The following is a 72,089-nucleotide window of genomic DNA, read 5'->3' as shown; positions in this document are numbered from 1 at the left end:
CAAAAACCGCTCCCTAGAGGAGTGGTGGGACTGTGAAATTTATATAGAATGATAAACTAGAATAGCAAAATCAACTTTGAAAGAGCACAAAAATGGAATTTCAATCTACTTGATATGAAAGTGTGCCATTGAGCAACAGTATGGCATTGGTAAGAGATTAGACACATAGATTGGAATAGAATAGAAACACTAGGAGTAGACCCACACTGAAAGGGTTAATTAATTTCAACAATGGTTCAAAATAAATTCAACGGAGAAAGGATAGTCTTTAAATGGTCACCACAATTAGCACCGTCAGTATGATTGCCTAACATTTATTTATTGTTGATTTGCTCTATGGTAAACCGTTTACATGAGTAATTCACTTAATCTTAACAATAGTTCTCTGATATTGTTACTATTGTTATCTGTATTTAATAGGTAAGAAAACTGAAGTTGAGAAAGGTCATATTATAGTAACCGGCAGCTGGAAAATATATGGACATATATTCTTACCAAGTAAGTGTTGAAAAACAAAATGAGCTCCAAGAAAGATGGTCATTGTGCAAACAGATGCTTGATGAGCACTGAAATCAGTAACATTTCTACAAATGTCATCCCATAACTGATTTTAAACTTAAAAATACATTTTACATAGAAAATACCTACTGTAAAATTTACTAACAGTAAATGTACATAGACTAAGCACTCCCACTGAAAGAAAAGGACAATAGAAAACACATACTAGTGCCAACTTAAAATCCCACTTCCTCTGGTTTAGATGATGACTCCACAATATATATTTAATTTCCAGTGAAATTAATTTCCTCTCTAGTACTCCTCCATTCCACATTTTCCTTAACTATTTGCAAATAGCTATTTTCACACTTATGTTTTCTGATTACTGTTTCAAAAACTTATCAAGTTCCTGAAAAATAGTTTATTGAGATTTTTACTGGAAGTACATTTAATTTATCATTTAATTTGGGAAGAATTGGCTGCTTTTTATTATTTGGTGCTGCCACTTATAACAGGTTTTGAATTCATTTTAGTGTGTCTCTCACAATTCTAGTTACTGATCTTTGTTACGTTTCCTATTATTTCAGCTTATTATATTATTGTTACCATTGAAAAAGAATTTTTTATGTAACAATTTCCATGCTGTCACATATGTATCATCATATTAAAGATCTTGAGGAAAATAGTTTCATTATTAAAATATTTCCATGTTGTGTTTCAATAGCGTATAGGCTTCATTTTACCATAAAGTCTACCACCAAGAGCAAGCACATAATGATGACATTTGATCCTGTATTAAATATTGACTAAATTCTATGATACTACCCTTGATTTATTAGTTCATTTATAAAGTAGCTTCAAAATCCCACTAGGGAAATTCTCTGATGCCTCCATTTTTATCATTTTTCCACATTGTATACATGGCATACATGCAATATATTTAAATGCAAATTCAACTGCCATATTTTGAACACCTGCCATAGCTTAGATTCTGTGATAAGCCCTATACATGGTCTTAATTACTCTCCACAACACCACCATGAGATGCATATTATTTAATTCAATTTTTCAGTGACAGCACATTTTAAATTCTTAAAGAAAATAATGAGTAAGTCTTAAATTCTAAGAAACTTCTTCCTACGTTTCTTACATAGTACTTAAGAACATACACAAAACAACCTTTAAAAATATTTTCCAAGTATGTGACTTTTGCTTTTTTTCAGATAGATTTCTTAGGTTGGCTTTTGTGAGATATAAACACACTGAGCAGCATGTTTTTTTATGTTATTCCTTACATAGAGTAGTGGAGTGTTCTCTCAATAGCATTAAGTCAGCCAGAGAAAAAACTACAGACAATGGAAGCATTTATATGACTTTAAAGGATGTTCAGTCAAACAAAATGTCACCCTTGAAAGCCTTGAATATTGTAAGCCTTCATCTAAAAACAAAGAGGAAGCACATGGTTGATGTAGCAAGTTGAGCCCCAGGAAGGAGGATAATTCAGAGTTCCCTATTTCTGCCAAGGGCATAAAGAGTTGTTCTCCATATTTTAATTTTTTTGTCATTTTTAAGGGCATTGATCATTACCACAAAATGAGGTCACTTAATCATTATTTATGTAGTCATTCAGACTTGATGACAAGTTTCTTTGAAATAAGATATATTGTGCCTCATTGAGCTCTTTAGGATAGTATAAGCCAGATTGAGAATCTCCTACTCTAAACCACTTTCACCAGGCCACCAGCTGCTCATTCAGAATTGTATTCCTGTTTTTTTCATAGTGAGGTTTGGGGATGAAAAAGCATCACTAAAGACAATTACCATGGTTGTACTACACAGACCCAACTGTATAGGTGTAGGGTGGGAGAGGGAGGGGAGAGAGAGAAGAAAGAGGAGAGAGAGAAAGAGAGAAAGAGAGAGAGAGAAAGAGGGAGAGAGATAGTTATTGGGTTCAATGATATATGTAACTATAACTAAGAATTATAAGCCTAGAACCATGAAGTCAATTTTTTTGCCTTCTAGAGTGAAACTGATCATTTTATTAAGCTATCCAAACAACATCTTTCTTCAGTGTGTTTAATCATGCTTCAAGAATGGTTGATGAAAAGACACTACATATGATCAATTTGGCCCATAAATAAAGAAAGGTACTTATTCATTCACTCCTTTATTTGATTATTCAACCAATATTTGGAACATCCGTGAAATACAAACCATGATTCTAGATATTATACATATAGGTGTGAACATGACAGTAACAGATAATTACAAAATGAATTATGTATTTGCAATTTTGGTAAAAGTAATATGGAGGAGGAGAAAGACAGGATGCTAAAAACTCCTGTAACAAGGGGACCTGTTATGGGAGGCATCTTATATTTCCTCCTAATAAGTCTTGTAAGTATGTGCTGTATATATCTGTGTGTAATCCTGGGCTCCAATCAATAATAAGCATCTTGTTTACCATGCAGGGTATGGTATATTGGCAAGTTGGAGGGAAAAGCAGGAAAAAAAAGTCTCTTTTTCTTCAGTTCTAAGATTATTCTATGATATTTCTTGTGTTATTTATCTCTGATTGACTAAGAACCACCCTCAAATTTGGAATCTCTATCAGAATTCCAGAGTTTAGTATATCACCTGGCAGTTAATGATCTAACTTGGGATGCAATTATTAAAAATAAACAGAAACTGTGAAACAACAAATCTTGTCTTATTTCTGGAAAAAAAAAAACCTTGAAGTTCTGTTGACATACTCTACTCTCCCTTAGAATATTGGAAAGTAGAAGGGCTTATGTGGTCCATCACCTCACAGAGTGATATTATACTGTTTCCAGAACCATGGCATTTAGAACAATGGGAAAAATAGTTTTTTATGCTGAATATAATTTGGGTATGGTATTTTAGGGTGTATATATCTATGTGGGTTGTTTAAAAATGCTGACTGGCTGGATGTGAAAATTGTGTTATTTACAAGAGCAAGGTGTTTTTTTTTTTTGTTTGTTGGCTTTTTGATTTCTGTTTTCAGGCTAAATAAGCTCAGTCCTTTTCAACATTTCTCATTGTATGTCTCAATCCTCTTCCTAATTCAAAAATGTTCTTCTGTGCGAATAAAGTGTTAAAGCATAAAATAAAAATAAGTAAGAAGCAAATATTCTGTTAGAAATAATCAATTTTGCTCCCCTGCCCCTTCAGGATTTCCTCTTGGACGAGTGAATTCTTTAGCTCTCAGCATCCGCTAATTTTGTGTTGCCTTCCTTGGTTTCATGATGGAGCATTTAGAGAGAGAAGCATATCCGGCAACGGTCATTAGCCTATCACTAACAGAGTAGTTAGAGGAGATAGATGAAATGCTCCTGTTAGCATTACAGCAGCTGCGTATCATACCATCCAACCCCAAACTGAATGTCTACAACTCATCCTTCTGGAAAACATACATGCACGTGATTACCGAAGTGACAGATGCAATTAAATCTCCAAGAGCAGATGTCTGGTGGGAAGAGGCTGGAAAGTGAGACCATAGTTGTGGCCAATGATGCTGGGTTCAACATTGTAGCTTAAAAGAAAGCAGCTAATCTTTGATTTTCTATTTCAACTCTTTTGTTCCAATGGCACCAGAGGCAAAGATTCAATTTCTCCCATATCAGCTATTTTTTTTAACAGTCAAATCTCCTTAGACATGACTAAACTACAGATAGATGCATCTGCCGTAAACTTGGAGTTTGTATACATCTCATCATTGTCTGGCCCTTTGAAGATGCCTGCAACTAGTTTGCCCATACCTGCAAAATATGATTTGGCCATGCAATTACATCTTACTTCTTATTCAAGTCCTCTGCCCTCCTGCTAGCTCCAGCGTATGGATTAAATATAAACCTAAAAATTCTGTGTAATAGGTTCAAACACTCCCAAGAAAATTTGACATGTTTTTAGAAAGCTCAGCCAGACTATATAAACCTACTTCTTGACTTACCTTTAAACTCATTCACATGTAACCACTATTACCTTACTTACTCTGATAGTACAGTCAATCCTTGAATGACAGGGATCTGAACTACACAGATCTCCTCCTATGTGGACTTTTTGCAATAATACATACAGCACTGTAAATGTATTTTCTTTCCCTTAAGATGATCTTAACATTTTATTTTCTCTAACTTGCTTTATTGTAAATGTATACACACACACACACACACACACACACACACACACACACACACAAATAAGTATATATATGTATAAATATATATATACAACTGCGTGCATATAGGATAAAAATATGTATTGATAATTGCTTATGTTATTGGTAAGGCTTCTAGTCAAACATAGGCCATTAGTAGCTAAATTTTTAGAGAGTCAAAAGTTATACACAAATTTTTTGACTGGGCTTGGTGGGGGATCGGTGCTCCAACTCCACATTGTTCAAGGGCCAATTCCTTTAGGGGATTATTTGGATGACTGAAGAAGTACCTAAAAGACTTCCTGGCACATAATGGGTGTCTGATGAATGAGAGCTGCAGTATGGCAAAGTGGAAAGACCCTGGCTTTTGCTTTCAGGTAGACCTGGGTTGATACTTTATCTCCATGGCTTGTCAGCTATGCATATCTAGCTATATTTCGTAGCCCCTTTGAGCATTGATTTCCTGTATGAGTAGGCAATAAAACCTAATTTGCCATAATAATTTAAGGATCGGAAGCATTAACCCCAGAAAAAAATGGGGTGCTCTGTAAATCATAGTGATATCATCATTACCATTGTCATTCTTAGCTGCTTATATCAGGAGCCTGAAATCTTCTCATTGGTTGTTAAGAATGGGATGGTAAACTCAGAGTCTCAAACAGAGTTTGAAACAACTCAAAACAGCAGAAAACAATATGGTACAGGTACTATGGGCAGGGACCCTAGAGAGAGACAACCTAGCATGAGTGTGAACTCCAGCCCCAGTGATGTGAACTTGTGCCAAATGTTATGCAGCTCATGTCTCCTATTCTATAAATATTTAAGACTACTACACACAAGGACACAAAGCCTGTTCCATGGCCTGGGATACATGACAGAAATTATTCCTGCCCTCCTGGATTTAACTTGGGGAGAAATGCACAATAAGCAACCAAATGCATGCTGAGCTTCTTTGTTCTTTAATTGAAACTATGAGTGCTATGAAGGAAAAGTACAGAATGCCATGACAGCATTTAATGAGCACCCAGCCTAGCCTAGGAGAGCGCTGTGGAATATAACGGCACTTTCTGCAATATAGTCATGAGGATTAACTGCTACAATGCAGGAGGATTAATGAGGATTAGCTGTAACAAAACATTTAGCAAGATCACCTGGCACAGAATATGGGCTCAGTAATTGTTTGCTATTAAAGCTATGTTTATTGAGGTCCTAATGGATAGCTTACACAGAGATAAAAACTCTAATAAATATAAAACAAGGTGAGTTAGGTTGCAATCCCTATCCTCTAAGGATTATACAATTCCACTGAAGATTCAATAGGTCATATAAACATGGAATTAAATGTCCAAGCAATAAACCTCCATTCATCTAAGGAAAATTATCAAGTTAGTCTGGAGTGGTTGAAAAATGATCCCAGAGGAAGTAGAACTTAATCTAGATCCTGAAGCAAGAGTAAGTTTTGTATAGATGGAGAGTAAAGACAAGAGGTTAATATTAATGTGGACTTTTCTCTTTATTCTCTATACAGGTGAGATCAATTTTAATATATCTCTTAGTAGGTGATTCTAGATTGGTGCAGCAGGTCAGTGATGTCCTTGAGGATTGAGGTTCCTTCCATACTCTTCCATCATTATCAGATGTGTTTGGGATATCTCCCAAACAAGAAATCAATAGCAGCTTCAAACATATGCAAGTCCCTTCAGAGCCAAACACAGAGGAAGACTGGTTTTACCCCAGCAGCCTTCTTTTTCTCCTTAATGAGAGAGGAAAATATTTTCCATAAGCACCTCAACAAACTTTTTCTTACATGACATTGGACAAAAAGGATTGCATGCCCATCCCAAATCCAGCATTTGACAAGAATGAGAGTACCAGGAATGGCTTAGATGAATCATGATCCATGCCCTTAGCAAGGCATCTGGTGTTTAACAACAAAGAGTTCTTCAGTCAAAGAACAGAAGGGAAAGTGATCTTTTAAGAAGCCATTAATAGCCACTATTCCTCTCTCATCCTTTATATATATAAATTCTTCTCTCATATTCATCTGTCTTAAGATCCCAATGAACAGCTCATTCTCAGTGTGTTACACCCTGCCCCTCACAAACTGACTATACTCTCCTCTAACAAAGACCTGGAGTTTCTGCTTCTTCATCTAAGACCCGCAAGGCATGATCAGCTAGTGTTTCTTCTGAAGGAGCTTTCAGGTTTCTGATGTTACATAGGAGTATTCTGAGAGAGGGAACACATGGGCAGAGCCAAGAAAACATTTTCCAGAGTCATGTGATAAAGTCATGGTCAAAAGTGCTTGCTATAGACAGAGATCCAGAACCTATCTCAGAGGAGTAATGATCACATGCCATTACATGGCATCAGAAGGGCTATCAACAGGCACACACTAAAAATCAACCAAGCGAGACCTGAAGAAATAAAATTTACATTTGTTGTGCAAAACATCAGTAATAGGTCAGGTATGCAAACTCCTTCCACTTATAACAAAAGACGACTCAGTACAATATTTGATTGTGCACATCATAAACTATGAGTTTGATTATATTTTTGCAGGTCTCAGGGTATTACAGTAGAAAACCCCATACCTCTATGTTTTGTCTTTACGATGTGTCTCTCACACAGCAAGTCCATCTGTTCACAACATTAAATGTTTAGGATGTATATTTATAAAACAAGAAATGTTATTTGCCTGACCCTCGAATCTGAGATTGTTTTAGCACAGTGCAGCATATGGTATGGAAAGGACCTACCAATTGAGTCAAGTAGGGGTCATGGAAGTGGGGAAATTACAGGCAATATACAACTGTAACTATAAAGGAAAGAAACAAAAATAGAAATGGGAAATCTTGAACTTTCTGCAGAGAATGGAGAGCTAAAAGTTGTTAGGAAGAAAGATTCAAGCAATTAAATACAGAAAAGTTGAGGAATTTGTAGAAGCTGAGTGAATTCAGGCTTTTCTGAGTAGTTTCATTTCTGCTTCCCACTACCAACTACAGAAAATCTCCAATTACTTCTAATTTTATATTATTTTATTTTTTAATAAGTTGTCATATATTTAGCATCTAAAATAACAGCCAATCCTTTGGTTATGAAATTATGCCACTGGGCTAAAGAGAGGGGTAGCCCCACTAATCCTGGGCATCTGTAGTACGCAGGACTGGCAGACACAAAAGTATAATAGAAATACTTGAATCATGGGGTGCCTGGGGGGGCTCAGTCAGTTAAGTGTCAGGCTCTAGATTTCAGCTCAGGTCATGATCTCATGGTTTGTGAGTTCAAGCCCTGTGTCAGGCTCTGTGCTGACAGCATGGAGCCTTCTTGGGGTTCTCTCTCTCTGCCCCTCCCCTGCTCATGCTGTCTCTCTGTCTCAAAATAAATTAAAATAACATTAATACAAAAGAAATATTTGAGTCAGTAGTCTTTGCTTTCTGTCCCCTTCCTTTGAAGTATTTAATCTGACCATATAGTGTTTGTCACCAGGAGCTAAGTGCTCCTCTCCCCTTCATCAAATATACACAGTACTCATTTGCTTAGGACCTGATATCTGGAATGAAATGTATGGTTTCGCTAGGAAAAATGAGAGAATCAAAAACAATGGGACACCAAAGAGGTATTTTTATGAAGGGGAACAAAAAGTAAACAAGGTCACTGGAAACCAAGTGTATCTTTCCCAATGCTTTGTGGAGGTTTAAAGTTTTAATGCACAGTCACTCATTACAAAAGATATGGGGCCCTTTATAGTCCAAAGAGGGTGGTGGCGACAGGGGCAGTAGGATCCAGAAGCCTGGAGCAATCCTCATTGCCCACTGATGCTGATGCCTCACCCTTGCTGCCCTTATGGGTTGAAATGGTGGAGGTGATCAATTCCACTTTCCTGTAACTGGGAAATGGATATAGAGGGATGAAATGGTCAGGGTTGTGGGGTTACATGTACCTTTCTTCCTTCTGGAAAGGTACTTGATTATAAACAAAAGCAAACAGGTACCACATTTTAAACTAAAAGACAGAAACCACCTTTAGGCATTCATAGGTAGGAAGTAATCCAAGGAAAAAGAGAGAGAGAGAGAAACTCAACTATCCCAAGTTTTTCTTCCGGCTACCCATATAGTGAGTACTTGTTGTTTCTTTGAATTCATCAAACACTTTGAACTCACTGATATTTTTACAAAACTTATGATAACATGTCAAGGTGCATTTTAGAGTGAGAGTAAATTCTGGGCAGTAGAATGATGGGTTTGTTTGTTTTTTTTTATGATTTCAGCTACACAGGGTAGGTTTTCTTTTTGAAGCATTCTAACACCTAGCATGCCAGTATTTTATATTTACATGTTAAAAATCTGTTGCTACTTGGTCTAAATTCAGACCCATCGTCCATGAATGCACAAGGATGGATAGAGTCAATTTTAAATCAGTGAGCTGAACTGAAGGAATGTGAACTAAGTATAAGCTGTCATCTTATAGTGTTGAGTCAAGAAAACCAGGTCCTTAAGAAATAGCTTGTGATTGCAGTACGTCTTCCAGTGAATAAATAAGCTACTGCTATTAAATATGTCTCTACAATACACCTGACTAGAAAGAGGAGAAGCAACTGATGATCTTTTGAATAAAAACAACTACTTTCTGAAAAGGTAAGACATCCTGGAAGGTCAATACCCATTCTTCTTGCTGATATAGAGCAACAGTACATTAATAATAATAGCTTGTGTGCACTGAACAATTACTCTGTGCTAAGAGGTTTACATTGATTATCCAGTTAGATCTTCAAGGCATCTCTGTGCTGTTAGCATTATTAGCATCCTCATTTTACATATGCTAACTTATATCAGTGTTCAAGATCACAGAATTCCTCAGTGATAGAACTAGAATTTGAATTCAATGTGTCTAAACCCTGACTTTATATTCTTAACCACTAGGCAAGGTAAAATATCTATAACATCTTGGCTTTTGATGAACACTACTAACAAATACATTTTCATAGCGCTTTTGCTTTTTTCCATACATATCACCTGCACTTCCCCATGCAAGAGTCCTGGCAGATGGGCAAAATGTTCAACTGACTGCAGTTCTTTCATCAATGTCCATAAAAGCATATTTCTAGGTCCTCTTTATTCTGTGTCCATGGTCATGTCTATATTCTGCTCCTTGCCTTGCTCTGTTCAGGCTGTTATAAAAAAAATACCACAGACTAGATAGCTTAGAAACAACAGAATTTCTTTCTCACAGTACTGGTAGGTGGAAAGTCGAAAATCAAGAGGCCAGCATGGTTGGATGAGAGACCTCTTTTGGGTTCATAGCTGGTGCATTCTCGCTGTTTCCTCACATGGTGGAAGGCCCAGGGAGCACTCCAGAGCCTCTCTTATAAAGCATTAATCCCACTCATGAAATCCACTCATGACTTAAGTACCTCTCAAAGGCCCCATCTGCTGATACCATTGCCTTTGGGGGTCAGGATTATAGCATATGAATTTTGAGGGGAAATAAACAGACCATAGCACTCCTCAGAAAAATACACCAATTTATAATAATATTCCATATGATTTTACTTTTCTTTTATTCCAATTGGAATGCACTGTAATTCACACTCTCTTACTAATACAAACCAAGGTATATTCTCCTTAGTCTGAAAGATTCCCACTGCTTGCTGACATTTCAGAATTGCAAAATCAAACACCTATATTCTCTCCTTTCTAACCAAAACAAGTAAAAAAGGATTCAATTCAAGTGCTTTAAAGAAAATACAGATTTTTGGGTGGAATGCTAAGGTCTTTGAGGGCCAAGAAAATGTCAGAGAAATCCTTTGTGTTCCAACCCCCTTCCTCAAGTCTGATTCAACAAAAACAGAAGTGACTGGCCTTTCAGTTACTATTCCCACTGTCGCCACTTCAGATATTCTTCAAATGTTCTATTGTTACACCTAAAATAGTTTCCATTTCTGCTGACCAATAATTCATTTTGACTACACAGACAGAATACTAAACAATTGTCTTCAGGGCCTAAGAGCAAATTACTGGATCATGCTTAACCAATTCTAATCCATTTTCCCAAAGGTCACAGCATTTGGCAACAAATAGTAAAAATAAGACCGTCTTTTGGTTCTGCAGCAGTGGCAAAGAACATCATATTTTAGGAAACTAAGTGAACTCAATATGCTGGATGGTCCAAGGTATGGTGTGGAAGAGATGAAGGGGGAAGTAAGAAAGGGGCAGATCATGAAGGATCTTCTGTGCCAAAGATTTTAGACTTCAGTATTCAACATCAATTCAGAACGTCTACTCTGTTCTATGCACCATTTGAAGCATGGAATACACAACAGTTACCAAGACGGAAATGATTCCTGCCCTGACAGACCTTAGTGTCTTACAGACTGCACACAATGATCCCCAGTGGGGAGGCATTGACAGAGCTTCACACAGGTAAGTTACACCTTTTTTCTACTACTCCTGACTTTGGGGAACTCTGGAACAGCTTTTAAAACCAGCCTAAAAATAAAATCCAGACAGGAGTGTCTGGCTAGCTCAGTCAGTTGAGTGTCTGACTCTTGATTTTGTAAAATTTTTTTTTTTCAATGTTTATTTATTTTTGGGACAGAGAGAGACAGAGCATGAATGGGGGAGGGGCAGAGAGAGAGGGAGACACAGAATCGGAAACAGGCTCCAGGCTCTGAGCCATCAGCCCAGAGCCTGACGCGGGGCTCGAACTCCCGGACCGCGAGATCGTGACCTGGCTGAAGTCGGACGCTTAACCGACTGCGCCACCCAGGCGCCCCTGACTCTTGATTTTGGCTCGAGTCATGATCTCACAGTTCCTGGGTTCGAGCCCCACATCAGGCTCTGCACTCTTAGTGCAGAAGGGATTTTCTTTCTCCCTCTGTCTCTGCCCCTGCCCCTTCAATACTTGTGTGCTCTCTTTCTCTCTCAAAATAGGGAAGTACACTTAAAAAAGAATAAAATATAAAATCCAGATAATTATTTTAGAAACATATGTTATTACAGTGCTTCCCAAAATGTGGTTCCTAGACAGCAGTATCAGGATCCCTGGAAAGTTGTTAGAAATACACATTTTCAGACTAACTTACTTACCAAATCATAGCTTCTAAGGGTGAGACCCACCTAAGATCCTCAGGTGATTCTGATGCTGCTGGTCTGGGAATCCCATTTTGAGAATCACTGTGTTATTTTGACTAAATCAGTATTATCCAGTTTAACGTTTCTGGTGTTGTTGTTGTTGTTGTTGTCGTTGTTGTTGTTGTTGTTGTTTTTAAATATCGTCTCCACTAAATGTCCTTAAATGACTGAATACCTTCTAGAAGCCACCCTCAGAAGATGAAATATCCCCATCACTGAGGTTATCCAAGGGAATATGCCACAGGATGTAAAGGTAATTGTAAAACAAAATAAAATAAAACAACTACAACAATAACAAAGAACAAAACAGGGCAAGTTTCTATAACAAGGTTATTTAGAAGGAGACAGCACTTATTTGAACAAATATTTACTCGGTCTTACAACATGCTTATAGAGACATTTGTGGCCTTATAATTCAAATGTAATAGAACTGAATTCACACTTCTGTGTTCTGTCTTACTTTTGGCCATCTTCTCTCCATGGTATGTGTAGAAAACAAGCCATCAAACTGGAGGATGTTAAGCAATGGCCATATTTTATTTTCCCCTTCGCTTTTGAGCCTAAGAGCATTTTTCATGCCCATTACCTTATCACTTCCCCCCCTGATAATGTTGCTAACTACAGTACCTAATAGGCATTAACTTCCCAAGTGTTTCCCCAATTGTCAGGGTGGCATTTTTACTTTCTACAGCACATGTGACTCTTGATGGGAAGCACTACAGGTCGACATGTCTGCAGCTTGAGGAGGTATGCTGGCTTTTCTAGGCTTTAATTTGCCAACTCTATTAAAATGTTCTTTTACTAGTAAAGAATCTCCTATGCATTTGGTACTTGTAAAATGATTGTTTTTAAAGGAATGACTGACTTCATTGGAAATCTATTTTTAGGTACACTGCTCCTTCTTTCAGACACACAAATTCAGAATAATGGAAAGGAAGAGAGTTGTGGTTTTACTAAATAAGCAAATTCATGGAAATATTCCATAATCAAAGGAGTTTTGTTTTAACACAAGTGGTTAGAATTCTAAATAGCTCTAAAGTTCTCTTTCAATTGATTTATACTCAGACAAGAAAAAAAACACCCTACTCTATAAACCAGGAAAGAACTAGCATGTGGACAGATGATATAGACATCCCAGCTGCTGCATCAGCAGCTTTCCATCCTCAGATTAATGGACAAAGGGGCTCTCTCCTGACATCTGTGTTTATGTGCCGCAAGCAAGACAAACGAAGATAATCTACTAACCAGCATGAATTGTACATACATTTCTTGTCACTTATTACCAAATGGATTATTGCTGCCCTCAAAAAAAGGTAAAATATTTTTTTAACTGAACAAAAGTCTGGACACCCTTAATAAACTCCTTTTGAAATGAAGGAGTGATATATTGTGACAGCATGTCCTCCAGACTTTATTTCAATGACTTCATTTTAAATACCCTACTCTCTGGTGTCTAGGTACCAGGGAAGAAATGTACTGTGAACTCTCACTTATCCTTTGTTAAATCATAGTACATGGTAGAGAGAACATGTTTGCTCTGTGGGAGGAACAGGAAGAACATGCAAGATGCTGAGACTTAATTGGCAAAAGGGAATCAGATTTCCACCCTCCGCCTTCCAAAACTGAAGTGTTTTCTTAATAGGAAATCAGAAGCCTTGATCACTGGCAAAATCCAGAATGCCTGTTCTTTCTTTCACCCTACAAAAGAAAAAAATTAAATTGCCAAAGAAAAAAAGATGACCACTACAAAGAAGTTGAACAAAAATCTGCTGTCAAGCAGGTGTGAGACAGATTTCTAGGACATTCCATTTCTCCGTCCCATCCTAGGAAAATGCAGAAAGCCACAGTTATTCCATGGGGAAATGCTAAGATCAAATGGAATAAGCTGGGTTTTGTGTCCAGCCTATCCCCATGTAGATATTGATAAAGTATATATTTAAATTTTTTTTCAATGTTTATTTATTTTTGGGACAGAGAGAGACAGAGCATGAACGGGGGAGGGGCAGAGAGAGAGGGAGACACAGAATCAGAAACAGGCTCCAGGCTCTGAGCCATCAGCCCAGAGCCTGACGCGGGGCTCGAACTCACGGACAGTGAGATCGTGACCTGGCTGAAGTCGGACGCTTAACCGACTGCGCCACCCAGGCGCCCCTAAAGTATATATTTAAAAGAAATCTTTGGCTACCATCATGAGACAAGAATCTGGTTGAAGAACCTGGTTGTCCTCGTTGTAGCTTAGCAAGAAAATCATTAGGATTAATCTTACTCCCAAAGTGCAGTCAGGAAGTGTTGATTATCTAGGTCCATGTGTTAAGAAAGAGTCTGAGTTCCATCAAGCTAGCATGGATGGAGGACTTTTTTATCAGGAAGGTCTGTCATGGATGGGAGAGGGGAAGGGTGATCCTGTGCCAAGGCTTATTATTCTTAATGGGAAGAGAGGATGAAAACCCAACTGACACTCATATGCTGACTGAACATCTCAAACTCATCCTGCCTATAACTGAAGTTCTCATCCCCTCCCCACCCTCACTCTGACCCTGACTGTCTTCCCTGTGCTAGCTGAAGACAGCCTTACCCTTCCAGCTGCTCAGACCAAAGACCTCGGGAGAATCTCTGTTTCCTTCCTTCCTTCCCCCCAGTATCCAATCTCTCAGGATATCCAGTAGGCTCAACTTTTAAAATAAAGGCAGAATCTGCTGTGATCTCTCTGACAGGAGCTACTATCCTCTCTTCTAGGAAACCTAAAAACTCCACCCATCCCAACATACACAGTCTGTTTGCAACACAAAAATCAAAGTGAGTCTTTTAAAAACTTGAGTCAGATGATGTCATTCTCCTTGTTCTGCCTCTGGTCTCCTTTGCACTGGCTGTTCTCTCACCTGTGGTGTCCAGCCCTCTGTTCCAGGTGTCTACAAGGCAAATGCTCTTCTCCTTCAAGTCCTGTTCAAATGTTGCCTTCTCAATGAGGCCCACTCTGGCCTCACTGCAATCTTCCCCGGCAATCCTAATCCTCTCCAACTTGATTTATTTTTTCAATAGTATTTATAGAAGTTGAACCTCAAACAACATGAGGTTATGGACTACACTCCATGCAGTCAAAATTCCGTGTATAACTTTTGACTCTCCCAAAACGTAACTACTAATATCCCACTTTGACCAGAAGTTCTGCTGATAACATAAACAGTCGATTAACACACATCTTGTATGTTCTATGCATTGTATACTGTATTCTCATCACAAAGTAAACTTGAGAAAAGAAAATTTCATTTAGAAGTTCATAAGGAAGAGAAATACATTTACAGTATTATGTTGTATTTATTTAGAAATAAACAAACAAAAAAGAAACAGGTATGAGTGGGCCTGTGCAATTCAAACCCGTGTTGTTCAAGGGTCGACTGTATTAACACACCATGGAATTTACCAGTTCATTATGTTGTTTGCTGCCTCTCTTCTTTCACTAGAATGTATGCTTCACAGTGAGGGTATTTAGGGCTATTGTGTTTACTAATGAATCATAAGTGCCTGGAATAATGCCTGACATACATTCGGCTTTTAATAACTATCCACTGAATGAATAAATTATGTTCATATGTGAATGTGGAGGACTATATTCAAGGGGTATTACAGATATTAAAACTCTGCAAATAGAATATTGAATATACATATACACATACATAAAAATCTATATTTTCATAATTCTTTTTTAGTTACTTCCCTATCCAGTTTATAAAAGTATACACGGAGAGATGAAGCCTCAACAGGCTCATATCAAATTATCTACACAAGTACTTCACATGGGGGGAAAAAAAAGCTGAAGAGATTACATTAAATCTTTGAATTTCTATAGTGCTTAAAATGAATTCTTCTCCTTGTTAGAAGTTTATTAAATGATGAGTCAATTTCCTATGTTTCTATAATGTTTTCTCCCAAACTTTTATTGTGGCATATGTTTTTAATCCATAGTTATAATAATATAGTTATTAAATTAAATGAGTGTATTTAGCATAATTATCTTAAGTAGATGAAAACTGTATTTTCAGCCAGTTGGTTCCAGATTGCATTCTTTATTCAATTTTATGTTGGTGATCAAATTCCCCTTTGCTGTGAGCTAAAGCTCTTGTCTATCCATCTTATAGCTCTACAGAACTTGCCAACAGATTTTAGGAAAGAGCTACAAAAAAGAAAGAATCTCATTTAAAAGTAACAGAATTGCATTGTGTTAGATGATAATGGTGTTTTTTAGTACCCACCCTGGAAACGGCCTTTTGAAAGCCATGTTATTTTCATGGAATGTGCCAAACAGTGATGCAATTAGGCATAAAGAGCAGAGGGCTATCGGAAGGCCTTTTTAACACACTGGAAAAGATGTAGGAAGGTTAAATTCCAAGCTCAGGCATCAGTCTAAATCAAAGAACACATGTCAAAGGTAACTTACTGATGGAAAAAGACCATACTGACTCCTTTGCCTTTAGCATACGCCCCCTTGTGGCCACAACATGAATAACCACATGGACTGTGGTCTTCATGGAAATACATTTGCTCAGGGTTCAAAAGCAATACTTACACCTAATTGATTATGGGTTCTTCATGCAGGGTAATATTAATTTACTCGATTAGTAGACTTTAATCACAACTTTTAACAACAATGTGTGCGCATTCTACAGCTAATTGAAATAGCCTTTAAGAGAACAGGGTTTGGATACAGACCCCTTTCGTAGCTACTAGCCATGTAAAGTGAGGACAGCAATCACATCTATCTCATAGAATTAGATGGGGATTAAATGTGAAGCAGCTATCACAGTGTTGGGTGTGTTGATGCTTAACAAATGTTCACTATTCATATATTATCTTATTCCTCCAGCTTTTTTAAGACAAGTGATTTCTTAGAAAACCCTCTGGACTGGATCCTCATCAAAAGAACAGAAAGTTTCAGACAAACTGGAATTCATGACAAACTGGCTTCTAATCTAGAACCAAAACAATTTATTTGCTTTTGGCATAAAATCCATTCAAGTTTTCTTTAAACGAAACCTTATCTAAATCAAGTACGTGTGCTTGAGCCCAAAAGGCTAGGTAAAGTCTGTAACATCAGCTGCAGCTCTCAGAAAGTTACTCATCAGATCATAGGGAGGTATATTGCTTTCTTCTCTCATTTAAATTTATTGGGCACTAAAATGTCATAACTAAATATTCAGGCCCATTTAGCAATTTCATTTGTTTTATTTTAAGATTAAACTAATTATAGTGATTTAAATACAAGTCGAGTCTGCTGCATTGTTTTGGTGAACTAATAAAAATCCATCTGGACTCTAAGCATGATAAGAAAATAAAAGATACGTATCAATGCTGGAATCAGTTCTTAGGTGCCAGAAGATTAATATGTTTCAATTCCTGACATATCAAATTGTTCACATCTCTATTGCCTTTTTTATAATTCCTTAAAGCTTTAAACATTTTTAATAGTTGAGAATAATGTATATGATAGAATGAAATAATTCTACGCATACACTTCTCACTTTGTAGCCACTGATCGATCTTTCTTTGTTCAATTCAGTAAACTTTTACTGAGAGTTACTATGCACTAAGCTCTGTGCTAAAGGAACACTCAGAATACAAAACTGATAGGAGATGATCCCTGCCTTCAGGGAGGTGAGAGAAATATGTAATACAAAGAAGTCATTAAAATTGTGAGCGGCATATACAATAAAGAAATGTTTGTAGGCTACTTGGATTGTAAAATGGTGGTCTCTGCGTGAAGAGGACAAAGGCCATTTGGACAGAAGGAAGATGATTCATAGGAAGGATCAGATAATTTTAGAATAAGGGGAAAAGACCTTTCTAGGAAATGAGACTACCATGTACAAAGCAACAGTGACAGGAAATAGGTACATTCAGATTTCCTGAATGTTCTGTTTGATTAGGACATATCTTGGTGTTCTTGCCATTCATATACCCTTGGATTTTGACCTAAGTAAAACCATGCTTTTGATTCCTAGTTCTGGCGTTTTCCCAGAATACCACTTCATTAAGTCCTGTTACTTTATACCCAAAGGATCTATCCAAAACATAGCATAAACAGATTCTAATGTTCATCCCAAAAGAGATCAAAACAAACACACAAATGTCACTAATGCACAATATTCCCCTAAGTCATTTCTGAAGCTTCAAATTTTAACAACCATTTTTTCTGTTTCTCTTTAAATACCATGGGATTCTGAGTTTTTAAATACACTTCTGTATCTCTAATTCTACATCTATATTGAATACTACATTAAATTCTTTTCACTGAACATTGAAAGAGTAAAATTGGTTATGGGCTAAGGAATAGAGTATTCTGGATAGGGAAACCAGTTTGCCATGTGGTTCTTTACTCTAAATGAATCTTCTTAACTTCAGGGCAACTTCAGTAGGACCTAAACTCCATTTTTACATAAAGAAAAGGAAAAAGGAAGGAAGAAGGAGAGTAGAATAGGCTTACATGAGTAGGTCTGGCTTCCACAGAGAACTTTTTGACAAAGAAAACTGTAAAATATGGGCACCTAAGCATTAGTATATCAGACATCCTCAATGCCAAGGGAGAAAGGAGAATTGTCCTCACTGGTCCTCAGAACATGGTTTGATTAGGGTTTTGAGTACTAGAGCAAATGTAGTACACTTTTGTACCAGCCTTCCCAAAGCTTTAGAAGCACATGGAACTAATACCCTGAATAAAAAGACGGACAGCCTCAAGGATGTAAGAAGCTGCAGTGTGAGGAATGACAAACATTGTTAAAATGCCTCATGAACAACAGATAAAGCATAGGTTGGCAGCAACTAAGATGTCCTTCAGTAGGTGAATAGACAAATAAACTATGATACACGCAGACAATAGAATATTACTCAGTGTGAAAAAGAAATGAACAGGGACGCCTGAGTGGCTCAGTCACTTGAGGGTCCCTTGATTTTGGCACAGGTCGTGATCTCACAGTTCATGAGTTGGAGCCCTGAATTGGGCTTTGTGCTGACAGTGTGGGGCCTGCTTGGGATTCTCTGTCTCTCTGTCTCTCTCCCTCACTCAAGCATAAATAAATAAACATTAAATAAATAAATAAATAAATAAATAAATAAATAAATAAATAAATAATAAAAGAAAAAGAAATGAACTATCACACCATGTGAAGACATGAAAGAAACTTAAATTCATATTACCAAGTGAAAGAAGTCAATCTGAAAAGGCTACTTATATATTTTTGTAACTACGACATTTGGGAGAAGACAAAACTATGAGACAACAAGAAAGTCAGTGGCTGTGGGGGTGGCAGATTAATAGGCAGAACACAGAGAATATTTAGGGCAGTAAAAACACTCTGTATGATATTATAACAATGGGTGTATGTCATTATACATTTTTCCAAGCCCATAGAATGTAGAACACCAAAAGTGAACCGTAAGGTAAATGGTGGATTTTGGGAGGATATAATGCTTCAATGTAGGCTTATCCTTGGTAAAAAATGTACCATTCTGGTGAGTGATACTGATATTGGGGTGAGGGGGGAGGAGAACATGTGTAAAATCTCTATACCTTCCTCTCAACTTTGTTGTAAACCAGAAATTGCTCTCAAAACTACAAAATGTTAAAAAATAGGTTGGGAATGGAAAAATTGAAAAGAACAATTTATAGAAACATGTGAGAACCCCCCTGAGATCTCCAAATATAATGGAAGAAAGAATCAGGAGAGTAGGTTGGCTTAACTATTCAGTTAGGTAAGAAATTGATAACATTCAAACTATTATTAATGTAGTACTATTTGTACCCACAAGCAAATAGAACTTAAAGAAATTTGGGTCACATGTTTTTAGCAACAAGAAATATGGACATAATAATTCAAATATATTCCATGGCTATTATATAGGATTTATATACATTTCAATACATTTTATCCTGAGAAGAATATTCTGAGGTGGATATTATCATCCCTATGATTCCAGTGGGGGGGGAAAAAAAAAAAAAAAGAGACACAAGGCATTTTAAATGCTTTGCTCCTGATCACACAAAGTGAATAGCAGAGCTAAGTTGGAACATAGGCTATTTACCTCAAGTCTCCACCTTTTTGCATAAGATACACAGGCTCAGCTGTTACTTAGATGCATTTCAAAGTGGAGTCCAAAGAAATGAAACCATCAGCCCCCAGAACAGTAGGGAGGAGAACATTCCCAATTGTCCTCAAACCCTCCAAATTAAATTTACCAGATATAGGAAATAAAAACACAGATGTCCAGCGGTATGTGGGTGGTTTGGCTGGTTGAGCGTCAGGTTCTTGACTTTGGCTTGGATTATGATCTCATGGTTTGTGGGTTTGAGCCCCATGTCAGGCTCTGGACTTGTAGTGCAGAGTCAGCTTGGGGTTCTCAAATTCTCTCTCTCTCTCTCCCTCTTCCTTTGCCCCTCCCCTGTGCATGTGCTGTCTCTTTCTCAAAATAAATAAATAAACTTTAAAAATAAAATGAAAATACAGATGCCCAGTCAAATTTTGAATTTGAATTTCACATAAGAAATAGATATTTTCTAGTATAAATACGTACCAAATATTTTTTTTTAATTTTTTTTTCAACGTTTATTTATTTTTTTTGGGACAGAGAGAGACAGAGCATGAACGGGGGGAGGGGCAGAGAGAGAGGGAGACACAGAATCGGAAACAGGCTCCAGGCTCTGAGCCATCAGCCCAGAGCCCGGCGTGGGGCTCGAACTCACGGACCGCGAGATCGTGACCTGGCTGAAGTCGGACGCTTAACCTACTGCGCCACCCAGGCGCCCCACGTACCAAATATTTTAAACTACATATTCGTTATTTATCTCAAATGTAAATTTAACTGGGTGCCCTATATTTTATCTGACCAACCACACTCACTATACTAAATTTTGGTACTCCGAGTAGTAATTTTTATTAACAATATTAAAAATAAAGAAAAATATTTTAAAAATAAAAAAGATTAAAAAATGAAAATTCAGAATCAATATTCTAGTCCATATGACTACTTCCTCAAAGCATTAGCAAATAGTTATGTGTTCTGTGTTGTTTTCACTGAAGCAGCTAGAAGGTATGCTCAGAATTTTCTCTGAATTGTTAAGTAGATTTACAAAACAGAACAAATATAGGAAAAAAGCCTTTAGAGAAGCTTTAGTTATCCTGTGTACCTCAATGCAAGCTATTCTGGGGATTCTCTAGCATGTGATTCACTCTGAAAACAAAAACAAGAGAAATAATTGGTGTTCACTGAGACTAGTGTTTGTCAACCCAAACCAAGCTCCCATCATCATTTTATCCCACACCAAAAACCAGCTCCTTCTTAACATGTTGGACAAAAGATGAAATCATCATATTTAACAGATACTATAGCAACAAGGAAATTTTGTGCTTTTGGAATGTAAAATTACTAAGCTTGACATGTAATTAAGAAACGGGTTCACATTGACTTCCTAACATTTAAGAATGTCTAATGTACTCAGAATCCTAGTTTAGATCTGATAAACTCAGCCTCTTTATCTTAATTTTCCTGGAGTTTTGGGGTCTACTTAAAGCAGAGTGGAATCATTCCAGAGCCACCAGCATATCTGTCATGAGCATGAATTCCCTGGGTGTATGACTGTGTAAGTAAGCTGCATTCCCAGCTTGGCCCTCCCCTTGCTTTGCTTTATGATTATGTGCAAGTTTCACAACCTCCCCATACAAAGCAGAGTGTGGGTGCTGAGAGCCTGGATCTTGGGGCCAGACTGTCTGTTGTCAAATTTGACTATGCCATGGCATTTACGTGTGACAGAAGCAAATTATTCTGGTTCTACCACACTAATATCGTCGGGAGGATTAAAAGAACACCTAGGAGGATCCTAGGCACAAAGTAATTCTCTATACATGCTATTTATTTTGTTTTCTTACTTTTTTTTTCTTTCTTATTTTGTTTCTTACTTTCTTACTGTGCAATAGTCCTATTGCACACAATATTGTACGAAGATAAATGCCAATTAATTAGTCTTGTGATTTGTAATAGCATATGAAACAATTCTGGATCTCAGTTTCTTTCCTTGGTGGTAAGATGAGGGAATTTGAAAAAAAGATTCTTAAATAATTATATGTAAAATAATCTATGATACTTAATTAACAATTGCTGTTGATCATTGGACAGCATCTTTGGAAGATGATTCAGATGATAAAAAACAAAAACAAAATTCATCAGTTGCTTTGGGGAATTGGGGTAAAGGCCCTACAGCTAAATTCTCCCATTCACTGAGTATGTTTCTGCCCAAGTTTCCCACTCTGTAATTATTCTCCAGCATATTAGCATCTCTGAGAGCCCAAATACATACAGATTATCTATTATAATCCTTGAACTTGTGAGAAGAAAAAACAAAAGCTCCAACCGGCATAATGCTTTGTTCACGTTCAGTCAGCAAGTTGGTTGACTGTGGTAGCCACCACCCAAGATGGGCACCCAATGATCCCACCCTTACACAGCTCCTCCTATTGTGTGGGCTTGACTTAGTAATTTGCTTCTAGTGAATATAATATGCGGAAGTGATGATATGTGACTCAGAAATGGAAGTCATAAAGGTCAGTTCTCTCTCTCTGTGTCCCACTCCCTACTCACTCAGTCAGAAGCCAGCTTCCAAGTCATGATCACCCCAGTGGAGAGGCTCAGTTGGTAAGAAAGTGAAGCTTTATGCCAACGCCATGTGAGTGACTTTAGAGGTAGAATTTCCATCTCCAGTCAAGTCTTAAGATGAATCATGCCCTGAGCAATAGTTGGCCAAACTCACGAGAGACTCTGAGTCAGCCCCATCCAGCTAAGCTGCTTCTTTACCCTAGAAACTGTGTGAGACAATACTTTTTAGTTGTTTTAAGCTAGTAATATTTGGTAAGTTTATTATGTGTTAATAGGTAAACAATACAGAGGGGTGCCTGGGTGGCTCAGTCAGTTAAGCATCTGACTTCAGCTCAGGTCAAGATCTCAGGGTTCATGATTTCAAGCCCCACGTCAGGTTTTGTGCTGACAGCTCAGAGCCTGGAGACTGCTTCAGATTCTGTGTCTCCCTCTCTCTCTGCCCCTCCCTGTTTGTGCTCTGTCTTTCTCAAAAACAAATAAATATTTTTTAAAAATTAAAGGGGTTCCTGGGTGGCTCAGTCGGTTAGCTCAGTCTGACTTCTGCTCAGCTCATGATCTCATGGTTTGTGAATTTGAGCCCCACGTCTGACTCTGTGCTGACAGTTCAGAGCCTGGAGTTTGCTTCGGATTCTGTGTCTCCCTCTCTCTCTGCCCCTCCCCTGCTCATGCTCTGTCTCTCTCAAAAATAAATAAATGTTAAACAAAATTTTTAAAAAATCTTTAAGAAGAAAAATTAAAAAACAAGTAAACAAAAACAATACAGAGACGGATCTGTTACCAGAGCTTAATGCTTTTGCTGAGAAGATAGCAATTTCTCTGAGTAAAGTATGGAATAACCATTGTTCACCCCTAAGTTTTCACAATAGGCCTGAGCAATAATACAAAGTTGAAAGTATTCATTTAAATAGGTATTAGTTTAAATTAGTTCAAAATGGAAGTTGTTATTTCAAATAAGCTCATTTGGCTATAAAGAATCAAAGGCACTGATAGTACTTCTTGTTTACCAACCATCCATGGCCACAGTTAACATTTCTGGTTATTTACTCAGGCTCACCCTAATCAGGGCAGACCTCAAATCCACTCCTCGTATTTGGGGTGGATAAACATTTCTTACAAATCCTGTAGGTGATGACAACTCTTGCCAACACCATACACACCAGGTGGATTGGAACCTTTCTTTTGTGACAACAAAACCCAGATCCAAAGACTTAAAATAGATTACATTTTTCAGACACAAAACTATTTATATGGCAGTCTTTTCAGGTAGATCTGTATTTTAATCCTGGTTTACACTGTAAGACAACAGACTGAACAGTCACTCCCAGGTCACTGAAAATATATAAGGCTTAGGCAAGCATAAAAATGGAGGTAAATATGAATCTATGCTGAGTCCAAGTGGCATTATGTCATAACTGGTGAACAGGTAGAGAAAACCCTCCTCAAAGTTGATTTTCATGAGGTCTGAGAGACTTCAAGGCATATTCAAAGCTAGCCATGACTTCCTAGATGGAGCAAAAAGACTGAATACAAATGCATTTGGAAAATGAGTGAGCTAGCTTCTGGGAGAGAAAGCTTCCCAGAGAAAGAAGGATGGAAGGTAAAGGAGTTAGAAGCAGTACAAATGTCACGGTTCTCAAGGGAACGGGGCAATTATGACTACGACATGGAGTCTTGATTCACATTGTCTCATAGGCATCGCCAACTTGAATTCATTTTCGGACCCCATGGATAACAGGGGGGGGCATAAATAAAACACAAAACAACCATCTCCCTAAAAACTCTATCAGATATTGGGAGCACTGCCTTGGGACTCATTTACCACAGAGTACTAAGAAGAGCTATTTTTTCTCCCTTAAAAACTCACCTGCCAACGGTGACACTGACCAGGTTCGGCACTTTGTGGCATGTAGGGCAGAGCACAGTATATGCTAGCCACAAATGTGTCTGCCGGAAACACCCTTTGGAGTATGATGGTTTCCGAAGTGCAGTATAACCCCCAGCAGAACTGTAATGTTTAGGGAACAAACGTAAAGCAACCTTCGGAAACTCCAAGGAAGAGTTTAGATGTGGCAACTTTGCAAAGGGGAAATAAGGACCAGTGAATCCTGAATTACAACTGCTATGGCTCTAGAAGTGTTCACAGGCTGATGAGGTTTGGGAAGAATCAGGTTTCACGTACAAATGTACATTTAAAACAAAGCTAAGGAAGGAAAGAAGGAAGGCACCTTCTTACAATGAGATGGATGGACACGCAGATGCCTGAACTGCAACTACAAAGCCATTAAAGCTTAGTTACTTCATATTACAATCTATATGCATTAGTATACAGAGATTCTGCATTTTTTCAGGTTTTTATTGCTCCTTTAAAATTACCATAAATGGAGTTGCTTAAAATCACACAAATTTATTACATTATAGTTCTGGAAGTCAGATGTCCAAAATCAGTTTCAATGGGATAAAATCAAGGTGCTGGGAGGTCTGTATCCTTGAGGAAGCCCTAGAGAAAAATCCACTCCATTTTCTTTTCAGCTTTTAGAATTTGGCTACATTGCTCACCGCATGGCCCCTTTCTCCATCTTCAAAGCCAACAGCGTAGCATCCTGTCTCCTCCCTGATTTCTGCTTCCATGTTTACATCTTCCCTCTTTAATTCTGATCCTCCTTCCTCCTTCTTAAAAGGACCCTTGTGTTTACACTGGTCAACCTGGATAATCCAAAGAAAGCTTCCCATCTCAAGATTATTTTTTTTAATATATTTTAATGTTTATTTATTTTTGGGAAAAAGAGTGGGGGAAGGGCAGATAGAGAGGGAGACACAGAATCTGAAGCAGGCTCCATGCTGTCAGCGCAAAGCCTGATGTGGGGCTTGAACTCACAAACCATGAGATCATGACCTGAACCAAAGTCAAACGCTCAACTGATTGAGCCACCCAGGCGCCCCTCAATTATTTTTTTTTAATTTTTTTTTCAACGTTTTTATTTATTTTTGGGACAGAGAGACACAGAGCATGAACGGCGGAGGGGCAGAGAGAGAGGGAGACACAGAATCGGAAACAGGCTCCAGGCTCTGAGCCATCAGCCCAGAGCCTGACGCGGGGCTCGAACTCACGGACTGCGAGATCGTGACCTGGCTGAAGTCGGACGCTTAACCGACTGCGCCACCCAGGCGCCCCTCAAGATTATTAACTTAGTCACATCTGCAAAGTTCCTTTCACCATTTAAGATAAAATATTCACAGGTTCTGGGGGTTAGGACATTAACATCTTTGGGGATCTGCTATTCAGCCTACTACATGCATGTATAGGAGCCATGAATGTATACCTCATAACAAATCCCATCCTCTTCCATTTTTGTGGTTTTTCCTGGGGTAAAATTTTTCTTGTTCACTTATATTACTTTCCTTTGTTTTAAATGCTTAAACTCTTTATAGCAATTTGACTAAGTTCACAGTTGTCATATTTTGGTTTATCTTACACAGAAAGGGATATGTTAAGCTGGCCCCTTGTGACAGTATTCAACAGTATTCACTCAGTAAGCAACCTTTGATTATCTGTTGTATGGCAGATTAAGTACTCAGCATTAGAGATACACAAGGTACATGCTAGAAACTCTCCATCTCCTGGAGCCATGTCAGGCTCAGGGCACCAAAGAGAACATTATAAAGCAAGATGAAGGTGTTGATCATAAATCTCATGACAACAACGACACACCCTTATATGGTACCTTCTATGTGCCAAGTACTATTCTAAGTGCATTGCATGTGTTAGTTTACTTAATAGAAAATACAGTAATCCTGAGAGATTGTGATTTTATTTATTTTTATTTTTTTTAATGTTTATTTACTTTTGAAGGAGAGAGAGAGACAGAGCTTAAGCTGGGGAGGTGCAGAGAGAGAGGGAGACACAGAATTCAAAGTGGGCTCTGGGCTCTGAGCTGTCAGCACAGAGCCAGAAAAGGGGCTTGAACTCGGGCTGTGAGATCATGACCTGAGCCAAGTTTGGACACTTACCTGACTGAGCCACCCAGGCACCCCTAGAGAGATTGTGATTTTAGCTTCCTGGAGTTACCTATCTGGACATCTTGTTTACGTTATCATACAGACTCTCTTGTGCTTAAAACTTCTATCTCTGGGGCGCCTGGGTGGCTCAGGCGGTTAAGCATCCGACTCTTGATTTCAGCTCAGGTCATGATCACGCAGTTTGTGGGTTCGAGCCCCATGTCAGGCTCTGCGCTGACAGTGTAGAGCCTGTTTGGGATTCTCTCCTTCTTCCTCTCTCTGCACCTCCCCTGTTTGCTCCCTATCTCTCTCTCAAAATAAATGAGAATAAACTTTAAACAAACAAACAAAACTTCTATCTCATCACTTGATATCCTGCAATTTTCTAGATCTTTGAAAAGAAATTATACAATTTTAGTAATATACCTGATTCTTAAACATCTTAGGTTATTTAGGATACACTCATTCCCCTCTCCTGCAATTCCAGCAAGTTCAAGGAGAGGATCTATCCTTAGATAACAAATTAGAGAACCACTACTGGTTCTAAAGGAAATAAAAATATTATTGTTTTTCCCCAGTGGGAGGTGAAAAAAAAGCATTCCCTTTATTTCACCTGATAATTCTTAAAAGTTGTTACCTTAAAAGTGAGTTTTAATGATCCCTGGTCTGTGCAACAAGAATCCTGGGATTTAGCCCTAACTCTTTTACTGACTAGCTTACTGTGATCGTGGATGAGTAACCTCTCTGGGTGTGACTATCTTCATTGGAAATACCAGTTTGTACAAAATGTCTCCTCCAACTCTAAGTCATCAGCAGATTATTTCTTGCTAATGGATATAGAAAGTTTTGCTAATAATCTCAAGTTAAATCCTCTTTTTAATATATTACACCTAATTTGATTTTTAGCCCAGTGATTTTCTAAGGGCACATTTGTTTTCACTGGTATAGAAAAACAGATATTATTTCTAAATTATGAAATGCCATGAGGATCATCTACATCGACTCAGTGAGTACACAACTATATGACTCCTACAGATAAGCCAACATTTCAAACTATTCATGATTGCTCTCTTTTCCAGTGTGGTTTCCCCATCATCACTGCTTTTTGAATATAATATCATCATCATTAATTATAATGATACCTAATCTGCCAGCTGGTGATTATTTTTCTTCTTAATTTTTGACTTTTTTTATATTTTGATTTTTTCTTTTTAAATTAATCTTCCCATCTGCAGTATGTTTTAAACACATAATAGTCTTCATATTGCAAAAAGTCTCCACAAGCCCAGCTTCCAAGGGGACATATATATGTGTAAGACTAAAGAACATTGAAATCGTTCTGTTTCCATTGCTCTCATCTCATTCTAGCACTTGAACTTCTGTGCAAATCAGTCTTTCCTTAAAGTGTTTCTATCTCTCTTGTCCCAATACAGTCATATAAAAGGAATCCCCTCTTTCAGCAATATGGCTGTGCTTCATGAGCTCTTTTCGAAAGACATTGTCTGATCTGCTAACACTAAGGTAACCACATAACATTGCTGTGGATGAGGATCTGACCAATTACACATTTTCATAGGCCTACTATGTTTTTTTTTCCAGTTTGAGAAATAATTGACATATATCACTGTATAAGTTTAAGGCAGACAGCATGATGGTTTGACTTACATATATTGTAAATTGATTACAACATGTTGGGTAAACATCTATGTTCTCACATAAATACAATAAAAGATTAGAAAGAAAAATAGGAAAGAACTTTTCTCTTGTGATGAAAACTCTTAGGATTAACTCTCCTAACACCTTTTCCATATATCATACAGCACTGTCAGCTATAGTCATTGTGTGTACATTGCATCCTTGGGACTTACTAATTTTATAGCTGGAAATTTGTACCTTTTGTCCACCTTCCTCCAGTCCAACCCCTCCCTCCACCCACCTTCTGTCTGTGGTAACCACAGGTCCAACTCTTTTTCTAGTTCTTTTTTTTTTAATTTTAAGATTTTACATATAAGTGAGATCATACAATATTTGTCTTTTCTGTCTGACTTATATTCACCTAGCATAGTGCCTTGAAGGTCCATCCATGTTGTTGCAAATAGTAGAATTTCCTCATTTTTTGTGGTTGAATAATATTCCATCCCAATCTATACACACACACACACCACAACTTCTTTATCCATTTGCTAAGGTTCTTTCCATGTCTTGGCTATTGTAAATAATATTGCTATGAACATGAGGCTGTAGATATTTTTTCAAGTTAGATTTTCATTTCCTTTGGATATATTCCCAGAAGTGGAATTTCTGGATTATATAGTAGCTCCATTTCCAACTTTTTGAGGACCCTCCACACTGTTTTCCAGAGTGGCTGTACCGATTTCAATTCCCACCAACAGTGCACAAGGATTTTCTCCACAGCTTCATCAGTGTTTGTTATCTCTTTCTTTTTTCATTCTCACAGATGTAAGGTGATAGATCATTGTGGTTTTAATGTGCATTTCCCTAATGACTAGTGATCTTGAACATCTTTCCATGTACCTGTTGGCCTTTCATACATCTTCTTTGAATAAATGTCCACTCAGGTCCTTTGCCCATTTTTTAATTATTTTTCATTTTTTTATTTCTATAATTTTATTTATTTTTTATTCAGGTATAATTTACATACAGTTTTAATTAGTTTCAGGTGTATAATATAATGATTCAACAATTCTACTTATTACTCAGTGCTCATCATGATAAGTGTACTCTTCATCTCCTCCACCTATTTCATCTATTCTTCCATCCATATCCTTCCCCTCTAGGAACAAAGAGTTTTGTTTTCTATATTTAAGAGCCTGGGGTTTTGTTTGTTTTTGTCTTCTTCTTTATTCATTTGTTTTATTTCTTGATTTCCACATATGAGTGAAATCATATGGTGCTTGTCTCTGACTGACTTATTTCATTCAGCATTATATCCTCTAAATCCACTCATGTTGCAAATGGCAACATTTTATTCCTTTTTATGGCTGAGTAGTATTCCAGTGTGTGTGTGTGTGTGTGTGTGTGTGTGTGTGTGTGTGTGTGTGTCTTCTTTATCTATCCATCTATTGATAGACACTTGGTCTGCTTCCATATTGGCTATTGCAAATAAAGCCTCAATAAACATATGGGTGCATATATCTTTTTGAATTAGTGTTTTTGTTTTCTCCAAGCAAATACCCATAGTGGAATTATGAGATCATATGGTAGATCTACTTTTAATTTTTTGAGGAACCCCCTATATTGTTTTCCACAGTGCCCACACCAGCTTGCATTCCTACTAATAATGCATGAGTTTCTTTTTTCTTCACATCCCTATCAACACTTGCTATTTCTTGTTTCTTTGATTCTAGCCATTCTTATAGGTGTGAGGCTATATCTCATTGTGGTTTTAATTTGCATTTCCCTGATGATTAGTGATTTTGAATCTTTTCATGTGTTTATGGCCATCTGCATGTCTTCATTGGGAAAATGTGTATTCACGTCCTCTGCCCATTTTTAAATTGCATTATTTGGTTTTTGGGTGTTAAGTTGTATCAGTTTTTTATATATATTCTTCATATTAACCCCTTATGAAATATATTATTTGCAAATATCTCCTCCTATTCAGTAGATTGTCTTTTTGTTTTGTTGATGATTTCCTTTGCTGAACAAAAGTTTTTATTTTGATGTAGTCCCAGTAGTTTAATTTTGCTTTTATTTCCCTTGCCAAAGGAGACATATTTAGAAAAATGTTTCTAACAGCTGATGTCAAAGAGACATCTAGGAATCTTACGGTTTTCTTCTAGGAATTTTATGGTTTCAGGTCTCAAACTTAGGTCTTTAATCCATTTTGAGCTTATTTTTGTGTATGGTATAAGAAAGTCATCCAGTTTCATTTTTTTGCATGCAACTGGTTTTTTGTTTGTTTGTTTTGTTTTTGTTTTTGGTTTTTGGTTTTTTTGCCAACACCATTTACTGAAGAAATTGTCTTTTCCCTATTGTATATTCTTGCCTCCTTTGCCAGAGATTAAATGGCCATAGAAGTATGGGTTTATTTCTGGACTTTCTATTCTTTTCCACAAGTCTATGTATCTTTTTTTGTGCCAGTATGATACTGCTTTGATAACAACAGCTTTGTAGTAGATCTTGATATCTGGGATTGTGATACCTCCAGTTTTATTTTTATTTTTCAAGATTGCTTTGGCTGCCTAGGGATTTTTTTTGTGTTTCATACAAATTTCAGGATTATTTGTTCTAGTTCCATAAAAAATTCTATTGGCATTTTGCACATTTTTAAAATTAGATTATTTTTTTACTATTGAGTTGCATGAGTTCTTTATATATTTTGAATATATATATGTATATATATATGGTTTGTAAATATTTTTCCCATTCCATAGGTTTTCTTCTCACACTGTTGATGGGCTTTTTCTGTGAAGAAGCTTTTTAGTTTGATGTGGTCTTACTGATTTCTTTTTTATTTTGTTGTTTGTGCTTAGGTGTCATATCTAAAAAAGGTGCACCAAGACCCATGCCAAAAAAATGTATTACTATTTTCTTCTATGAGTTTCATGGTTCCAGGTCTTATAATTAAGTCTTTAATCCATTTTGAGTTAATTTTTGTTCATGGTTTAAGACAGGGGTCCAATTTTATTATTTTACATGTGAATATTCAATTATTCCAATACCATTTATTGAAACACTATCTTTTCTTTGTTGAATATTTGTGCCTATCTTGTCAAATATTAGTTTACCATATATGTGTTGGGTTTATTTCTGAGCTCTCAATTCTGTTCCATTAGTCTAATTGTCTATTTTTATGTTAGTACCATACTGTTTTGATGACTATAGCTTTACAGCATAGCTTAAAATCAAATATGATGTCTCCTGCTTTGTTCTTCTTTCTCAAGACTTCTCTGGCTATTCAGAACTTTTGTGTTTCTGTATAAATTTTAGGAATGTTTTTTTTCTACTTCTATGAAAAAACACCATTGAAATGTTGATAAGAATTACATTGAATCTATAGATGGCTTTTGGTAACATTGACATTTTAACAATATTAACTCTTCCCATCCATGAACATAGTATGCTTTTCAATTTATTTGTGTCTTCTTTGATTTCTTTCATTAATGTCTTATTGTTTTCAAAGTAGGGACATTTCATCTCTTTAGTTAAATTTATTCTTAAGTATTTTGTTTTTGATGCTATTATAAATGAGATCAATTTCTTTTTATCTTTCAGAAAATTCCTTAATGCATAAAAACACTCCTGATTTTTGTATGTTAATGATTTATCTTACTGAATTCATGGATTAGAGCTAACAGTTTTTTTGGTTGAGTGTTTACAATTTTCTTTATGTAAAAATTATGTCAGTTGAATCAGTAATCAAAAAGCTCCCAACAAACAAAAGTTTAGTACCAGATGGCTTCACAGGTGAATTCTACAAAATATTTAAAGAATAGTTAATATCTATTCTTCTCAAATAGAGAAATTCTTCTTTATTCCAAAAAATGGAAATGGAAAGGAAACTTCCAAATTCATTCTATGAGGTCAGCATTACCCTGATACCAAAACCAGATAAACAACACAAGAAAAGAGATAACAAGCCAGTATCTCTGATGAATATAGATGCAAAAGTCTCAACAAACTACTTGCAAATCAAACCTAATACATTAAAAAAGTTGTCCACCAAGACCAAGTGAGACTTATTCATGGGATGCCAAGGTGGTTCAATATTCACAATCAATGTGATATATCACGTAAATAAGAAGAAGGATAAAAACCATATAATTTGACAAAGTACAACATTCATTCATGGTAAAAGCCCTCAAAAAGTAAATTTAGAGGGAACATACTTTAAAATAATAAAGGCTTTGCATTAAAACCCACAGTAAACATCATATTCAATGGGGGAAAACCTGACAACTTTTACTCTAAGATTCAAAATAAGACAAGGATGTCTTAACTTCACCACTTTTTTGCAACATAGCACTGGAAGTCCTAGACACAGCTATAAGACAAGAAAAAGAAATAAATCCATCAAAATCGGCAAGGAAGAAGTAAAACTTCCATGATTTGCAGATGACATGATACTATATGTAGCAAACCCCAAAGAATCCATCAAAACACTACTAGCACTGATAAATGAATTCAGTAATGTCTCAGTATACTAAATAAACACTAATAATGAAGCAGCAGAAAGAGAAATTAAGAACACAACCCCATTTATAACTGCACCAAAGATAATAAGATACATAGGAAAAAACTTAACCAAGGAGATGAAAGACCCTTTCTCTGAAAACTATAACACATTTATGGAAGAAACTGAAGACAACACAAAGAAATAGAAAGACATTCCATGTTCATGGATTGGAAGAACAAATACAGTTAAAATGTCTATACCACCCAAAGCAATTTACAGATTTAATGCAATCCCTATCAAAATACTAACAACATTTTTCACAGAAATAGGAGAAACAATCCTAAAAGTTGTATGGAAACACAAAAGACCCTAAATAGCCAAAGCAATCTTGAAAATGAAAAACAAACCTGGAGATATTACAATTCCAGATTTCAAGTTATACTACAAAGCGGTGGTAATCAAAACAGTACGGTACTGCACAAAAAATACACACATAGATCAATGGAACAGAATAGAAAACCCAGAAACAAACCCACAAGTATATGGCCAATTAATTATTGATAAAATTGTAAACAACATGTAATGATAAAGTCTTTTGAATAAATGGTGTTGGAAAAACTGGACAGCAACATGCAATAGAATGAAACGGGACCACTTTCTTACACCATACACAAAAGTAAATTCAAAATGGATTAAAGACCTAAATGTCAGATCTGAACCCATAACAATTTTAGAAGAGAACACAAGAAGTAATTTTTCTGACACTGGTTGTAGAAACATTTTTCTAGATATGTCTCCTGAGACAAGGGAAATAAAGCAAATATAAGCTATTGGGACTTCACCAAAATAAAAAGCTTCTGCACAGTCAAGGAAACAATCAACAAAACTAAAAGACAACCTACTGCATGGGAGAGGCTATTTGAAAATGACATATCTGATAAAGGGTTAGCATCCACAATGTATTAAGAACTGATACACCTCAACACTCATAAATCAAGCAATCTAATAAAAAATAGGCAGAAGACATGAACAGACATTTCTCAAAAGAAGACCTACAGGTAGTCAACAGAACATGAAAAAATGCTGAATGTCACTCATCATCAGAGAAATGCAAATTGAAACAACAATGAAATATCACCTCACACTGGTCAGAATGGCTAAAATCAAAAATACAAAAAACAGCAAGTATTGATGAGGCTGTGGAGAAATAGGAACACTTGTGCACTGTTGGTGGGAATGTAAAATGGTACGGCCTCTGTGGAAAATAGTATGGAAGTTCCTCAAAAAGTTAAAAATAGAACTACCTTCTGATCCAGAGATCACACTCCTGGGTGTTTACCCCCAAAAATACAAAAACACCAATTCAAAGGATACATGCACCCCTATATTTACTACGGCATTATTTACAATAGCCAAATTTTGGAAGCAGCTCAATCAAGTGTCTATCGGCTGATGAATGGATGAAGAAGATGTGGTATATATATACAGAATGGAATATTATTCAGCCATAAAAAATAATGAAATCTTGCCATTTGCAACAACAGCTAGAGAGTATAATGCTAAGGAAAATAAGTCAGAGACAGACAAATACCATATGATTTAACTTATATGTAGAATTTAAGAAACAAAACAAATGAGCAAAGGGAAAAGAGAGAGAGAGAGAGAGAGAGAGAAAGAGAAAGAGAGAGAGACAAACCAATAAATAAACTCTTAAGTATAGAGAACAAACTGATGGTTACCAGAGGGGAGGTGGGTGGGAGGATGGGTTAAATAGATGATGGGGATTAAAAGTACACTTATCATGATAAATATTGTGTAATGTATAGAACTGTTAAATCACTAGATTGTACCCTTGAAAGTAAACTAATAGAACACGGTAGGTTAACTACCTTGGAATTAAAAAAATAATATCATTTGTAAATTAAAACAATTTTTTTAATTCTTAAAAGTTTATTTATTTATTTTGAGAGAGCACAAGCAGGAGATGGGCAGAGAGAGGGAGAGAGAGATAATCCGAAGCAGCGATCCCAACACAGGTCTTGATCTCACAACCAGGAGATCATGACCTAAGTGGAGATCCAAAGTTGGACACTTAACTGACTGAGCCACTCAGTCACCACTGGAAACAATTTTACATCTTCCTTTCCAATTCTGATAAATTTTGTTTATTTTTCTTGCCTGACTGCTTTGGCTAAGACTTGCAGTATTACATTCAATAGAAGTAGTGAGAGTGGGCATCCTTATCTTCCTCCTGATTTTAGAGGAAAGGCTCTTGGCTTTTCAGCATTGAGTATTATATTCACTGTGAGTTTCTCAGATATGGTGTTTATTATGTGGAAAAATGTTCCCTTTATATCCACTTTGTTGAGAGTTTTTTTATAATGAATGGCTGTTGGATTTTGCCAAATTCCTTTTCTGCATCTATTGAGATAATCATGAAATCTTTATCCTTCATTTTGTTAACATGGTGTATCATATTGACTGATTTGCACATGTCCTTGTATCCTTATAATAAATCCCACTTGATCATGGCATATAATCCTTTAACTTACAATGTGTATTCATTGTATACTTAATTGAATTATGGGGATACATCAACATTTTTCCTATCTGTAAGAGACAGACACAATATTTTGAATCAGACTGAAAGATTCCTTGTCCCCCTTTGTCTCTAAAAAGTGGTTCTTATCTGGGAACAATTTTATCCCTTCAGGAGATATTTGGCAATTTCTGGAGACATTTTTAGTTACCACAACTGGGGCATGCTTCAGCATCTAGTTGATAGATACTGCTAAACATCTTACAATGCATAGGACAGCCTCCCACAGGAAGAATTATCTGGCCAAAGTATCAAGAACAATGAGATTGAGAAACTCTTTTCTGAACCCACAGTGAAATGCTAACTCTTCTAAATGAGTCCAAAATCAACAAGGGCAAGGAAAGAGGGGCTGTTCTTTACCCCCTAAGTCCCAGAACAAGAGGTCTAAGCTTCCTCTTCTAGGTCATTTCAGCCTCTTGTTGCACCATCTTCATGGGAGAAAGACTCTATCCAAAAAAGAGAACTGTAATAGAGAATATTAAACAGGACAAGGAAGGGAGAGAATTTACTCCTATAGACTCATTTTTCTCTTTCCTAAAAATATGGAAATATCTATTCCTCTTATGAAGACCTAAAGATGGGGTAAAGGGAAATATACCTCTCCCAAGAGTTTAACATATACCTTTATTTACTTTTTTCTTTTATTACCCCTTTGGAAGAACTTTAAGGACTTAAATATATTTTATTTCTATCTATCTTAAATAATTCATGTTTTTGTATAGTATATGGTCTAAACTTCTTAACACATTAGGAGAAATACTCCACAAAGAAGCCCTTTCTTATTTCTTTAAAAACTCATAGCCTGTTACCTATTTCTGCCTATCCCATAGCTCATTCATACTACACTTATAGTCTTTTCCTGAGTATATTATATATCAATGTAGTTTTTGTAAGGCTTCATTCACCTGGGATTTTTTTGAAGCCAAAAAATGCCAATTCATCATTCAAGGCTCAAGTCAAAGGGCTTCACATCTGCATAGCATTTTCCACCCCTGTCAGTCAGACTGGCCTCTTTTCTGTTGTCCCACAATACAATATGCCTATCGTGACTTGGAACTGATGTCACTGGCATTGTATTACACTTAGGTATGTAATGTTAACTCCTAGAGAACAAAGTCTTAATTTCTGTATGCCCATAACATCTGGCAGAGTATGCACTCAATAATGGCTAATGATGGGAATGTATGAGCAGAAGTGGAAAGAAGAATACAAATAAACAATAGTCTTCAATTTAAGTTTTCCATCAGCCTGGATCTTATTTAAATATAAATTCACCTAATGAGAAGGGGGAAGGCAGTATCTATATGCAAATGTTGCTCTAACATGTATTTCATAAGACATTCATTTTAGTTAAATAAATTATCTTCTGTGCTTAACAACTACTGGGAATTAATGACTATAAGTAACCACATGGGGTGAAGACTAGAAGATTCCTTCATGACAAATTGGACTCCTATTCTCTCTAAAGGAACAGCCTATTGTGAGGAGACATAATTTAGATATCAACCCAATGGCATATTTGGCAACATTCAAGATAGCATGAAAGTATCCCACTGGCTCGCCCATATGTAGAAGCTCATGAATCAAGGATTTAGGTGGCAACTTTTGATAAGATGCTACTATAACTAACCTTTCATTTTATCATTGCAAAAAATCAGATGTGAAGGAAACATCTAAAAAAATGGCTTTAGGAAAAGAATCCATAATTCAGAATATGTTGGAATGATATGGTTATTTTAATATGTTTTATATAATGAGGATTATCGTAGTCCCAAATCAAAACTTTTTCTTTTTATCTTAAAATTAATGAAAAATTAAGAATGTACTTTGGCTAACTATGTTATTTGTGAAAACCTGTTCTTTTCTCTTATCTGCACTATTTTCAGATGCAAAGTAGTATCAGATACATTTCCTGTTAGTCTGTGTCTACTCATAATAATTTTAGCTAATTTATGAGAAATACTTTATTCATGAGCTTCTATATGTGGGTGAGCCAGTGGGATATTTTCATGGTAATGTTTTTCTACTAAATTCACAAAATCTAATTTAAATTTATAAAAAATAAATCTTCAAAATCTACTTTTGCTAAGATGTATTTAATTAAAGAAAAAAAAAGAGATAGACAAGGTGTAAGCCTATTTCCCTTGCCTCTTGGTCTTCTAGGATTTCATCACTTTCAATTTGTTGGGTTTATTTCCAACTGTTAATAAAGCACTGAAACAGTTCATATAGATATATACATATATATATATATTTATATTTATATAAATATATATATAAACACGTACATGCATATATATAGTTGATATATGTAAAACAACAAAGACGGTAGAGGAAATGGATTATTATTATTCATCTTATGGAAATTTAAAAAATGATTGTAAGGGAATACAGTGAACAACTGTATGCCAAAAAATTAGAAAACGTAGATGAAATAAACAAATCCTAGAAAGACACAAATTACTGACACTAATTCGAGAAGCAGCAGAAATATGAATATCCAAAAACAAGTAAAGAAATTGAATTAGTAATTCAAATATTTTCCACAAAAATTCCAGCCAAGTTGATTTCAGGGGTGGATTCTATCAACATTTAAAGAGTTAATACTCATCCTTCACAAAACTTTATAAAATATAAAAGAGAAAATAACACTTCTCAATTCATTCAATGAAGTCAATAATACTCTGATAACAAAGCCAAAGACAAAACCAGAAATTAAAACTATTCACTAATATCCTTTATAAATATAGATGTAAAAATTCTCAACAAAATACTAGCAAACTGAATCTACAGAATATGAAAAGGATTATATATCCTGGCCCAGTAGAATTTAACTCAGGAATATAAGATCACTTTAATATCCAAAATTCATTCAATATGATATATCATATTAATAAATGCAAGGACAAAAAACACCTGATTATCTTAACAGGCACAGAAAAGCCATTGAAAAAAATCCCAACAGATCAACGAAACCAAGAGTTGGTTTTTTGAAAAAATAAACAAAATTGACAAACCTCTAGCCAGGCTTCTCAAAAAGAAAAGGGAGATGACCCAAATAGATAAAATCATGAATGAAAATGGAATTATTACAACCAATTCCTCAGAGATACAAACAATTATCAGGGAATACTATGAAAAATTATATGCCAACAAATTGGACAACCTGGAAGAAATGGACAAATTCCTGAACACCCACACTCTTCCAAAACTCAATCAGGAGGAAATAGAAAGCTTGAACAGACCCATAAGCAGCGAAGAAATTGAATCAGTTATCAAAAATCTCCCAACAAATAAGAGTCCAGGACCAGATGGCTTCGCAGGGGAGTTCTACCAGACGTTTAAAGCAGAGATAATACCTATCCTTCTCAAGCTATTCCAAGAAATAGAAAGGGAAGGAAAACTTCCAGACTCATTCTATGAAGCCAGTATTACTTTGATTCCTAAACCAGACAGAGACCCAGTAAAAAAAGAGAACTACCGGCCAATATCCCTGATGAATATGGATGCAAAAATTCTCAATAAGATACTAGCAAATCGAATTCAACGGCATATAAAAAGAATTATTCACCATGATCAAGTGGGATTCATTCCTGGGATGCAAGGCTGGTTCAACATTCGCAAATCAATCAACGTGATACATCACATTAACAAAAAAAAAGAGAAGAACCATATGATCCTGTTAATCGATGCAGAAAAAGCCTTTGACAAAATCCAGCACCCTTTCTTAATAAAAACCCTTGAGAAAGTCGGGATAGAAGGAACATACTTAAAGATCATAAAAGCCATTTATGAAAAGCCCACAGCTAACATCATCCTCAACGGGGAAAAACTGAGAGCTTTTTCCCTGAGATCAGGAACACGACAGGGATGCCCACTCTCACCGCTGTTGTTTTTTTTTTTTAATTTTTTTTTTCAACGTTTATTTATTTTTGGGACAGAGAGAGACAGAGCATGAACAGGGGAGGGTCAGAGAGAGAGGGAGACACAGAATCGGAAACAGGCTCCAGGCTCTGAGCCATCAGCCCAGAGCCTGACGCGGGGCTCGAACTCACGGACCGCGAGATCGTGACCTGGCTGAAGTCGGACACTTAACCGACTGTGCCACCCAGGCGCCCCTCACCGCTGTTGTTTAACATAGTGCTGGAAGTTCTAGCATCAGCAATCAGACAACAAAAGGAAATCAAAGGCATCAAAATTGGCAAAGATGAAATCAAGCTTTCGCTTTTTGCAGATGACATGATATTATACATGGAAAATCCGATAGACTCCACCAAAAGTCTGCTAGAACTGATACATGAATTCAGCAAAGTTGCAGGATACAAAATCAATGTACAGAAATCAGTTACATTCTTATACACTAACAATGAAGCAACAGAAAGACAAATAAAGAAACTGATCCCATTCACAATTGCACCAAGAAGCATAAAATACCTAGGAATAAATCTAACCAAAGATGTAAAGGATCTGTATGCTAAAAACTATAGAAAGCTTATGAAGGTATTGAAGAAGATTTAAAGAAATGGAAAGACATTCCTTGCTCATGGATTGGAAAAATAAATATTGTCAAAATGTCAATACTACCCAAAGCTATCTACACATTCAATGCAATCCCAATCAAAATTGCACCAGCATTCTTCTCGAAACTAGAACAAGCAATCCTAAAATTCATATGGAACCACAAAAGGCCCCGAATAGCCAAAGGAATTTTGAAGAAAAAGACCAAAGCAGGAGGCATCACAATCCCAGACTTTAGCCTCTACTACAAAGCTGTCATCATCAAGACAGCATGGTATTGGCACAAAAACAGACACATAGACCAATGGAACAGAATAGAAACCCCAGAACTAGACCCACAAACGTATGGCCAACTCATCTTTGACAAAGCAGGAAAGAACATCCAATGGAAAAAAGACAGCCTCTTTAACAAATGGTGCTGGGAGAACTGGACAGCAACATGCAGAAGGTTGAAACTAGACCACTTTCTCACACCATTCACAAAAATAAACTCAAAATGGATAAAGGACCTGAATGTGAGACAGGAAACCATCAAAACCTTAGAGGAGAAAGCAGGAAAAGACCTCTCTGACCTCAGCCGTAGCAATCTCTTACTCGACACATCCCCAAAGGCAAGGGAATTAAAAGCAAAAGTGAATTACTGGGACCTTATGAAGATAAAAAGCTTCTGCACAGCAAAGGAAACAACCAACAAAACTAAAAGGCAACCAACGGAATGGGAAAAGATATTTGCAAATGACATATCGGACAAAGGGCTAGTATCCAAAATCTATAAAGAGCTCACCAAACTCCACACCCGAAAAACAAATAACCCAGTGAAGAAATGGGCAGAAAACATGAATAGACACTTCTCTAAAGAAGACATCCAGATGGCCAACAGGCACATGAAAAGATGTTCAGCGTCGCTCCTTATCAGGGAAATACAAATCAAAACCACACTCAGATATCACCTCACGCCAGTCAGAGTGGCCAAAATGAACAAATCAGGAGACTATAGATGCTGGAGAGGATGTGGAGAAACGGGAACCCTCTTGCACTGTTGGTGGGAATGCAAATTGGTGCAGCCGCTCTGGAAAGCAGTGTGGAGGTTCCTCAGAAAATTAAAAATAGACCTACCCTATGACCCAGCAATAGCACTGCTAGGAATTTATCCAAGGGATACAGGAGTACTGATGCATAGGGGCACTTGTACCCCAATGTTTATAGCAGCACTCTCAACAATAGCCAAATTATGGAAAGAGCCTAAATGTCCATCAACTGATGAATGGATAAAGAAATTGTGGTTTATATACACAATGGAATACTACGTGGCAATGAGAAAAAATGAAATATGGCCTTTTGTAGCAACGTGGATGGAACTGGAGAGTGTGATGCTAAGTGAAATAAGCCATACAGAGAAAGACAGATACCATATGGTTTCACTCTTATGTGGATCCTGAGAAACTTGACAGGAACCCATGGGGGAGGGGGAGGAAAAAAGAAAAAAAAAAAAAAAAGAGGTTAGAGTGGGAGAGAGCCAAAGCATAAGAGACTGTTAAAAACTGAGAACAAACTGAGGGTTGATGGGGGGTGGGAGGGAGGAGAGGGTGGGTGATGGGTATTGAGGAGGGCACCTTTTGGGATGAGCACTGGGTGTTGTATGGAAACCAATTTGACAATAAATTTCATATAATAAAAAAAAAAGAATAAACATAAAAAAAAACTTAATTACACAAAACTTAAAAAAAAAAATCCCAACATCCTGTCATGATTGGTGGGGGGGGGGGGGTACAAAACAAACAAACAAACAAAACCTCAACAAACTAGAAACAGGAAAGAAATACTTCACCCTGATAAAGTACATCTACAAAACACCTCCAGCTAACATCATACTTAATTATAAAAGACTTAATGTTTACAACTTAAAATCAGTACCAAGACAGTGATCAGTGATGTCTGCTCTCACCATTTTTATTCAACAGTGTATTTATGGGTTCTAGCCAGGACAATTAGTCAAAAAAAGAAACAAAAGGCATCCAGATTGGAAAGGAAGGCATAAAGCACTTTCATCTACAGATAATAGAACTTGTACATAGAATTCTTAAGGAATCCACAAATAAAAACTATTATAAGTAGTGAAAGAGTTCATTAGAGTTGCATGATACAAGATCAGTATAAAAATCAACTGTGTTTCAATAAACAGTAAACAATTTAAAAATGAAATTTAAAAATAATGTAAATGATATAGCATCAAAAAGAATAAAATATTAAGGAGTAAATATCACAAAAGATGTACAAGACTTGATATTAAAAAGTTATTAATAAGGGTGCCTTGGTGGGTCAGTCGGTTAAGTGTCCAACTCTTGGTTTAGGCTCAGGTCATGAACTCACAGTTTGTGAGAGCCCCATATCTCACTCTCTCTCCCTCTCCCTCTCTCTCTGCTCCTCCCCTGCTTGTCCTTTCTCTCTCAAAATAAATAAATAAACTAAAAATAAAAGTTATTAATGAACAAACCGATGTTACCAGAGGGGATGGCGGATGGTGGAGGGATGGGGGAAATAGGTGATGGGGATTAAAGAGTACACTTATGATGAGCACTGAGTGATGTATAGAACAATTGAATCACTATATTGTACACCTGAAACTAATATAGCACTTTATGCTAATTATACTGAAATTCAAATTTAAAAATGCTTTTAAATTAAAAAAATAGGGGCACCTGGGTGGCTCAGTCGGTTAAGCGTCTGACTTTGTCTCAGGTCATGATCTCACGGTCCGTGAGTTCGAGCCCCACGTCGGGCTCTGTGCTGACAGGTCAGAGCCTGGAGCCCGTTTCAGATTCTGTGTCTCCCTCTCTCTCTGCCCCTTCCCTGTTCATGCTCTGTCTGTCTCTGTCTCAAAAAAAAAAATAAAATAAAATAAAAAAACATTAAAAAAATAAATAAAATAAATTAAAAAAATAAAAAAATTATTAAAGCAAGCAAATATCTTTGAAATAAATTAAAGAAGAGCCAAATAAATGGAAAGACATCCCATCACCATGGAATAAAGACTCAGTAAAAAATTAAGATAGTAGTGCTACCCAAATTCATCTGCATATTCAGTTTAGTTCTCTTTCAAAATTATACCTGGTATTCTGGCAGCAATTGACATACTGATCCAAAATTTACGTGAAACTTAAAAGCCCTAAAACAGGCAAAACAATCTTTTAAACAATTACAAATTTGGAGGAGCCATATGTCCCCTTTTCAAAACTTACTACAAAGTTATAGTAATCAAGTGTATCAAGTCAGTTAAATGGGATAAGAATAATCTTTTCACAAAAGGTCCTAGGACAACTGGGATTAGTCAATAGTTTGTTAGATATGACAGAAAAAGTACAAGTGACAAAAGAAAAAATAAATTAAACTTCATCAAAACTATCTGTTGTGCTGCAAATAACACCATCAAAGGAAGTAATAAGGCAAGCCAGTGTTATTAGCATCAAAAGGAAAGAACAAAGAACAAAGAACAAAGGAAGGAAATAGTATTATCAGATCATTAACCAAAGTTGGGTTCCCTAGCTAGAGCTGGGACCAGGGAGAAGGGACAACTTTGGTACAATCTGAAGCCAGGGGAGAGAACTAAGCCACTGTCACAGCCTGAGACACAAAGAAAGAGCCATACCTTGACATTTTCTTTCTTCTGTCCTTCAATGTCATGCTGGTTCCCTCCTATTAGCTGAACTTTGCTAGAAGCAACTGAACATAAGAAGTATATTTTGAAAGAGCTTTAATAGAGTGCAACACATGAAGTGTGAGGGGCATATCCAAGAGAAACTACGGAAACAAATGCCTAGCACAATACAACATCATCCTCTGGATTTAGGCAACAATGCTACAATTTATCACGGTTTTATAACAGATACCATGATATATGGAATATTCATACCACAGTGTTTCTCTTCCCAAGTCTATATGCACAGCATGAACTTCTACCCTGAGTTTGTGCTTGTCTTCTTGCTGTGCATGTGTATGTGTGTACGTGTGTATGTGTGTGTGTGTGTGTGTGTGTGTGTGTGAGTGTGTGTGTGTGTGTGTGTATTTATGTTTTACATTTTTAACTACAAAGGAGCTTGGGGCGGTGTTGGCTGCTTGGATTCCTGCACAGAAATAACATCCCTCTACCTTATCTGTTAAATGAAATTGACAAAGGCCATTTCGGTACTGAGAGGATTTAATAAAACAAGTTATTGAGGGGATTTAATAAAACTATATATACATACATATATATATGTATATATATATATATATGTATGTATATATATATAAAATTCCTAGAATAGTAAGTGATCGAAACTGATAGTTACTTTCCCATCTCTGCCTTACAGTTTCATTATAGCAATGTCCTAGAGGCTTTTTGGTTTTGGTAATTGTGAGCTATAGCCACAGAGTCAGAATTTGGTTCATGTTAAGAAGCTCTGGGAAAGTCTATCATCTCATCAATGATGCTTGGTATTCAACCTGAGGGCTGTCATTTTATCTGGCAACTTCCAAGGCTGCGCCTTGGCAAAAAGAAGTGGATGCTGGCCTGTGTGATTTACATTACATGGACCTCTGCTCAATTATGATTTGCAATCTGGCTAATCTGTCATCCATTCATCACAAATCAAACACATGTGTGCAAAATTAGACCAAGGCAGGGAGGGTATGACTAATGAACAAAAGCAAACTGGTGCTGGGGAGAATGGGAGAGTGGTTCCAAGTGGCAGCAGAAGCAGTATCAAGTGCTTATGAATGGTCATCACTTCGTCATCAAAATACTAAATTCCTCTATAGAAATTCATTGAGCAGTTTTGCAGTTTGCTACTAGCAGCCAAAAAGCACTGTTACTATCCTGTAAAATCAGTCATTTAATTGAACCAAATAATTTTTGCAGGGGTCCTCATTATCCTCATGGCATTCACAGACTTCTTAATCCTTGGTTCTGAATCAGTGCCCCACAGCAGGGGTCGAGGGAGGGAACACCCCCAGCACTGCTGTTAAGAAGTTCTTCTTGTGGATGGAGCATAAAACTCAAGGTCATGACCATTTGTGTTCATTAAAAATCCCACAGAATTTTGAGACAGGGTAGGAATATTCACCCTCTCTCTGGTGTCCTGGCTAACTTCCATGTGGATAATTACTTTCTGCCTGTAAAAATGACCCCCCCTGCAGTTGGAGTTGGCTGGCGTCTTTATTTATTTATTTATTTATTTTCCACACTTTCAGCTCACATCTGTTGTGAGACCGGTACTGATTTCATGAGGTCAAATGCAACCCGCTCTTTCTAGGATGAGCTACTGCAAACGTTCTCTCCTACCCTGAGAATCTTCCTTGGACCCAAAAGTTTGAAGTTTTTATGTTGTATAATCACAACTTCTGCCTCTTTATCAGTAAGAGTTCTATAATTGTGGGAGGAATGTATCTATATTTTCTTGAAGTTATGCTTCCTTTGGACTTTTTTACACTACCTGCATATATATACATGTTCAATAGTCTACAGATCTTTACAGAATTTTGTTGATACATATGCATAAATGCCAGGATAGATGGATATACAAATATTACATCACAATACATCATTCATTTTTCTTCCATTTGTATTATATTTCCATAAGATATAGTTGCATATCTTAACATATATAGCCCTTCACCATAGCACATATATCTGGTTTTGATCTGAACACCTTATGAACTTCATGTAACACAATTTTTTCTGAAGATCGGAAATCTAAAGAGGATAATGTTGCTACCATCTCTTCCGTAAAGGCAATTTTTTAATCAAGTGGATTTTTTCCCCCTGAGCTTCTTGTTTAGCAATACCCATGAGAATCAAAGGGAAAAGCATATTAAAAATTCACCAGGAGGTTGATTGATATTTATTTTTAAAAAAAACTGATTGAAGATTGATTTCAAAGTAGGAAATGGTTTCTTTCTCCTCTTTTTAAAGCACTCTTGTCCATTTGTGTCCCTTTCTTGCATTATTAGAGAGCAACGTTTATTCTAAGTAGTATGGATTCATAGGTTGATAAGCCTTAAAAAATAATTTCTCCTAATAACTAAACAGCTTTCATGATAAAAAAAGATAGTAAATATATTTTCAGACACAGAGTATAAGGTAGGCAGATTTTTTAAGGGAGGCTTTCCTATATACCTCAAATCAAAGTGAGTTAGGTTTAGTCACTTGAAAATCCAGTCTTTGGTATCAAGGTTTAGATTAACCAAAGTCAGATTTTGAAAGGCTGTTAACAGTTACCTGCACCAATTTTTCAGTGATATAAACTGGGAAATTAAAGTTATTGGTTCAAAATCACAAAACTGAAAGAGTTGAGCCTAAAATCTATTATCATTATGACTTTTTCTACTACCTTGAAAATCTTCCTAGGACCTCAAAAGTTCAAAGTTTTTATCTGGTATTATCATATTCCCTACCTACTTCTCAGTACATTTTCTAAAACGATTGAAAGAACATTTCTTCTATTCTTCTTAAAGTTATATCTCTTTTGAACTTTATGACACTGTTCCCAGCAAAGACTACTTCATATATACACTATCATATAAGAGATGGGACTCACCATTTTCTGTGGCATCAAATTGCATTCCATATTAATTCTTATCTGTTTAAAAAAGCATGGAATCTGTAGTACAGAAGGAAGACACTGAACTACAAAAACTGTCAGACATGGCATTTTACACCAAGGTTCGTGTCATCCAACTTATCAGTACAGACGTGGAAAACTGGTTGCTACATGAAAGGGAGGAGCCCGGCCAGTAAAGGTGATTTTGAAGAGTAGGCTGAAGTGGCAAATTGGGCTTGTGACCAGGTGTGCCATGTGAGACAGTGAATACAATAAAAGGGAAATTCAGTTCATTCCATGGGAGTTGCCAGTCTGGATTAGATTACTGATCCATAAATTTTGGATACTTTCCCATAACAACAGAGGCTTATTCCAAGAGCTTATCAAGAAGTCAGAATTCTTTCATCAGATTCCAAGCCAAATGAACTATGTAAAGGAAAGTCAGTTGCAAAAGACTTGCAAGATCAATGAGATTTGAAATGGAAAATCTGAAACAAGGAACACTTATTTTTTAAAATAATCACTTATACCATTCCTTTTGAATATGTGCATTACATGTAATATACATTAATAATCATGTAATTTCATTAAATTATACTTGACTGGCTCTAAGAGAGGATCTTAAAAGCTTTTGTGGTTAGAACAGTGCTGTTTAAGAAAAGTAAATTTAAAAAAATTGTACATATTTTATAGTGGCATGCAAATTGATAACTGGATCTAAATATATTATATATATTATATAACATATATAATATATTTACCTTTATTTATAATATATATTTACCTGTTCCAATGGATTGAGGTCAGGATCAGCACTAGAGCTGAACAAGGTCAGTTACATTGGACAAAAGATAGGCTGGCCACATCAAAGAGGGCTAGATGTGACAATCCACCTAATAGAACACACTGGATGATGGCAACAGAGCTAATCACTGAACACACACAGATACAGGCGATTTAAGACTAGTTTCAATTTTGTTGTTTTCCATTAAGCTATCCAGGTGGCACAAACCACTTATTAAAACCTCCATCTTTTCCCCATCATTTGAGATGCCATCTTTATCAAATAGCAAAGGTCTATATTCAAATGGGACTTTTTTCTGCTTTAGGGATTTATCTGTTCATGAGCTAACACAACACTATTTTAATTGCAGGGCTTTCACAATATGTTCTATCTGCAAAGGCAACCCATAACTCATCCTTCACCCCCATATACCACTGATTTTATATTTTATTTTTAATGTTTCTGGCTATTAATTCTGGTTTGTTTTTCCAAGCAAACTTTCTGATCAATATACTAAGCTCAAGGAACCAAAAGGGAAGAGGGAAACTTAAGGTATTTATACTGCAGTTACATTAATTTTAGAGTTTATCAAAAGGATATTGGTATCTTTTTAAAATTTTTTTTTATTTTGAGAGAGGAACCAAATTGGTAGAACAGCATGGAAGTTTTTTGTGTGTCTCGCGTCCATGAAATACAGCCAGCCCAACACTAAACCATCCTGCACACCTAGAAAACTGGTCTGAGGATTAACACAACAATCTGCACAACCTGAACCACAGAACTCAGGAGGTACAAGGCACAGAGAGTTGAACTGGAGGAGAGAGAAGCCACAGAGGGCAGGGAGCCACTTTTGCATGTGGAGAGAGGACGGAGATGGGGGGAGAGTATGGGAAAAGCACCCCTCCCAAAAGCAGCTGGAGAGAAAGTGGAAAAGTGGAAACAGCCGCAGGGACTGAACTAAAAAGTGGAAAAGGAGAAAGGAGAGGGTTTAAATTCCATTAAGACTGTAAACAAGGGGAGCGCAAAGTCTGCAACTCCACAACTCAATACCTGGTGGTGCTCTGGTGGGAAGGGTGAATCCCCAGTAACAGAGTGGAGTCCGGACGTCTTAGGGCCACATGGGGAGAGCCGGTTCCCTTGCTGGGAGGACACCTGGCAGAGGCTGTGTGGGTCCCCCAAAGGGAAGGCTCCAGTGGACCTGGGAGAACAACCACATTTGCTGGTGCTGGAACAAGGTCGTTGGAGGTGAAGCCTGGTGCCAGATGTGTGTTGTGATTTTCCATAATCCCTGAAATGCTGCTGCTACACTATCTCATGTACTTTTTCTGGGGTAGGCTGACCCGGCCACAGTCTCTGGGCATCAGGAGCAGCATGTTCCCACAAACGTTCCTGGGTGTGGCCAGCACCTAGCCATTGCTTGGTGAGACCCTCCTACACAGGGGCAGAATGGGTCAAAGCCGCAGTTCCTCAGAAGTAAGGGGTCATAAAAACAGCCACATCTGAGACAAAACTCAAAAGGGAGGTGCTGCCTGGGGCTTGGTCATGGACTGTGTAAAAGCGGGGAGTGGACGGAAGCCAAAGACAAAGGATGGGTGCACAATTGCTGATCAGGGAGAACAGGGTTCCGATAGAGACTGGGTAGCTGGGTGATGCCATTTTCATCGCTCCCATGCATGCGCATACACACCTGTGAGATCCAGAACAATCCACCCCAGTAGGCTAGCAGCGCCATCTAGTGGAGAAAAGAGCTGTTACACTAAGCCTTGCCCAACTGGGCCAACCTCACTCTTCAAGAACACAAGTCTCTCCGCCTGCTTAGTTTATGAACTATACAGTGCTACATAGTTTGACTTCTAGGGGAAAACAAAGTGATTTCAGTCGTATTTCAGTCTGTTTACCAGTCCATCTAGTCAACTTTCTTCTTTGTTGTTGTTTTCTTTTTTCTCTTTTTCACCTATTTTCTTTTTCTTGAATACAGAAAGAGAAAAAACTCATTTTTAATTTCAATTTTTATTGAAAATATTTTTCTTTAATTTTTTTCTACTATATTTTTTACTTTTGTGTAAATTTTTTCAAATTCTATTTTACTTTCATCATTTCATTTTAGTCTACTTCTGTGTATTCATTTTTTTCAAATTGTCAAATGATTTCCTTTTTTTTTCCTTCTTTCCCTTTTTTCTCTAATCTATCAAGCCCCTTTCAATACCCATACCAAAAGACACCAAGCATCTAGCATAATTATTTGACTTTTTTTGTGTGTGTTTTTAATTTTAATATTTGTTTAATTTTATTTTTTTAACTTTAAAATTTTTTACCTCATTAATTCCTTTTCTCACATCAAATGATGAAACGAAGGAATTCACCCCAAAAGAAAGAGCACAAAGAAACGACAGCCAGGGATTTAACCAACACAGATACAAGCAAGATGTCTGAACCAGAATTTAGAATCATGATAATAAGAATACTAACTGGAGTCAAAAATAGATTAGAATCCCTTTCTGCAGAGATAAAAGAAGTAAAAGTCAGGATGAAATAAAAAATTCTAAAACTGAGCTGCAATCTTGAATGGAAGCCACAGTGTCAAGGATGGGTGAGGCAGAACAGAGAATCAGCGATACAGAGGGCAAACTTCTAGAGAATAATGAAGCAGAATAAAGAGGGAGATTAAGGCAAAAGAGCACAATTTAAGAATTAGAGAAATCAGTGACTCATTAAAAAGGAACAACATCAGAATTATAGGGGTCCCAGAAGAGGAAGAGACAAAAATAGCGGTAGATGGGTTATGTGAGCAAATCATAGCAGAAAACTTTCCTAACTTGGGGAAGACACAGATATCAAAATCCAGGAAGTACAGAGGACCCCAATCAGATTCAACAAAAACCAACCATCAACAAGGCATATCATAGTCAAATTCACAAAATGCTCAGGCAAGGAGAGATTCATGAAAGCAGCAAGGGAAAAAAAGTCCCTAACCTACAAGGGAAAACAGATCAGGTTTGCAGCAGACCTATCCACAGAAACTTGGCAGGCCAGAAAGTAGTGGCAGGATATATTCAATGTGCTGAATCAGAAAAATACGCAGCCAAGAATTCTTTATCCAGCAAGGCTGCCATTCAAAATAGAAGGAGAGATAAAAAGTCGCCCAGACAAACAAAAATTAAAGGAGACTGTGACCCCTAAACCTGCCCCGCAAGAAATTTTAAGGCAGACTCTCTGAGTGGAGAAAAGATGAATGAATGAATGAATGAATGAATGAATGAATGAATAAATAAATAAATACCAAAACCAAAAGAGAGTAGAAAGGACCGGAGAATACCACAGAAACTCCAGCTCTACAAGCAATAAATTTCATATCTTTCAGTACTCACTCTAGATGTCAATAGACTAAATGCTCCAATTAAAAGACACAGTGTAACAGAATGGATAAGAAAACAAGATCCATCTACATGCTATTTAAAAGAGACCCACTTTAGACCTAAAGGCACCTTCAGATTGAAAGTAAGGGGATGGAGAAACATCTTTCATGCTAATGGTGAACAAAAGAAAGCCAGACTAGCAATACTTACATCAGACAATCTAGACTTTAAATAAAGACTGTATCAAGTGATGAAGAAGGGAATTATATCATAATTAAGGGGTCTATCCACCAAGAAGAGCTAACAATTGTAAACATTTATGCACCAAATGTAGAGGCACCCAAATATTTAAATGAATTAATCACAAACATAAAGAAACTCATCGATACTAACACCATAATAGTAGGAGACTTCAACACGTCACTCACAGCAATTGACAGATCATGTAATCAAAAATTAACAATGAAACAATGGCTTTGAATGACACACTGGACCAGATGGACTTCAGATATATTCAGAACATTTTGTCCTAAAGCAGTGGAATATATATTCTTATCTACTGCACATGGAACGTTCTCCAGAAGAGACCACACACTGGGACACAAATTAGCCCTCAGCAAATACAAAATGATCGAGATCATACCATGCATATTTTCAGACCACAACACTATGAAACTTGAAGTAAACCACAAGAAAAAATTGGAAAAGTTAACAAATACTTGGAGACTAAAGAACATCCTACTAAAGAATGAATGGGCTAACCAAGCAGTTAAAGAGGAAATTAAAAAGTATATGGAAATCAATGAAAATGATAACACCAGAGCCCAAAACCTCTGGATGCAGCAAAGGCAGTCATAAGAGGGAAGTATATAGCAACCCAGGTCTTCCTAAAGAAGGAAGAAAGATCTCAGATACACAACCTAACCTTACGCCTTAAGGAGCTGGAAAAAGAACAGCAAATAAAACCCAAAACCAGCCAAAGACAGGAAATAATAAAAATGAGAGCAGAAATTAATGCTATTGAAACCAAAAAAAAAAAAAACAGTCGAACAGATCAATGAAACCAGAAGCTGGTTCTTTGAAAGAATTAACAAAACTGATCAACCACTAGCCAGTCTGTTCAAAACGAAAAAGGAAAGGACCCAAATAAATAAAATCAAGAATGAAAGAGGAGAGATCACAACCAACACAACAGAAATAAAAACAATAATAAGAGAATATTAGGAGCTATCATATTCCAATAAAATGGGTAATCAGGAAGGAATGGACAAATTCCTAGAAACATATACACTACCAAAACTGAAACAGGAAGAAATAAAAAATTTGAACGGACCCATAACCAGTAAGGAAATCGAATTTGTAATCAAAAATCTGCCAAAAAACAAGAGTCCAGGGCCAGATGGCTTTCCAGGGGAATTCTACCAAGCATTTAAGGAAGAGTTAACACCTATTCTCTTGAAACTATTCCAAAAAATAGAAATGGAAGGAAAACTTCCAAACTCATTCTATGAAACCAGCATTACCTTGATTCCAAACCAGACAGAGACCCCACTAAAAAGGAGAACTATAGACAAATTTCCCTGATGAACATGGATGCAAAGATCCTCAACAAGATATTAGTCAACCAGATCCACCAATACATTAAAAAATTGTTCATCATGACCCAGTGGGATTTATACCTGGGACGCAGGGCTGGTTCAATTTCTGTAAAACAATAAATGTGATTCATCATATCAATAAAAGGACAAGAACCACATGATCCTCTCAATAGATACAGTGAAAGCATTTGACAAAATACAACATCCTCTCTTGATAAAAAACCCTCAAGAAAGTAGGGATAGAAGGAGCATACCTCGATATCATAAAAGCCATATATGAACGACCCAATGCTAATATCATCCCAATGGGGAAAAAGTGAGGGCTTTCCCCTTAAGATCAGGAACAAGACAGGGATGTCCACTCTCGCCACTGTTATTCAACATAGTATTGGAAGTCTTAGCCTCTGCAATCATACAATACAAAGAAATAAAAGGCATCCAAATCAGCCAGGAGGAGGTCAAAATTTCTCTTTTTGCAGATGACATGATACTCTATATGGAAAACCCAAAAGATTCTACCAAAAAAATGCTAGAATTGATTCATGAATTCAGCAAAGTTGCAGGATATAAAATCAACACACAGAAATCGGTTGCATTCCTATACACCAACAATGAAGTGACAGAGAAATCAAGGAATCGATCCCATTTAAAGTTGCACAAAAAACCATAAAATACCTAGGAATAAACCTAACCAAAGAGGTGAAAAATCTATACACTGAAAACTATAGGAAGCTTATGAAAGAAATTGAAGAAGACACAAAAAATGGACAAAGATTCCATGCTCCTGGATAGGAAGAACAAATATTGTTAAAATGTTGATACTACCCAAAGCAATTTACATATTCAATGTAATCCCTATCAAAATAACACCAGCATTCTTCACAGAGTTAGAACAAATAATCCTAAAATTTGTGTGGAACCAGAAAAGACCCCAAATAGTCAAAGCAATCTTGAAAAAGAAAACCAAAGCAGGAGGCATAACAATCCCGGACTTCAAGCTATACTGCAAAGCTGTAATCATCAAGACAGTATGGTACTGGCACCAGAACAGACACTCAGATCAATGGAACAGAATAGAGAACCCAGAAATGTACCCACAAACGTATGGCCAACTAATCTTTGACAAAGAAGGAAAGAATATCCAATGGAATAAAGACAGTCTCTTCAGCAAGTGGTGCTGGGAAAACTGGACAGTGACCTGTGGAAAAATGAACCTGGACCACTTTCTTACACCATACACAAAAATAAACACAAAATGGATGAAAGACCTCAATGTAAGACAGGAAGCCATCAAAATCCTTGAGGAGAAAGCAGGCAAAAACCTCTTCGATCTTCACCAAAGCAACTTCTTACTCAACACGTCAGAGGCAAGGGAAACAATAGCAAAAATGAACTACTGGGACCTCATCAAAATAAAACGATTCTGCACAGGGAAGGAAACAATCAGCAAAACTAAAAGGCATCCGACAGAATGGGAGAAGATATTTGCAAACAATACATTAGACAAAGGGTTAGTATCCAAAATCTATAAAGAACTTACCAAACTCAACACCCAAAAAACAAACAATCCAGTAAAGAAATGGGCAAAAGATGTGAATAGACACTTCTCCAAAGAAGACATCCAGATGACCAATCAACACAGGAAAAAATGCTCAACATCACTCATCATCAGGGAAATACCAATCAAAACCACAATGAGATACCATCTGACACTTGTCAGAATGGTTAACATTAACAACTCAGGCAATGACAGATGTTGGCGAGGATGTGGAGAAAGAGGATCTCTTTTGTATTGTTGGTGATAATGCAAGCTGGTGCAGCCACTCTGGAAAACAGTATGGAGGTTCCTCAAAAACTAAAAAATAGAACTACCCTATGACCCAACAATGCACTACTAGGCATTAATCCACGTGATACAGGTGTGCTGTTTCGAAGGGACACATGTACCCCAATGTTTATAGCCTCACTATCAACAATAGCCAAAGTATGGAAAAAGCCCAAATGTCCATCGATGGATGAATGGATAAAGGAAATGTAGTATATATATATATATATATATATATATATATATATATATATATATATATATATACAATGGAGTATTACTCAGCAATCAAAAAGAATGAAATCTTGTCATTTGCAACTACATGGATGGAACTGGAGGGTATTGTGCTAAGTGAAATTCGTCAGAGAAAGACAAAAATCATATGACTTCACTCATATTAGGACTTTAAGAGACAAAACAGATGAACATAAGGGAAGGGAAACAAAAAGAATATAAAAACAGGGAGGGGACAAAACAGAGGAGACTCATACATATGGAGAACAAACTGAGGGTTACTGGAGGGGTTGTGGGAGGGGAGATGGGCTAAATGGGCAAGGGGCATTAAGGAATCTACTCCTGAAATCATTGTTGAACTATATCCTAACTAATTTGGATATAAATTTTAAAAAATAAAAAATAAAATAAAATAAAAGATGTGGCATATACATACAATGGAATATTACTCAGCTATAAAAAGAATAAAATCTTACCATTTGCAACAACGTGGATGCATCTAGAGGGTATAATGCTAACTGTAATAAGTCAGTCAGAGAAAGACAAATACCATATGATCTCAGTCATGTGTGAAATTTAAGAAACAAAACAAATGAACAAAGAAAAAAAGAAAAAAAACAAAAATGAGACTCTTTTTATTTTATCTATTTGTTTAAAAAAACAGACCCATCAATACAGATAGCTGATCATTACCAGAAGCCAGGTGGGCAGGGGGGTGGGGGAAATAGGTGAAGGGGATTAAGAGTGCCCTTATGATGAGCACTGAGAAATGTAAGGAAGTGTTGAATTACTATATTGTACACGTGAAACTAATATAACACTGTATGTTAATTAGACTTCAATAAAAATTAAAAATACAGCAACGATACCAAACAACAACAACAAAAAAATCATTTCAAACCATTTTCTTTAGCCAGACAGGAATTATGGTATAAATCAATTTAAAGAGAGAAAAACCTAGCACACCCAACTCTTGTAAAATAAGCTATTGTATTCTAAAATATATCATGAGTAAAATAAAATATCACAAAGAAATTAGAAATTAACTTGAACTAAATGATAATGAAAATAAAATATGTGTAAACCTGTGGGATAGAGTAAAAGAGATGTTTGGGAGGAAATCTATAGTATCAAATGTGTAGATTAGAAAAGGAAAGAAAATCTGATCTAAAATTTGATCTAAAGGAATTAGCAGGAACAGAAAATTAAACCCAAAAAGGATAATATACAGATAATAAAAAGATGAAAATGTATGAATTAAATTGAAAACACATACATAAAAAATCAACACCACCAAATTTGGGTTATTTGACAACACTAATAAAACTGATACACTACAATTAAGATTTATCAAAGAATATAAAAAAGAAGAAATAAATTCCTAATATCAGTAATGAAAAATGGAACATTGTTAGAGATCCTAAACTTAACAAAACAATAAGTAGACATTATAAAGAAGTTTTGTTGTAGTCAGAGATGAAATGGAAAAGCCTAAGAAAACTGAATCCAATAGAAATGAATAATCCAAAACATCCTTTATCTATTAAAGTAATTTGATCCTTAACTACAGACCTGTCCACAAAGAAAACTTTAGATTTAGACAATTCCCTTAATGTTCTTCCAAAGACTTACTAAAGAAAAAAAAAAATACCGCAAATGACCCAAAATAGAGAGAAAATACTTTCTAATTCATTACAGGAGGCCAGTATAAACTTGTTATCAAAAGTTGAAAATGTCATTACAATATAAGAAAAAGCATTACTGGATAATCATAAACATAGATGCAAGATTTCTTTTTTTTTAAGTTTATTTATTTTTGAGAGGAAGTGTCTGTGGGAGGGGCAGAGAGAGAGAGGGAGAGACAGACAATTCCAAGCAGGCTCTGCACTGCAAACAAAGAGCCTGGGGCTCAAACTCACATACGGTGAGATGACCTGAGCTGAAACCAAGAGTTGGGCACATAGCCAAATGAGCCACTCAGGCGCCCCCACAATGCAAGACTTCTATGCAAAGTTTCTAAACAAAATATTAGGAAATGATTGTATCCTGACCAAGTTTAGTTTATTTCAGGAATGCTAAATTAGTTTAATCCTGGAAAACTAATACAACTCACCACATTAACAGAAAGAAGAAAAGTCATCACTGATCATGTCAATAATCCATTCATGAAAAACTAGTAACAGAGTAATTTCTAATCTGATAAGGAATGTCTATAAAGACCTCCAGACACATCAAACTTAATAGTGATATTTAGAGCTTTCCTAGTGAGATTGAGAATAAGATTAAGATGCTGGTATCATCAATCTTATTCAGTCTTGTACTGGACCTTGTAGCCAGTCCAATAAAACAAGGCAAATGAATAAAAGATATATGGCTTTGGAAGGAAAAACTAAAATTATCATTATTTGTAAATTATAAAATTTAAATGAATCTACAGATAAATATCAGAATTAATAAATCAATTGAGCAAGGTCACAAGGTACAAAGTTTAAGCCCAAGCATCAGTTGTATTTCTATCTACCAGCAGCAAATAGAAAATGAAAAATTTTTGTCACACCTTTACAAATGAAACAAATATTCAAAAACAGTAAGAGTAAACTAATTATGATGTTCTATTTATTCAGAGGAAATTTGTAGAATACTACAAAACATTATTGGGATGCCTGAGTGGCTCAGTCAGTTGAGTGTCTGACACTTGACATTGGCTCAGGTCATGATCTCATGGTTTGTGAGTTCCAGCCCCACCTTGGGCTCTGCACTGACAGTGTGGAGCCTACTTGGGCTTCTCTCTGTCCCTCCCCCACTCGCTGAATCTCTCTCTCAAAATAAATAAACTTAAAAAAATACTTCTATAAAACATTATTGAAGGAAATTAAATAAATGGAGGGATATACTATGTTATTGGATTAGAATACTCACTACTATAAAGATAATGTTTTTTTTAATGATATAACAGTTTCAGTGTAATTCTAATAAAAAGACCAGTAACCTTTTTTTTTTAATTTTTGGTGGACTTGGACAAGCATATTCTAAAATACATGTGTAAAAGCAAAGGACCAAATCAACACAAACTAAAAGAAAATTTCTAGAGGATTTATACTATTAGATATAAAGCTTCAGTAATTAAAATACTCTAGTATTGATATAGACCTATATACATACAGTCTCCAGTAAATGACAAAGTTATCATTGCTTGTGAAGAAGGATATTACTTTCAATAGATGGATGCTTCAATGCCCATATAAAAAAAGTGAACCTTACCCTGCCCCCACCTCTCATGTTAGGCAAAAAAAATTACAGTTAGATTGAAGACAAATGGGAAAGTTGAAAAATAAAGTTTTTAGAAGACAATGTATGTCTCAGTCTGTTGGGCTGCTATAACAAAATATCCCAGATCGGGTGGCTTATAGACAATAGAAATTTACTTCTCACAGTTCTAGAGTTTGGAAGTCCAAGATCAGGATGCCAGACTAGTCAGATTTTGGTAATGGCCCTCTTCCAAGTTGCACTTCTCACTGTGCTCTCACATAGTAGAAGGGATTGGGGAGCGCTGTGGGGTCTCTTTCATAAGAGCGCTAATCCATTTACTAGTGCTCTGCTCTCATGACCTAAGCATCTCCAAAGGCCCCAACTTCTAATGCCATCATATTGGGCATCAGGATATAGACACATGAATTTGGGAGGGCAAAAACATTCAGACCACAGAAACATACAGTAACGTTATCTGTGACTTTGGTATAGGCAACATTTTCTTCCACTGGACAGAAAAATTATTGACTATATAAAGGACAAGAATGGATGAGACTGACTACAACAAAAATGAGAAATTCTATTTATCAAAATACACCATAAAGAAACCCAAAAGCAAATTCAGCATGGCAAAAGATACTGTTTAAACATACACACAAACACATAAAAGCAAAGGACTCATATGGAGAATACATAATGCATTCCTATAAATCAGTAATAAAAGGCAACCCAACAGAAAACAATAAAAATATCTATCTAGTCAGGTACTCTCAAAAAGTCAAATCCATTTTGTCAACTTAAAAATATGACACACCTATAACTATGTTTAGATCAAATGACACGATAGTTGGGATTTGTTTCAAAATAACCCAGTGTAGTAAAGGCCAGTAGTGTTAAAACAGAAATGGAAAAAAAAAAAAAAAAAAAGACTGGCAACAGTTGATAACTACTACCACTGTATGATGGGGCTATGAGAGTCACGGAACTAATTTTGTGTATTAAAATGTTCCAGGATAAATAGGACTAGAAAGAAAAACTGTAGATAAGAAAAATCAGGACATATTTTACATGGTTCTGAGATAATGGCCTAGCACTCCATGGAGGCTTTCCTATATTCAGAGTTAGAAGCAGGAGGACCCAGAGTGCTCATATAGTGAAAAGATGAAGTATTTTCTAATCCTCAACTCCCATGCACCTTTTCAATAAATTCCAATAATGGGTGAATGGGGTGTTATCTGAAGCTGTCTCTTCTTTGCAACTTTTTTTAAATGTTTGTTTATTTTGGAGACCAAGAAAGAGAGCACAACTTGGGGAGAGGCAGAGAGAGAGGGAGACACAATCCAAAGCAGGCTCCAGGCTCTGAGCTGTCAGCACAGAGCCAGATGAGGGGCTTGAACCCATGAACTGTGAGATCATGACCTGAGCCAAAGTCCCACGCCCAACTGACTGAGCCACCCAGGTACCCCTCTTTGCAACCTTAATGACTTTCATATGTTCAATACATTCATTGAGGAGAACTATTTGCTCATTCATTTAGCAAGTATTTATTTAGCATTTGTATGCCAGGAGAAAATATGAAATATTTGCACAACATGGCTTTATTCTCCAGGTTCTTTTAAAACACGAACCATCAAAATAACAAGTTGTACTAGTGTGTGTGTGTGTGTGTGTGTGTGTATGTGTGTGTGGTGTGTGCATGTGTGTGTGTGTATAGCAAACATGTACTGACTCAGTGCTCTAATATTTTAGTTTGACTTTTGATCACTGTGAGCATGTGTACATAGAAACTAAAGGGATAAATCAGCTATGTTCATTCAACTAAAATAATCGAAGCAAAAACAGAGATTTCTTTCCGTACCTGTTACCTTCTCTCACAAAGACTATAGAGCAATTCACTGGACTGTATTGATTCATAATAGCAGTTTCAATGTTAAAAATAAAAAGTGGGAAAAATATTCTATTTTATATTAATATCATTAAAATAAAACATAAAGTGATATAAAAGTAATATTTTATATGATTTCTTATATATATAAATTCTAAGTGTTTATATCCTACAAAATTTTGTATCCTTCCAAATGTTGCAAACAGTAAGCACTCAGTTAAAGATATATGTTTGTACAGTATTTGAAAAATGAATGTACTATTATTTCAAGTAACTTATATTTAGGCATTTCCCAAGATGAGGAAAGTAAAATTATAGCATTTTTAAAATATTCTTTTAGTACAAAATGTAACTGAAATGAATATCAATTATTTGTAAAACTCATATTGTGCAATTACAGTAGTAAAAACAATTTTATATTCCAAATCCATTATTAAATGTAGGCTTTTCTGTTCATATTCCTCTCCTAAAATTTTTCTATTTGAAATTGGAATATACTGACTCTTAATTTTAAATTCAGTATATTTCCTGCCCCAAAGTTTATGGTGTTCCTCTTTCTTAAACTGTTTGAAAATTTGCAAGTGTCAGCTGATTGAATGCTAAAGAAAATTGGAGGACAATTGAATTGTGTGCCGTTGATGAAATTCACTTTAATTTGTATCCATAATGTAATTTGAGTATTATCCAATTTTAGAAGGCTAATTTTTAGGAAGCCAGAAATTAAAATTCCCAGGAGGATGGTAGTATTTAGGTCAAATCCAGGTTCCAAACTTAGTGATTTGATTTACTTATCCTTTACCTTATTAGATTACAGGTACAAGAAATTATGTCTTCTAATATAATTATATGAGTATTGTGATAGGCAGAAAAAAAAGAATGGTCCCCCAAAGATGTCTGCATTCTCATCATTGGTACCTATTTAGATGTTATGTTACATTGCAAGGGGGAGTGAAGGTTGCAGATGAAATAAACATTTCTAATCAGAGGACTTTAAATTGGGAGATCTTCCTCAGTTATCTGGGTGGGTCCAATATAATCACAAGGGACCTTAAAGGATAGAAGTCAGGGGAGAAGTGGTTTCAGGGTAATAAAGTGTGAAAAGGACTCGTTTTTTGGACATTCTGGCTGTATAGATAAGGAAGGTCAGTTTGGATTTTGTTTCTACTACTGTATTTTTGACAGGCCAGTAATGATTCTGCCAGTACAGCTGAAGCACATAGAAAAACTTTCTAGAAAGGGAATTGCTGTGGGCTGAATTACGATTCTCCTTCCCCCAAATTCATGTATTGAAACTTTACCTCCCAATGAGACTATATTTGGAGTAAAAAGTGATCCTGGTTAAGTAAGTTCACACGGGTGGGTCCCAGATAGGAACAGTGCCCTAATAAAAGACACCAAAGAGCTCACTCACCGTATGGCATGAGAACGCAGTGAGAAGGAGTCTGTCTGTGAGTCAGGAAGACAGCTCTCTTCAGAATCTAGATAGGATGGGATCCTGATGTCTGACTTATAGCTTCCAGATGGTAAGAAAATAAACTTCATTGTTTAAGTCACCCAGTCTATGGTATTTTGTTATGGTAGCCCAAGCAGACTATTGCAGAAACATACTACTTAGATGAGCAAAAGACAGATTTTTTTTAGTGTAAAATTCTTAAAGATTTGCATTCTTGAATTTTAGAGTGACAGTAACTGTGGTTCTCTTACCCCTTAAAGGCTTGATTGACCTCAGGCCTTAGTTTTTTCCAGTTCCAGCTTCTCAGCCCTGGGTCAGTCCTTCTCTGCCACAGGGATCATTAGGATGTCATTTATGATGTCAGTTTTTATCTGCCCCCTCTTCTTTACCCTATGTTTCCCTGCATGGTACTTTCCCTTTGTTTGTTTTCAGAAGTAGATTACCTTTACTGGCATGTCCTACATGGGTCCAAAAACTATTAACAAGTACACAGAAAAAAAAATGGCAAAAGACCTTAGAGCAGAATAAACAGAAATTATTGCAGCCCAAACTTGAGTGTGTGGCATTCTAAGTGGCTGCGTGCACTTTCAGTGTGCATGGTTCACAGTGGCTATGGATGCAAATAGATATAAATTCAAAGAGAGAGAGAGGAAGGGAGGGAGGAAGGGAGGGAGGGAGGAAGGGAGGGAAAGAGAGAGACTTATTTTATTAAACCCTTTCAATGATACATAAAATAATTAATTGCTCCATATGGACGGTTGTTAAATGAAATATGGGTATAGTACATAAAAATGAGTTTGATTTTTCCTGTGTCATTTGGATTTCATTAGTATTTCTTTTTATATCAAGAAACTACACCCATGAAGAATTGTATCTAGACCTCATGAAAAGGAAAACTATTTTTATGACTCAAATCTTATTTTTTTAAATATTTTTAACATTTATTTATTTTTGAGACAGAGAGAGACAGAGCATGAACGGGGGAGGGTCAGAGAGAGGGAGACACAGAATCTGAAGTAGGCTCCAGGCTCTGAGCTGTCAGCACAGAGCCCGACGCGGGGCTCGAACTCACGGACAGCGAGATCATGACCTGAGCCGAGTCGGCCGCTTAACCGACTGAGCCACCCAGGCGCCCCTCAAATCTTATTTTTTAAAAATTAATTCATTGGTTTTCTATTTTTACAGTATTGACTGGCTCATTACAATCATAGGCGGGGCATTTGGATGGCTCGATTGGTTAAGTGGTTAAGTCTTGGATTCTTGATTTTGGCTCAGGTCAGGATCTCCCAGTTTTGTGAGTTCAAGCCCCACATCAGGCTTGGTGCAGGCAGCGTGGAACCTACTTGGGATTCTTTCTCTCCATCTCTCTCTGCCCTTTCCCCACTCATTCTGTGTCTGTCTCTCTCAAAATAAACAAATAAAAATGTTTAAAAAATTAAAAAAAAACAATCATGGCCAAAGAAGCACAGTGTGTGTTATGTGATGGGGTGTGGCACACACCAGAGCAGATAAGGAGTGTCTCCTTTTCCTTGATCACTCACAGTAAATGGGGAGAAGTCCAGATTTTGTCCACAGACAACAACTATCACTAAGGCACACTGGGCAAATATATTTGTTTTATATACTAACATCTTGTTTTGTCTCCTGGTTCCGTTTTAATCTCATGGGCTAACAGCTCTGGGTCATCTCTCTACTGTAGAAGAGTGGTAGTGAAAGAAGGAGGGAGACCTCTTCTCATTGCATAAAAGCCAGAGAAGGAAATCTTTGAAGTAGACTGAGACAGAAGTTTGTGCTTTCCTCGAAGATATAGAAGAATACTATGGGTATTAAGACCTCTGAATATTTTTTATAATCACTATGTTGTTAATTATCAAATATTTTATTAAAAATGATAAAAGATAGGCTCCACCGACCCTTTGCTGAAGACTATTCAGCCACACATAGGAATCAAATTAGAAATGTGGTGTTCTTAAATCTGTAGGCCATTCCTGTGTGTGCTGAGTTTAGAATTCAATCATCATGTAAGGAATTGCTGCTGTGTAGTGACTGAAGATGACTTTGGGGAAAACAGCATGAAATGAATGAGGTAGGAATGATAGGCTGTTCCATCCCTTTTTCATCCTAAAATGTTCAGCACCTTCATACTCAGAACTACTCATTTCCACCAAAAGAATCTGAAGAAAGGTCTATCTTTACTTTATCCAATCAGGATACCACCTCGATAAGTTAGAGAAAGCAACAATTATGACAACTAATACTTTCACTACCCAACTGTCATATAATCGTTAAGGATTATTACTGGGACCTCTGCCTCCTGAGAGGTTTGGGGAGATGCTGGGCAGGTAATACCTATAACCGCAACATCAAACTACACACACACACACACACACACACACACACACACACACACCCTATTGCACTTCAATTTAAGCTGCTTCCAAAGCCTCCTTTCTTCCCTAATAGCGCCAGGATCACTATTTGACTTTCCAATAGCAAAAGAACAGACTACGAATGGATTTGTTCTTGCCAGAGTATAAAATAAGGGATTTAAACAATCATAGAAGGAAATATATTCTTCTTACTCAGGCAACACTTAGGCAAGAGGAAGTGACTTCAAAGAGATGTCTCTTAGTGCCTGCCCTGTGTTTACCTCAGGCTGCAAGCCCCCTGCACATGCACCTGTGCCCCACTGGACTGTATTTATAAAACACAAATTCAAAGGTAACTTTATTAGCAATGTCAAGACAGAGACTTCAAAGCACTGTACCCCAACCATGAGCCCCACTTAATTTGGGACCCTGTGTGACTTACTGAAATAAATTTCTAGACCCAAGAGGGAACTGTTCTTGACTAGGGTCACATCAGTAAACTGAAATTTAGGTAGCTTTTGTGTCCCTGGAAATGCTCCGTTAGACCAGAATGGCAGTACATCCTCTTAGCCATCCCCAAAAGCCAAGACAACTCTGGGATCTATACAGTAAAACTTTTGGTCACAAATAACTTATTCTGCAAGTGTTCCACAAGATAAGCAAACATTTGTAATAACTTTTAAGAAGCAATGTCTTGCAATATGAGTAGTCCATGACACTGAACATCACATGATCACAACTGAGCCAATGGTTCTTCTCTCTCTCTCTCTCTCTCTCTCCCTCTCTCTCTTGCTCTCTCACTGAAGGATTGTGGGTGATTGTCTCTGATGCTTGGATGCTTGGTCTCAGGCTGCGGTGTTTGGCAGAAATCAGTGATTTTTCACAATGTTGGAAGGTGCCTACAACTGACACTAGTGTATTTTTCGTACTTCAAAGCACCTATGGACAGTCCTTTGTTTTTCCATACAACAGGAAGCTTGAGAATGCTTTGCTTCATTCTAGGTCAGGCTGCCTGCAGATATAGACCCTTTCCTCTGCTGCCTTATTGCCAGTTACCTAATACAGTATATGACAAGAGTTTATTAATACTGTACCATAGTCAACATCTGTGTGAGTGTATACAATGAATGGCCCCATGCAGGAAAAGATTCCATCGAGCCAAGATACAGCAGTGATTCCATTAGTGATAGTGAAAGTCGTCCTGTACAATAACCCTTCTCTCTCATCTCCCTCACACCAGCCATGAAGGTTTCCAAAGGTAAGTGCAGGTTAATTTATTTTTCTTTCTATTTTGTATTTCCTTTATTGTTTTGTATTATGTTACCGTATTGTAATCGTTTTTATATGACTATTTTTGGGTTATGGAATGAATCACCTGAGTTTCCATTATTTCTTATGAAGAAATTCGCTTTGATATACAAGTGCTTTGGATTACAAGCCTGTTTCCATAACAAACTATGCTCACAAACCAAGGTTCTACTGTACTTACTTCCTTGTTCTCTATTCTGTGTCCTCTAAAAGCTTCCTGCCTTCTTCCCCATTTTGCAATTTTCTTGACTGCTTCTTGAAGTTTTAAACAAAGTCTGTTGGTGTAACTTAAATTGCCTTCTTTAATTCTTTTTTTAGCAGACTATGCTGGTCACATACCCATAACACCAGCCCTAGATGGATGGAATCTGGAGAGAGAAAGGAGGAAATGTGTGAGTAAAATGAATATTTGCTAAAGAATTTCAATTTATTTTCAACACAAGGAAATTTTATTTATCACTTATGTTTTGAAATAAAAGGGTTTGAACCATCATTTTCCCCAAAGATCTTTTCCTTACTAGATAGAATCCCCAGTAAATTATCAGTATTGCTAAAAGCTATTTCTAAAATAAACCATCTGAAATAAAATAAAAACAGTAACAAAAAGTATTATAAAAGTCACATTGTAAAATAGAAGTATTTATAGATTTTCATAATGGAGACGGTAATTCTGAGAACCATCTTGATGTTCATGACTCAACTGCTTAATGTCTTTACCTTTAAGAATTTGTTCTTTACCAGCGTGAGAACAAAGGGCTGTAATTTATAAGCATAGATAACTATGTCCTATAGGCCCCATTTCCATTAAAATGCATGAAAAGTTGAAATCCATGAATGAAAAAAAAAAGTTTTGTTTTGTTTTATGCCATTTTCTAAAAGAAATAGGAGAGTTCCCAGATTCTAAGCAGCGTGCTTGTGTTCCTAATCATGCAGAAAGCTCTTGGAACAGGTGACTGTTAAACCAACCAGTTGTTTTGTTTTTAGAAGCCCTCAGGAAAATGCAGCATTATTTCTCACAATTTCCACTAAAGTAGCGGCAACTTCCATAGACACTTGCCTGCACAAAGCTCTTGTTTCACAGCACAGAGACTGGGGGAGAGGAAGCTCAAGTAAGAGAAAGGTGAGGGTAAATTCAAAATCACAGGAGTCCATGGGAGTGACACAGTGGCCAAAGAGCACAAAAGACCACATAGCGAGCTTTTGACACCCTTAGAGTGGCTCAGGAGTTCTTTACTATTCAAACGCAAAAATAAAAAGATTATTTTTCCCTGACAAAGATTAGCAGAGGCTACTGAACAGGAAGGAGCTCTTGGGACCACAATACACTAGGTCTTGGTTCTCACAGAAGTTTTCTTTCCGCTGATGAATGCCCAGTGTAACGATTTGTGCTGCTATCCTGTAAAGTCATGCTGTAATCCCTGAGAAGGACGCCCAAGACAGTGCCACTCTGTTGTGATCTCTCTGCACTCTTATATTAGCAGCGGGGAGACCCTCAAAGCGGGAGATTTGCAATGTAAAAAAAAAAAAGATAGAGTTTATTATTCAGCCGGGATGTTGCCCGTATTTCCACGTGTGACCATGGTGTTCTCTTTTCCAACATATGACTTTATAAGGCTAAATAAAAGCTGCAGCCTTGAGTTAGTAGGGGGCAACGAATGCCCTCTTGATGTTTAATTGCAGGGGAAGTGTTCCCTGGAAAGGAGCCAGGGTTACTTGTAAATCCAACAGCCTTCATTTAGTGCTGCCTTTGCCTCACTGACGCTGAGGTGCGATGATCTTATTCACTGCCCCATACTGAAAAGCTGTGTGTGATTTTCTGCTCCGCCTGGTAAGGATGATTTAGCCATTGTTATGTTTAGGTCATAGTTAATTTAATCACTCCTGATATTAATACACTGTAATACATATGTTAATACTCATGGCACCTTGCTTAGGGGGCGTTTAGGTTATTTGGCATCAGCCCATTTCACTGGTATAGACCAAGTTCTGGAAGTATCTTTCACAAAAGCATTTTGCATTCATTAATTCTTACAATGCTCTTGAGTGTGAGGCAGATCACACTTAAAGCTGTAGTAGCAGTACTACAAGAGTGTTTCCTGGTACCTTTCTACATGGGCAGCCTTCTTTGACATTGTTTGCCAAATAAAAGATCCAGTTACCACCCAAGCATCACGCTTCTATTATCTCCAGCCAGTAGCTGATGGAAGTCTTGTGTTAGTCCCCTGCTGCACCTGACATGGTGCTCAGAAAACAATCCTTTCCTTGATACACTTGCAGACATACCCATTATAACATCATACTATCTGAAGGGACCACAATCACCCAGCCATTACCTGCAACCACAGCATTGCTGACTTTAATTTATAGTCCCTAGGAAAAGTTTTGGTTTTTTTCCAGGTATTATCAATAGAATCGTGGACTCCTATAATATATCTAAAAGTTACTCTAGAGATAACCTCACTCAATTCCATATATATATATATATGTGTATATATATATATATATATATATATACACATATATATATATATACACACACCCTAGTGTCAAAGAGGTAGGTGATTTTCCCAAGATCATTCAGCTAATTCATGTCAGAGATGGTAGTAAGCTGTATTCCCAGAATGTCTGTCCCTTCAATCTACAAGTTCTCCGGAGACCAGTTCGTCAAAGCCTTGACTGACCTCTGTGGAAACCCTAGATCCTAGGACCAATATCCTGGGTCCCTTAGGCAGTGCTAAGATTTGTTTTCAAATCTTTAGATCAGATTTGACCAGAAACTACTTAGCACTTACCATGTGCTGGACATTGGGCTTAAGACCGGGGATACAGGTATAAAAGCCATATTGAGTCCCTACGTTCAGAGAAATCTCTTTTTCAGGCCGTAACTCTGACACCCAAGTTGCCATCTGATATTTTTGGATGGGTCTGGAAAAATTCCTCTTATTTTGTTGAGTAGAATTAGAAGATAGAAAGTAAAGTCCATTTTCAATGAGGTTGGAACATGCAAGCATAATTTAGTCACTTTAGAATACAACCTACAAAATAGGTAAATAAGCAGGTGGGATGATAACATAAGCCAGTGGTTTTTAAATAAATAATGAAATTAAACCAAAGTGTCTTTTTATTAGCTATAAAGTTGGGGTATAAGTGCATTTAGTAGGTACATAAAACAGAAAAAGAGTACAATGGAGGTGACATATTGGAATTAATCATTTCTTCTCTAATTTATTAGAACTGCTTCCTGCGGGAGATGAGATTTCAAGACCTGTTTGAGTGATGAAGAAAAGGGAATTTGTCAGGGAGAATCAGAAGTTTTGTGAGAGAAAGCAATTTGCTCAAGGTCACTTAACTAGCCAGTGTCAGAGTAGGGAATTAAACACACTGAAAAGAAATGAATGTTTCTATAGTGAGTCTCTTATAAGAGCACCTTCAAGCTGATGTCAAAAATTTCCTCCAAGAGGTAGATGAGAATTATAGTAACCTTGGTGAAATTACACATTGTGTCTCAGAGAAAAGGGACTCGGAGATTTTTCAGCTGAGAAATCTGGGTTCCAAGGGCAGATCTAAACTTCCTTTCTGTATCACCCACGAAAATGCTTTCCAAACTTGTATTGAACCTAGAGCAAGACAAAAACACCCCTCTGAAAAAGATGAAGACATACCTCGTTCAACCTTTCTTCATCTTATAAGTGTAATGCTCATTTTCCTCTTGAAAATAAGAGTAATAAATGAATGCATATATTCACAACTGTATGTCTGTCAAGAGTCTCTCCCAACTAATTAACCTGAGTAAGAGTTGAGCAAAGCAAGCAGCTTGGCTGATCACATAAATGCCAAGTCAGAGAGACATTTCTTTCAATTAATCATACCATCTGGACCTGCAAATTTACTTTCCTCATGATCTCTGCCCTTCCCAGTCTCTGACTATTCTGTTCCCTGCTTGTTCTTCATAGCAAGCATCCCTATTTGAAGTTGTTTTACTCTTCCCAAGTTGACTCCCCCCATCTCTTTCCCTTAAGTGGAGTGAAAGCTCTTTGAAGGCACAAACTCTCTCTAGCTTGCTGCTGCAACCACAGCACTTAGAATGGGACCTAGCACGTAACATTCAATAAACATTTGCTAAACAAGTAAATGTCTAACGAATGCCACAAAATACTCAGAGTAATTATTTTTGTCTTTCCAAATGACAACAAAACACTCAAAGGGAGTGAAATTTTTGAACAAAAGCTGAAAGTAAACAAGAGTAATTTTTCCATGATACAATGTTTCTCCATTTTTAAACATTTTACATATTGTGAACAGTATCTTCTTCTAAGTGTGATGCATAGGATTCAACCTAAAGAATATACATGGAGGTTTCATTTGAGACAGGAAAGGTTTAGAGATCATGTATCAGAAATTATCAATAGAAGTAAGAATACATTTTTAAATGTACATCTTTTATTAGAATCAAAGATGTCCAGATGTCTTAAAAGACAACGTGACTACAGGCATGGTCACAGACTTTAGAGTCAGCTACACCTGGGATTTGGGTCTTAGATCTGCTATTCGCTGAGCCTGTGACCTTGGGTAACTTACCCACACCGAGATTTCATTTCTCTCTCAGTGAACTGGATAAAATAAGATGGATCTTGGGGCGCTTGGGTAGCTGAGTTGGTTAAGCATCGGACTGTTGATATCAGCTCAGGTGGTGATCTTGCAGTTGTGAGAAGGAGCCTTGCTAAGGGCTCTGTGCCTGACACGGAGCCTGCTTGGGATTCTCTCTCTCTTTCTCTCTGCCCCTCCCCCACTCGCACATGTGTAGGTTCTCTCTCAAAATAAACAAATCAACATTTAAAAAATAATAATAATATTCACTTACACTAATGTTGTTAATATTATAATACAAATCATCAGAATAATATTTATATGTTATTGATGTTATATAACATCATCATAATATTAATAAGTAGTGTAGCTAAAGCCTAGAGCATAGTAAAGTTAACCAGTATTTGTTCCTGCCCAGTCCACCTTGCGTCATCCACTGTCTACTTCCCCCAAGTTCTCTCCCACCCAACCCACGCTGCCCACAGTGCTAAATGCATGACATGTTTAAGGGATTGGTGAAATTAGACTTTTTTCCAAGTTTAGTAATAAGTGAGTTGGGGAAGATAGGACTTTGACCACTCAATCAGTTGTGGCTCATATAGCATTTTATCCACATGTTTTCAGACCTTCGAAGCTTTCTCAGATGTAGTGACTTGCATGCATACTCTATTTCTCCTAAAAGATTATATGTGCCTCAAGGGTAAGAGGTGGGTGTTACCATCGTTGTATGTTTCCCAGAATCTTTGTGCCCTTCACATTGCTAGTGCTCAAAAGCAATGTTTAATGACTAACAGTGGATTTGATGAAGATCTCACAGGCAAATTTTTACCTTTACCATAATGATATGTCTATTTAATTATTATGCAGTAATACAATTTTAAACAGTTGTAATTTTTAAGCTTTATCATAATACTGTACTATTGTTCTGCAAATTAATTTTAAGTGAAAATTCAAGTTTTTGTGATTTATCTACATTGGTACCTTGTTACTAATGAGGTTAAACAACACCTCTTAGAGTATTTTTGTTTCCTATTCTATGAATGTGCATTTGTAATCTTCAGTGTTTTGTTTGCTGAATTATTTGAAAGAAATGTGTATATGTTCTAGATGCAACTTTTTTGTTGTTGTTATATGTTCTGAAAATGCCTAGTCAGTAGCTTGTCATTTCATTTTGTTTAAGGTAATTTTTTGAGAAATTTTTAATTTTTTTATTCTTTTAAGCAGGCTTCATGCCCAGCATGGAGTCCAATGCAGGGCTTGAACTCACAGCTCTGAGATCAAGACCTGAGCTGAGATCAAGAGTTGGATGCTTACCCCACTGAGCCACTCAGGCATCCCAAGAATTTTTTAATTTTAATGTCACCAAATTAGAAAGTTTTAAAATTTATATGTTTTATTTATTTTTAAAATAAATATATCCAAAGCTGGCCAGAGGTTTAAAAACAGTCTCTTATATCTTCCTCAGCATCACCTTAGGATTTTATTCCATCCAGATAGATTTTTTGTTGTATGGTGTGAGGCAGAGATTTGTTTGCTTTTTCCAATTTGGATAACCAACTTTCCAACAGCAGTTTCTCAGTGATCCATCTTTTCATCGTAGATTTACATGATCAATGCTGAGGTATATGAAATTTTTATATGTGTGCAGGGTTCTCTTTGGATCTATTAGTTTCCCTAGTCTTGTGATCATTCTATTGACTTAATTACTATAGATTTGCTTTAAATATTGATACCTGGTAAGGTGAGTCCCTCTCAATGACTATGATATTCTCGTTTGTTTTGTTTTGTTTAGTTTTGCTTCTTCTCAGTTTATAATACTTGATGATTTTTGGAAACTCAACCATATCTGAAACAGCATTTATGGTTTTATTTATTTTTTGAAATTCCATCATTTCTAGGTATTTGTAGTAAGAGATTTCTGAGGTTATTTTGATGGATCTGATGCATCTTTACTGCATTTCTCTTGGATTACTTTGACCTGCCTAGAAGAACAGGCAACATAATTTGTGAGGCCCAACGTAAAACGGAACTGTGATGTTCCTTAATCAAAAATTATTAAGAATTTCAAGATGGTGAAAACAGAGCATTAAACTAAGTACTTCTAACCCTTCTAAATGTACAGGTGCCATTCCCATGGAGCCACTTCTACTGCCTTGTCACATGCCCCTGTCAACTGCTACATGCTTTGGATTCATTCCTCACTGTCTCCCCTTCTTCTGGAAGCTCCATGCAGCTCTATGGCTGTTGCCAGTCCTACGATTCCCTTCTCAATTTCACAAGTCCTGCTTCTTCTCAATATCACACTTGGTGTCCCCAGAGTCATAACGAGGGCTTCACAGTGCCTGGAATAGTGCAGCTATCAGATCTGCCACACACATCTCTTGGAAGCAGCAATGTTGGAAATTTTAATAAATACTTATACCTCATACCTTTGTGTATGGTATAACCAGCAAAAAGGCATGCCACTTACATAATTAGAAAGATAAGTCTAACATAACTTGCAAAACAGAAAAAAAGGAAGATAATATATACGAAAAGTTAAGAGCTTATAAGATTTGAGACAGACTTGGGTTCAACTCAGCTCTACTACTTTTTAGCTGCAAGTTACTTGCTGTCTCTGAGCTTCAGCTTCCCCTTTAGAAAAAATAAAGATAAAAATATTGCTCACCTCACAGTGCTATGTGTAGATTAAAGTCTGTAAAGCATTTAGTGTAATTACTAGTAAATAATAAAGAATCGGGACTGCTTATTGTAGTTATTAAATTATGAAACTGTCTTATACAGGCAAAATGTTTATGGGAGATCAGAATAGAGAGAGTGTGTGTGTGTGTCTAAGCAGTAATAAGGGGAGGGTTCCTGCAGTATACAAGACAGGTCTCTCTCTTTCTGCACCATGATCCCACTTGTTTAAGTAAATGCCACCATTCCCCCAAATTGCCAGAATAACCTTTTAAGAGGCACCACTGTTTCTACTCTTAACTCTCTAGAATCCATTCTTCACACAGTATCCAGTGTGATATCTTTAAAACACATAACATTTCACCCTCTTCCATTATTTATAAACATCCAGTAGTATTCCAGGACACCAATCATCCATAATCCTTGCCATGGTTTAGAAGTTCCTACTTCTAAGGAAGTAGGATCTGCTCTTGCTTACATCTTAGA

Source organism: Leopardus geoffroyi, chromosome C2 (genome assembly GCF_018350155.1).
Source record: "Leopardus geoffroyi isolate Oge1 chromosome C2, O.geoffroyi_Oge1_pat1.0, whole genome shotgun sequence".
NCBI lineage: Eukaryota > Metazoa > Chordata > Mammalia > Carnivora > Felidae > Leopardus > Leopardus geoffroyi.
This window is presented reverse-complemented; position numbering follows the sequence as displayed.